The sequence below is a fragment of the Toxorhynchites rutilus genome, chromosome 3 (assembly GCF_029784135.1).
Source record: "Toxorhynchites rutilus septentrionalis strain SRP chromosome 3, ASM2978413v1, whole genome shotgun sequence".
Lineage (NCBI taxonomy): Eukaryota > Metazoa > Arthropoda > Insecta > Diptera > Culicidae > Toxorhynchites > Toxorhynchites rutilus.
Window position 1 is genome coordinate 87,763,223 of NC_073746.1, and position 72,089 is coordinate 87,835,311.

Genomic DNA, 72,089 nt, shown 5'->3' on the forward strand with positions numbered 1-72,089 from the left:
CCCAAAAGGCATTCTAGTGAATTCAAAATGCCCTTTGTCTGTAGAAAAAGCTGTTTTCTCGATATGTTTCGGGTCCATTGGAATTTGGTGGAATCCCGATTTTAAATCAAGAGTTGTGAAATATTCAGATTTTCCTAGGGAATCCAAAATTTCTTCAATTTGAGGCATAGGATATTTATCGTCTATAGTATGTTCGTTAAGCTTCCTATAATCGATTACGACTCGTACTTTTTTCTTTCCAGATGCGTCTGTTTTTTTTGGGACCACCCATATGGGTGAGGAGTACGGACTTTTGGAAGGTCGAATTATTCCATTATCTAACATTTCTTGTATTTGTTCATGAACATCTAGTTTGAAATGATGTGGGTACCGATAATTTTTTGTGTAAATTGGCATATCGTTAGTGGTTAAAATTTTATGTTTAGTGGCTGATGTGGATGTGAGTTTTTCCCCCTTTTTAGATACAACTGCTTGATGTTGGTGAAGAATTTGAATTAATTTGGTTTTTTCTAATGATGAAAGATGATTTGTTCTAATGATGTCATTAATTTCATTTTCAGAAATACATTCTGAGTGTTTTATTAGGAAGGGAGAAATGGTTTCAAAATTGTTAACTGTTAATCCAATTTTCGGGATATTTATGGGGTTTCTACATGTGGAAATTACATTGACGGTTGTTTTATTATTTTCTGCTCTATAGAGTCCAGGATTAATAAAGATATTTTTGTAAAGTTTTTGATAAGAGGGGACAAGCCAATCACCGTTATTTGTGGTCTCAATTGTTACAAAATGATTGTAAAGTTGTTTGGTGGGGTAAAATTTGGCATATGAAAATTGTTTGTCTAATAGTGTTAGTGTTTCGTCTTCGTAATTGATGCGTGCTTTGAGTTCTGCCAATGTTTCCGATCCTATTAAGCCGTCGAAAAAGTTGTGAAATTTCAAGACGTAAAACGTGAAGGGTTTGAAAGCGCCGTTAAACAAAGCAATTTTTCCTTTTTCGGTTACACTGTTGGTTCCACACACGTTTTTTATTTTCGTATTTGGTACGGTGCTAGTTTTTCCCAAGATTCCTGGTGCAATAATATTTTTGTTTGCTCCAGAATCTATCAAAATATTTAGGGTTTGATTATTTTTAGGATGTTTAATTTTGAGATAGGGTAAGTAATTTAAGTTGGATTTAGATTTGTGTATCCCAAGTGAAAATTTAGATCAAGATCATCTTCAGATTCAGTGTCTGATTTTGCAATATCATCCTCAGGATCATCTTTGACTGTCTCATGGTTATTTATTGTTTTCCTATTTATTGTCAGACGGCTCTGTGTAGTAGTAGCATCCATCGGTTCAATTTCATTTCGCTCTCTTTTTTGATCCAATTTGAAGGGTTTCTGATTTTTATTCAATTGAGGATTTTTACTGCTTGATTTGTTATCGAAATCTTTGTTCTTCTGATACTTTTTTGGAGAATAATCAAAAGTCATGTTTTGTGCTGTTATTTCTTTTGATTTGAATTTACATAGAAATGCATAGGCATCTTCTATATCTTTCGGCCTTGCGGCTTGAGCATAGCCAAAATATGGTTCGATTAGTCCGGCGATGAAAGCAGCCAAGGCGTCTTCTTCTATAAAATCGTTTATGACTTCCCAGTTGTTACGGTATTTTTCTGTTTGTTTCGCCAAGGTCTTAATATTTTGAATAATATTTTTTGATTTATTGTAGTATCTCGAAATACTCATATTTTCAGTCATTTTACATTGCCATAACTGGCATTTATACGTGGAAAGTTCTTGACGATCGCCGAGAGCATTTGTCAGAACTTCCGAAATTTGCTCAAAATTGTCTGGGTTACCGGCAAGACATATTATGTCTTTTGCTTTCCCTTGGATTTTATGTATTACTGCAGTGGTATACATTTTAAATTGCACTGGCGTAACGTGCTCTTTGAAAGCATTGAGTGTTTCCTGAGCAGTTGTTAGCCACGCATTCAATTGTTTCGAATTGCCGTCGAATGTTGGAATCATTTTGATTGGATCCGGAATTCTGCATAGCATCTCAAAACTGGTTGTTGGTTGGTGATATTCGTATATTACCGGTTGTGCAGTAGGTTGTTCTGCTGGCGTTGTTCCATTTAAATGCGATTCAATTTGCAGGAACATGGCGTCATGTTCCTTTTGTTTGGTGGAAAATGCGTCCATCATCTCCATCATTTTCTGGAGTTGCGCGCCGATTTGCTCCATATCTGAGCTTTCTTCAATTAATAAATTTTCCAATGAGGGGGGATTCTCAATTGGGATGTGTGCCAAGTCTCCTGAGTCAACGGATGAAATGGTTTCTTCTGAGTCCGAAGAGTCGCAATTGCTGTGATTAATGCTTTTCCACAAGCTGCGAGTTTTCTTCAGAGCACTTTTTGGTGTTTTTGGCATTAATGAAGCCTTGCACCGTTTACACAAATTTGTTAATTTTTAAGCACACACGTTCGCTTAGAACTCGTGTGGCTTCTGGAAGTGTGCTTCGCTTAGAATTCACAATTCCAGGTGGAGTAAAACTTCTCTTAGAACACTTTTACTCCACGCGGTAAGTAATAATTAAAATTGCGTCCGAGTCTCTCTCTTAGAACGGACTTCGATGCACAACAAAAAAAATCACTGACCGGGGCGAGTTTTATTTCACTTAGAATGTGGGGCGTAGAAAGAAGAGAGAAAAAAAACTTACCGTTTGCAATCGTGTGTGCGGGGTTCTTCGGTTCTTCCAGTGGTGGGGTGCGGTGTGCGGTGGAACCTCAACTCTTTCGTCACTTTGATAGCGGCGTCAGATGCTAGCACTTTCTACAGTTCGTATTAATGTTTCGCGGATTCACTCTAATCGGATTTACCAATCCTGATTATAACACTGTTTTTTCACACTCGTTACTATTCCACTCACTGAAACCGCACGGCTGCGCCAATCTTGTTGTGGCCTTCGACGTTCAGCTTTTAAAAAACGTTTATTATAATCAACATACAGTTTATTATCTAAATATCATTTATTAAGCAAACGTGGACGGTCACGGAAAGAATTTGAATGAGAACTGAACGGCGTCGTGGGTTCTGCTGCTGGTATATATCGATGAGTAATGCTGATGCAGCGGAACGATGGCTATTGGCTGGCCGCGATCGTACGATGTTTGGAATGTGCTGATCGTGGTCCTTTGGTGTGCATATCATAACGTGATTATATGTCGTTATTCATCGCGTTTAAGATTTATTGAACTCCAATCGCGACCCTGTTATTTCTTGATCATTCTCTATAAGAAATTAAGTATGATTTTTGTAAAAAAATATTTGCAGTATTTTTTCAAGTTTTTTATATATTTATATTTATGTTTGTGGCTACAAAAATTTTGCTGTTCCAAAGCCTGCTTGTTATTATATATTTAAAGTAGGACGACTATACTCGTCTTGGCAATGCGTCCTTGGCAGCGAATAGGTTAATTAATACACCATTTTATCGTTTTTTTTTTGTTTGGTACATTGAGTTGTGCAGGGTATAGATGTAAGTGAAAAATTGAAGGGGGTTATATCCAAGACACGACCGCTTAGGACGTAGCACTGTGCATTTGTTTTATTTAATTTGCTTGTTTATCATTTCGGAAATTTCAACGGAATTTCATAAATAACTCTTCAGTAGATAGCTTCAGTGAGCCTCAAAAGGGTTAATGGCTTGCGTGGCTTTGTACAAGGAGCGAGTTTTTCTTACCTTTGTGATAACAATACACGAGCTATGATTATATGTTGTTTCTTTATGTCAATGCATGTCAATTGCACTGAGTATTTATCGTGCTCCCGACGGTCTTTTTCGCATTTGACACATACATTCGCCACATGCGGTTAAATATTTGTTCCATCGTTATTCAACAATGCTTAAAAACTTTAATATATCTTTGGCAACCCATAAAAACAACAAAAACGGTGATGATGGCCCAGCTTTTCTCTACATAATGTGGCGAAAAATATTATGATTACACCTGCTTTGCTATGGCTAGGCTCGATGTGTTGATGGCAATGCCTGATGCGTAGCGAGTCGATTATTCGCTCGCGTCCACAGCTCGAAAGGAAACGAAGATGACACAAAACGAGCAAAATAAGCGTTATTCGCTATTTTGGGTATGGAAAGAAACTGAATTTTTTCTGAGAGGAGATGCAATATTTATACACTAGCGACAGCGTACTTACTGTGAAACGGTGGAGGGGATAACGAAAAGGGAATATTTGCGACATTAAAAATATTCTCTTTTCGTTATCTCCTTCGTTTTTTCTATTCTCGCGGCTGCATAAGTTGGCCGTTGTTGATAGCACGGTTGGGTAGGTACACAAATGGACAGAAAAAATGTGTGTGAAAATGGGAATGCTTCCAATTTTCATCAATTTAAATCATTTACGGACTTTGGGATTGTAATGTATAGCATATCAAACAAATCTTAGTGGACTTCCGATTCGGTAGGTGTGCAAATCGTCAAAATCCGTTCGCAGCAAAAACAGTTATTGACGTTAACTTTATTTCATAAAAACGTGACTTGATTTCTGATTTGGCACCCCCTCATGAAAGACATAGTCCTACGTCAAAAAATGGCTCCGACTGACTGTAACAGTCAGCTAAGAGTTATCTTTGGATTCGTCTATTCTGTTCAGGGCCACTTAACATTTTCTGGATACTAACTTTTGAGTCCACTTTCTGTGGAAGAGTTGTAGTTTCAGTCCGATTCCCGTTCTGACCGGCGAAAGTTTTTCGGATTGACTATCAAACTGTGGCAATGTAATGGTCTGAGATGTTTTACTGCGAACGGTTGCCAGTCCATCGAATCGAAGGGATTATGGACCGTTCAGTATGTAATCGAATTCCTAAAAATGCCATGTTGCCTCATGCAGAGTGGAATTCAGTGATAAAATGTTTCTTTTTCAAGAAGATTGTGACCTAAAGTACAACGCTGGAGTTTAATGATAAAAAATCACAGTAACCAACTTGTCAATCTCCGGACTTTAACCCGATCGAGGGTTTGCTGAAGATCATTGATCGCATAATAGATTGTGAAAATGTTCGAAAGGAACATCAATTGTTCGAACAAATCCTCATGGCTTGGGCAATGATTCTTCAATACATTATTGGCAATTTGAAGCGATCTATGCCTTTAAAACGCAAATCAGTAATCAAAAATAAACTACGGAATATTGAAAGCTTCGCACAATATGGATTTATTTTTGTCCAGGACGAAAATGATTGATTTATCAACAATATCAACACAGTTTACGAATGAACATGATTTGTTGTAAATGTAAATGTTACTGTATGTACTTGAATGTACCCCATACATAGGGTACATTGGCAACATTTTTTTGGGAATTACAGGCTAATTAATAGTATTAATATGAATTTGGAGATGTATTTAGTTTTTTCTCATTATGTGAAAACTGTACAAATAAGCCCCTCTTTCCCCTAGTGACAATTTTCCGGAACTGTTTCTATAAAAATATCTATTGTTCGGTGGTTCCTTAACTGAAACATTTAACAATCTACTCGAAATTAATTCATATTAAAAAAGCGATGAAAAAACGCAGCCTTTAACATGAAAACCTATAATAAAAAATATATTACGAAACATATTATTACAACACGGAAAATTTCCCCTCCAAACACAAAACCAGTTGCATATGAAAAAAAAAAAATTTCGAAGAGTTATGACTATTAATAATATCTTTCTAATGCAGAAAACGATAACGAATATACGACGAACTCGGTGCATGTCGCTCAAAGCACATTGAGTTTGTTTTGCTCGACAGCTTTTCTATTTTTAATAGTACCCTTCTTCTTATTCAGGATTCCCCTAAATACTCAATGAGCATCTCTCGGGTGGCCGCCATCTCGTGGGCTCTCGATTTGACTGAGTAGCAAAATCTGAAGCGTCGAGTTGAAGCTGTTAGGTGATGCAAACGGGAAAACAAAGAGAGTTCATTATTTATGCATTTTATATACACCAATTTGTATCTACTTCACTGATTTTAGGGAAGTTTGTCTCGTTGGCCCCTCGGGGGGATGGGTACACAATGTCCCCCCTTTCATCACCCTCGACGGCACGCGTTTCCATTTGCACAAACTACAAGTACCGTTCCTTCATGATGTTCTCGCAAACCAGATTTAACTAAACTCAGCTGGTTTGTTGATCTTCATCCGACCCTTCCTCATCCCGACAACTTCAATTTGTAGTCAGATTTAGTTGATGGAATTTAAAATGAGTTTCATCAGGTTTTTTTTGCTCCTGGCACATCGCCACCGTTTTCATATGGGACTCGCACCGACCGAAAAAAAAGTATGCGGGACATTCCCGAAACGTTTCGTTGAAGTTTCGTATTTATGGCATCCCGAACAAACAATCTCAAACATCCGACGGAAAATGGTAATTATTTTACCTACCAGAGTAGCACAAATAACTAATTTGAAATTTTGAACAACGCGTATGCGTTCCGGCTTTGATGTTTTTTTTTCGGCAGAAAAAAACACTCATAGTATCGAATTAACTTAGTTCTGTATTTGGTTGGCGAGAACAGCACAGCGCGGAACAATGACATAGTGTCTGGAGCACAATAGCTGATATAGCCCCAAATTTGATTAATTCCAGTTTAGATATTATGACTATAACCATATAATACGAGGGTCACTATTTATATTTCGGGAATAGGAACAAAAACAAATAGTTAAGCTGCGAATTTATTTTTATTGTTTTTCAAAGTACTCGCCACGATGATCGATACACTTTTGCATGCGCTTAAACCAATTTTCAAAGCATTTATTCCAATCGACAAGAGCCTTTTTTTGAGCGATTGTCCAATTATGTGGGACCCAACGTGAACATAATTTTCGCACAACTAAAGGCTGATTTAGACGATGCCAGTCAGCGCTCTAGTTGAAGTATCCAGTGAACAGAGAACAGACACTCTGTTCAAGTTACTTGTACCAGTATCGAACAAGTAATTGGCCTCTAACTTGAACAGAGTGTCTGTTCTCTATTCTCTGGATACTTCAACTAGCGCGCTGACTGGCATCGTCTAAATCAGCCTTAAGTGTTCATGTAAAATTGCAAATATGCTGGTGGAACTAATGCTTAGGGATGCCTCAATCTCACAATAGGTTACATGACGATCTTGCTTAATCATTTCGTGCACATCATCGATGTTTTCTGGCACTACAGTCGATTTTGGACGACCTTCACGAAACTCGTCGGACAGCGAACTACGACCACGATTGAATTCACTATACCAGCGATACACAGTGGTTTTTGATGGAGCTTCATCGCCAAAAGTCAAATTAAGTTGATTGACGCACTCTTGTTGTGATAATCCACGTCGAAAGTCGTAAAAAATCATCGCACGAAAATGTTCACGATTCAGTTCCATTTTTTTGACGAGACCAAACTTTCAACTAAATATAAAATATACAAATAGCGTCCGTATGACAAAATGTTCTGAGTACGTATATCGTCAAAAATGTCAAACTTTACGATGGAACCGTCAGATGGACTCACATGACATCAGTGTTGCCAATTCCCGAAATATAAATAGTGACCCTCGTATTAGTGAAAAATTCGGTAGTATAACACTAAATGTATTACAGTGGCAAATCTGGATTTTTATGTTTATGGACTCCGGCGCCAATCAGGCTGCAGTTTGAACGAAAACAATATTGCTTGGTGGTATTGCGATTAAACTACCTGGCGGAAGTTTTTTCCGGTTTCGCTATTACGTCTCGTGCTGCATCCAAGGCAGTCTGGAGCTGATAACTTCACTAAAATTTCCGATGAGTCGGGTGATCCTTTATTCTCGAAATTTTCGAAGCGATTTGTCTTCGGCCACTTATTATTTTTGCGATTATCACGAAAAATAAGCATAACTGTGTTTGTCTCATAATGCGTTTTCAATACTGGCTTATTTCTGATTTAGCGAGCTAGATCACGAAGTGTTTGGTTCGATTATTATTTGAACGTCTATAGATGAGGCAATCGGGTGCATCACTTCTATAGAAAAATATAACTACAGGTCGGACTCGATTATATATAGTCGACCATTTTTTTTCAACAATTATTTTCAAATCCTATACGTAATCGAATCTCAAGAAAACAATTTTTTCATTAATGTATGAATGTCAAACATTAATAGAAAAATAGCTGTAATGTGATTCGATTATGTATTGGATTCGAAAATTAACGTTGAAAGTGAAGTTGCGATTATATATAATCGAGTCCGACCTGTATTTGAATGAAATTATGCATTAGCACTATCATTGCCTCGAGATGTAGTTCTTGTGGCTTCATCAATGGAAACGCCACTCTCGATCCACTAAGATAGCGCGCGTCTACTTCGACAGCGAACGAAGACTGCCCTTTATATAAAAACGATTTCTCATTCGGATGTACATAGTCGTACGCTGGAATTGGAACAAGTAGTAGTTTGTAGTGTTTTATTTAAAATGAATTTGCCCGTACAGTTGATGTTAGGATTTATCCTAGCCACCGGATCGGTGTCGGCCCGCCGAAACCCATTGATTTATGGACGAAATTACAACGGTCGCTACCTTGTGCACAACCAGAAACGCCAACCGGACAGGCATCACTGGCACCTCCACGTGCCGTTCATTATTTTCGAGGTTTACGAACCGTCAGGGTTGGAAGTGTCTATGGTTCAACGCACACCGAACATCACGTTTTTTGGTGTTGAAATCTTCGTGAATAAGGAACCCAAGAATGGGTCAAAGTGTGATATCTGCCTGAACACCACGACTATCAGGTATGGAAAGTTCGTAGTGAAAGATGTGAACGCCAAAATAAAGAAAGGAGACATTCTGAGCTATCATGTGGTGACGGGGAACAATATCAGTAGGACACGGCATAACATGCAAAGGCTATGGGTAACTAGTGAGTATGAGTTCACAAAGCTTTGAATCGGTCATTTTTCGCAATTGATATTAAAATGTTATTCTTCCAGATTCAATCATCAAGAAGTGCGACTGTGACTTCGGACGAAAGGGACAACCAGCAACAAGTCCCCCGGTCAGTAAGGCTTCCTATCCGTTACAATCAACTACCGAAAAAGTCTATAAATATAATATCTTCTCTGATGAAGACATTTCGCTTGAGTGTGATTTTGTGGCTGTGAATAGTTTGCCGAAACAGAAACAGGACGAAAGAAACGGGAATAAAATGCTGTACACGTTCAATCAATTACATCGTGAAATTCAAGTTCTGGAAGGAATTATCAACCTGCTCAAGGATGGTTGTCCATCGCGGATGAACACTAATTTCGTGCTGCTCAAAAATGTGCTCCCAAAAGCTGCCAAGGAGGAAGAAATGATGGAACTCGTGAAATCTTCGTTCTCAATGAGCTCCGAGCTGGAAGAGTTGGAAGGAGGAATCCGTCATGTTATGCTGGCGAATGAGGTGACCGGGCCAGGTGTGGTGTTTGAGATGGTGGATTTTGTTGACAAACAAAAAGTGCTTTACTATGCTAAAATTAATAACTTTGAACAATTTGTGGACTACGATATTTTCATCAAAAAAACTAGAAGGCTGCAAGTATGATGTAATAATTAGTGATTATGAAGCTTCACAATGTTCTCAATAAGGACTTATTGTTAATACATGTATTCTATATTGATAATTTGAGTGAATTAAATTTATTCTATAATGTACATTTTTCATCGAATTTAATGGTCACATTACTCACAATGATATTGACGTCATCCAATGATTCAGATTCTTGTCTATCTCGTACAGCAAGTGTGCACATTGCGATATCCTAAGCATGGTTCATCATTAGTGTGAAAAATGAAATCAGTGTGAAATTTCTTCAGACTTGCACTTTGACCACGAGTATGCTACTCGGAATACATTGAAGGCTTGTTATTTTTGACAAAAAAAAAAATACAATTTAGGAACTACAAAGTACTAATAAAAATACAATGAGGCGGCAAAATTTACTTTGGGACATTAGTGTCAATCTAGGATAAGAATATTTGGTGAATCAACGCAAACATTGAAGAAGCCCAGCATAAAATTTACTGATGAACTTTCATGTTCCGCTTCCAATAGATTCCACTTTGAGGGACTCGCGGCAAAATGGAGTCAGCTGCTTTTTTTTTAAATTTCGAGTAAATCGCAAAAAACAACACACCATTTGCACCGCAACGTTGAAGAAGGCAACTGCTAAGTACCTCGTAGCTCCGTTAGGAGTGCTCCAAACAGATTTTCTTCTACGTCATTCGATCCGGGCTGTTTTTTGACGTAGGACTACATCTTAAATTAAGGGTGCCAAATTAGAAAACAGGTCACGTTTTTATGAATTAAAGTTAACGTTAATAACTATTTTTGCTGCGAACGGATTTTAACGATTTGCATACCAATCGAATCGGAAATTTTCTGGGATTTGTTTTATATGCTATACATTACAATCTCATAGTCTGTATATGGTTTAAATTGATGAAAATTGGAAGCATTCCCATTTCTTCATACATGCGATCGTGTCTCGGGAGCAACCCCTCGATTTTTTAAATTGTTTTTAAAACTTTTGAGACCAATTACAGGTTTAGTTTACATTTTAATATGTATATTTATTTGTTTGCGTATTTATTATATGTATTGATAATGGTGATCTTCTTTCAGAATATTTCGAGAATTGCGCGGTACAAAATATCTAATAAATTTCTAATATTTTTTAGTGATTTTCCAGCATTTTTTTAATTTTCCTAAAATCTATTATTGTATTGCATTCGTGTATTCGTAAAAAGAGCCCCAGATCTCATCGCCAGTGCTATGGAAAGTATTGTTGCAAATTAGAAAATTAGATATTTTTCTGAATCTCTATATGGTTCCTTATAGTGAATGGCTAAAAACGTGGTTTTTTTCAAGTCACAATTCTTTTATACGAAAATGGATAATTCTTTAAATAGAACAGATGATCATATGTTTAGTCTCATTAATCATCGATTTCATAAAAATAAAATAATGCAGACGGTTGAAATTAGGAAAACATTTTAAAATAATTGATTTATTGCAAGCTGCTGTTACTTCTCCTCAGTCTTTTGGCAACTGTGCGGAAGCTTTGTTAGGAGATGCTCATGCAGTCCTGCACCCAAAATTGATTTTTAGCTCATGTTTTGTCATCCATATTTATTATGCGATTAATGAGCATAAACATAGCAGAAAATGTCATGACTCTCATACACAGGTAAGCATTTATATAATACTAGCTGACCCGGCAAACTTCGTCCCGCCCAAAATTTGTTTTTTGTAATCAATACCTTCAAACATTCACTTTTTCTTACTATGAGCAAGTTCATGGGTCCAATCCCAGAACTTTCCATTGATTGATCTTCTATTCGTCTCCGTTGAATTTACTTTTTACTATAAAATTCCTAGTATTTCTAACAAAACTCATAATATCAGATATATCAGATTTTCAGACATAATTTTCGTTCAAGATTTTTCAACCACTTTTAAATAACATGATTCTCCGTTACATGGAATGAATGTTTTATACAGAAAATATGATAGAATAAAGACTGCCCTAAATCGGACAATTCCTTCCTCGAGTTCTGCTTTTATCAACACATCTTGCGATCCTTTTTTTTGGTATAGATAGAAGAAGATATAGGAGTGCGTTACATCACATTAAAATCCATTTCCAGTTTCGAACAAAGATCAATTTCGCTAGCGCAAACATCAAATGCACTAACAGCACTTGTCACTATGTAATTGTAGAACATACGGGAATTTAATTTTTTGAATTTTCCCTTTTTCCTTCAGAGTTTTCCTAAAATATTCAATTGTCATCCGAGCTCCCGGAGCTTCTGGCGCGTCACCAAAGAAGTGTGTAGCCTGGCGTTGTCCTGATGGAAGACAATGCGGCCTCTGTTTATCAAAGATGGGATCTTCTTCATGAGTGCTACCTTCAAGCGGTCCAGTTGTTGGCAGTACAGGTCCGAATTGAGCGTTTGGCCATAGGGAAGCAGCTCATAATAGATTATTCCTTGACAATCCCACAAAACACACAGCAGAACCTTCCTCGCCGTTAATGAGGGCTTGGCCACCGTCTGAGCTGCTTCAGCGGGCTTCGACCACGACCGTTTGCGCTTCACGTTGTCGTAAGTGACCCACTTTTCATCGCCAGTCACCATCCGCTTCAGAAACGGGTCGATTTTGTTTCGATTCAGCAGCGATTCACATGCGTCGATACGGTCAAAGATGTTTTTTGCGTCAAGGTGTGTGGCACCCATACATCGAGCTTCTTTCCAAGCTTCTTCAAATGGTTAATAACGGTTTGATGACTTATCCCCAGCTCTTGGCCGATGCTACGGCTGCTACTATGCCGGTCTTTCTCGGCTAATTCAGCGATTTTGTCGCAATTTTCGACGACAGGCCTTCCGGAGCGTGGCGCATCTTCGACGACCTCTACACCAGAAGGAAAACTTTGAAACCATCGTTGTGCGGTGGAAATGGAAACTGTATCGGGTCCAGAAACTGCACAAATTTTATTGGCAGCTTGAGATGCATTTTTGCCTTTGTCATAGTAGTACTGTAAAATATGTCGGATTTTCTCTTTATTTTGCTCCATATTTGCGACACTATAACTCAGGAACGACTTAACCAAACAAACACAGTTGAGGACTATATTATAGCGCGCAAAAATACCTTTCCAACAAGCTATAGTATGACTCGATACAATGAATACAACTAGAACTACGCGCTTACAACGACACCTCGCGGAAATACCGCAGGACTTTTTTGACAGCCTAATATTTTTATGGGACCCCCTCTCCATTCCAGATATATATATATATATATATATATATATATATATATATATATATATATATATATATATATATATATATATATATATATATAAAATGGATTTCTGTCTGTCTGTCTGATTCTTATAGACTACTGAACCAATCAACATGAAAATTGGTATGTCGGGGTTTTTGGGTCCGGGGAAGGTTTTCGTGATAGTTTGAGACCTCTCACCCTCTCTAAGAGGGAGCTGCCATACAAATGAAACACAAATTTCTACATTACTCGGGAATAAATCAAGTAAATGAAACTAAATTAGGCATGTTGAGGTTTTAGGGTGCAATAAATGTTTCTATGATGGTTAGACTCTCCACCCCCCCCCCCTTTTTAAGGGAGGGCTGCCATACAAATGAAACACAAATTTCTACATTACACGGGAATTAATCAAGTAAATGATACTAAATTTGGCATGTGGAGGTTTTAGGGTGCTGTCAATATTTCTGTGATGGTTACACTCTCCACCACCCTCTCTAAGGGTGGGCTGTCATACAAATAAAACACAAATGTCTGCATAACTCGAAAGCTAATCAAGCACAATTTGGGATTTGAGGGTTTTTGGGTATGAGTAATGTTTCTATAATGGTATGACACCCCTCCCTCCTCTGGAATGGAGAGGGGGTCTCATAAAAATATTAGGCTGTCAAAAAATTAGGAAACAACTTCAATTTGTAATGATATGTAATATTATCACGCTTCTGCGTAACAGCATCATTAGCTATGTAGATAATGTGGTCGTGTAAAACAGTCTTGCATTCCAGCCGGCCTTGGTTCGAACTCCGTTGACGTCGTTTGGACTTTTTTTTTTGGTGCAATCCCAAAAATGATGAAAAAAGAAAAAAAGAAAGAGATGTCTGCTTCCATACATACAAACATTTTAAAGCGTTGGGGGATAGATGACATTATTTGCTCATTTGACGCTACAAGGCATGAAAAGACATGGTTTCTGCCGAAAATGAAATGGTTTCTAGCAACGCCAGTTTGGGGGTGGTTTTTGGTCCGATTGTAGAAAATTATAAAGTATTATTTTTTTTACAAATTTTATGACATTCGCCCGTGTTTAGGTGTTATATGACATTCAGTATTTTAGACGTTCATTTAGGTCCGGATGCTTTTCATGGGTCACTAGCGCTTTCTGGTAAAGTTGTTCCAAACGGTACAAGTCATCACCCCATTCACCTACCAGCAAAGCATGATAGGGGTCAGAAAAAAGGTGAGCGAACTGTATGATTTTATGAAAGGTCAAAAGAATGTTCATTTGAGAATCGATTTGAGAACGCGAGTACCTACAAAGAGTTGCAGATGAGAGCAGAGGCATAAACTCTTTAGTAGAAGATTTCGTGACCCTGAAAAGGACAAATGGCTTTGTGTAGTAATTTGTTTTCTTCTATCAATACACGCACTGAACTGAGAATGCATTGCGAACATTCTTCTTATTCTTTTTTTGTATTATTGGTTGTAAATACCTTGGAAAAGACCAGAAAGAAGATTGAAATTTGTTCTCTCCTACCTTTAGAGATGATAGAATTACTATAACGAATATCGTGACAGTGTTTTCGCAGTTGAACCGGATGTGTAGGTCAGAGGAACGGCAATCCTGGTAATACGAAGAAAGCAGTGGATGGTGTACTATAAATAACCACAGGGAAAGAGGAAAAGAGAAATGGTGAATTTGAAGAAGAAACGAATCAAGAGCGACGCTATGAACGTCGAAGGGATGGAAGAATTGACGTACGCAGCAATTCTGCGTGGAGTGAGAGTCGATCCGGAGCTAAAGGAACTGGGCAAAAGACTAGTCAAAACTAGGCACTCCCAGAAAGGCGAGATGCTTCTCGAGTTTCGGAACAAATCCAGCTGCTACGAGTTTTGTGTTTAAAAAACCCGTAGAGAAGTCGCTAGGCGATAAGGCGAAGGTGACAGCCAGTGTTGCCACACGTACAGATTTATCTGGAAAGGTACAGATTTTCGTTAAAAAGTACAGATTGGTACAGATTTTTTCCGCGTGGGAAATTTCTTACTATTTTGAGATCAAACCATTTGATTAAACATCGTGACGGCAATTTGAAAATTTTAATAAATGATAGTATGCAATTTATATTCAGAAAAACTATGTATAAACATCAACAAACACACGAATGACTTGCAAATGTAAATGTAGTATTTGTAGTAAATAAATGAATATTGTTTTCATGCTAACACAATAGACTTTTCTCTACAACGAATATATTCTTTGTTACAGATTTTTGGAATAAAAAGTACAAATGGGAAAGATTTTCAACCCCTCTGGTATAGATTTAAATGTGGCAACACTGGTGACAGCCCTATCCTAGGAGTCAGTGGTCGAATGCAATACTGGTTCAGAAAAGGAAGATCTATAGTTGACGATACTTGGATAATAATCCAGGAAGCTCAGATTTCGCTAAAACAGAAACGGAGAGAAGATAGATATTGCGACACAAAGAATCCCTTCATTGGTGCTAACCAAGAGGCTATTGCCTATTGCACCATATGATGAAAACCTCTGACTCCCTATAGATATAGGATTCTGGAAGTAATCCTATTGTTATACAATGAAGACAAGGGACGGAAACTGAAAAATATTCCGGCGGGTGTTCCTTAGGGTGGCAGCGAAAATGGTCATGTCGAATTTCGAAAACCGACCATGTACATTTTGTTTATTGGTCCAAAAAAATGATCTGTGCAAAGATTCAGCTCGATCGGACATGATTTAGGGGTGCCTCAAAGCGCTCAAAGTTTTGATTTTTTGATCCTCGAAAATCTTCCAAGGGGGAGAATAAAGGAAATTTGGAAAATGGAATTTTTTTCTTCGATGCCAAATGACTTAAAAATGCATGAAACGTCGAGATCTGGTGTCATCTCGAAAAAAAAAATCGAAAATCGACCTTTTGGGACTGACCTGAGCTGGGAGCCGGAGAGGCAATGAAGGTATGGAAAAAAATAATCATCGAATTTTAAGAACCGACCATGTACATTTTGTTTATTGGTCGAAAAAAATTATCTGGGCAAAGTTTCAGCTCAATCGCACATGATTTAGGGGTGCCTCAAAGCACTCAAAGTTTTGATTCGTTTTACCCGCATTTCCCTCATCAATATATGAATATGAGTCCTCGAATTAGCCGCTTTTGGTCAGAACAAATTTATGGGAAAATGAGGACACTTTCACTTTTTGTCAATTTGATTTGTTGAGAGACTAAGGTATAGCATATGAAATAAATTTTCGAGTAATTAGTGTTGAATTGGAACTCTTAAACATAGAAGTAGGCCTACTTCAAAATACGCTAGAGAAGTTGTACGTTACTGTAATTTACTGTTGTTACGTGTTCTTCATCTAAATCGAAAAGTTCGCAAATCCCATAATTCAAAAATACCGAATGCTCGTCTAGATCATGCACTTAGACACCGCAGAACCTTTTCTTGTTAGCGATCCTCATGTTATGGAGCAACTAAAGATGAACGTCAGAGAAGTCATCTGCCGAAATGTGAAAATATGCGGAATGGTAATCGAAAATTTTCTCAAAAGGATTGTGTTCTCAATTAATGGCACAGATAAAATGAAACAGACATCTGGTCGGGGTTCTGCCAAAACGAACCAAGCGCCAAAAATATTAATTGGAGATATTTAAATTTGAAATTTGGGCTCCCACTAATTGAATGTGTCGGTTCACATCTATCAATTTACAGTTCACGTGTTACAAACAGGATGTCAAACATAATACTCCCTTTCATGCTGTAGGCACACATCGTCGTCAATTTCTGATTCAGAACCTTTAGAAATATGAGAAAAACAAAATTATGTTGCTGCTAGACACGCAAAACTTCGTTCTCTTTGTAGCCAGAGCAAACTAAGTACATGCTAGTTATTAACATAATATCATTAAACAACACATTAGTATTTTGTAACGGCTTTTGACTAATTTCATGAATGGTGTATATATTGACTCACTTTTGCTGTTTTCGACAAAATGATATCTTGATAAATGAAAATAAATTTTATGAGGAATGCATTACACTTGGTTCGTTGTAGTTGAACACATTTTTGAAAAATGCAGATCAGCGCCTCTGCACTTCATGGCAGCCTTTAGATCAGATCCCGAAGACATCTGATTCCAGGAGCTGTTCGAAACAAAAAAATCTGTTAAAAACTCGGATCTGCCTTCTTGGAGAAAATCACTATCGTCCGATGCCTTATTGTGGGTTTATGGTTCGCATTCGTTGAACGCAATTTTGTTTTTTTTACAGCCAGCTACACAGATTTTTTCTTTTGAAGCTGTTGTCAATTGTCCGAATGACATGGTCATTTTACAGTTGATAGATTATTATTTTCCGCATCCAATGGTGTAAGAAACTCAATTTTGAAAAATTGGCGCTTGGTTCGTTTTGGCAGAACCTCGACCATCTGTACGAACTACATTTCAAGATATTGATAGCAAACAGAGCCATAACATAGGTAATTATTGTTACTGTTATCAATTTGTTTCTAGCGAACGGATCAATTCCATATTGAAATTGATACACGATGTAATTTTTTATTTTGGAATACTTTGAAACGCATTTTACTGATAGTTCTCTCTCCAATTCAACATCTACACACATTACAGTGTTTCGAGTTGTTTACATTATATTCTGTGTAAACATTGATTATTATGTCATGAATCATGGGTTGTCGTAAATTTATTATAATGGCAAGTGATATATATCAAATAAAACCCAAACCGTGGATCCCCTTCTCCACGCGTACCACCGCGGCATTCTTTGAACATATCGAAACGATAATACGCACAATGGGCTGCTTCTTGGAATGTAAATATTTTGGAGTAACACATGCGTCATCCCTGCCGATGAGTTTGTAGCGGCTGAAGTTTTGCCGAAGAATCGAGATTTTCAAATGATTCACCATTTAGCGATCCCGTCTGACAACATACTTGTAGATCAACATCTGGAGGTGTTGTCGGGGAAGCAAACTAACTGAAGTGAATGGAACATGTTGCTTTTGTTTTGAGACACTCTTTATTGTGTCGTCAATGATTGAGGAAAACCCCCGTTTTTGATGGCTTTTCGACCTCTCAGTAGTCAAAACAAAAGTGATAATGAGCGAGAATTTATTTTATTATAAAACCGTTACCAGCGTCCGCTATGTGTAGTCTTGTCAAGTTATTTGGATCGAGCCATTCAGTTTACGATGAAGATCCCAATGTTGTTGTTGTTTGGCGTTGCGCTGATCGCGAGTTTAATCAATGCACATCGGTATCATGGAGGACATGGAGAGCATCATCACCGCGGGTGGCCTCCGCATCATCATCATGGAGGACATCATGGCAGACACCACAGAGGGGTCCCATTCGTCAACATTGAAGTTCACGAACCGAAAGGTTTGGAAGTGTCAATGATTCAACGTGATAAGAACGTAACGTTCTTTGGGGTTGAGATTTTCGTGAATAAAAATGCCGATTTAAACACTACATGTGATATTTGCCAAAATACTACCAGTGTTACATATGGGAAGTTTATTATCCTAGATGAGGAGGCTATCATCAAGAAGGGCGACGTTTTAAGTTTCTACATATTGACTGGTGACAGCTCCAACGTTACCCGACATCATTTGCAGAAACTGTGGGTTACAAGTGAGTATGGTGAAGTATTCTTAACTTAGGTAGACGAAAATACATTTTTTGTTGTTTTTTGAAGGTTCCATCATTAGCAAATGTACTTGCACCACACCTGAAATTGTTCCGGACATCGACTTACGCAATGGTGATCCCGCGGAAACGGACCCGCGTCCATATCCACCATCGGAGAGCCAAACGGAGCCTCCCTTCGAGTTTAGTGAGATAGAAAGCGCTCACGGGAATGATCTTTCTTCTGAGGAAAGACCGCTCGAGTGTGATCTTGATCCGGCGACTAATTTGTGTCGGTCAAGCAAGCGTGGAGAGATAAAAACCAAAAATGATTTGCAGCGAGAGGTTCAGATCCTGGAGGAAATCATCAATCAGATGAAGAATGGGTGCCCTTCGAGGCGGAGCAGCAATATGCTTCGGCTAACGGATGGTCCTTTGAGAGCTGGCAGTGTTGATGAGATCAAAAATTTTTTACAGTCGTCACTTTCGGTTAGTTCGGAACTGCGGGAACTTGTGAAAAGGATCCACCGAGTGATACCATCGCGTCGTGATCGATACATTATGTTCGAGATGATTTCCTATGCTGATAAACAGAAAGTGTTGTACCATGCCAAGTTGAATGGTTTGAAACAATTTGTTGATGTGGATAACTAGGGCTGATGTTTGTGAAGACTTAGCTGATGATGTTAATTGTGAATGTTTTAGATATAAGGTGAGAAATAAAAGCTTTACAGATGTTCATTTAAACTACATTTATTTCCCGGGAAATAGAATTAAATTTCACAAGTTCATTTCTCTCAACAAACGCAGCCTTGAATCAAATTACCGATCGATATGCAAAGTTTGTCGAACTTAATATAACCGATTCAAGCACGGATCGGCACGTTTGTGAGAAAACCCTGCTTTATTTATCACTTGCATGATACACAGCTTTTCACGAGTTACAAATTATCAACATCTTTGCGATCTATCAATAAAGGATGGAGTTTCAAGAGTTCGAAAGAATTGATTATTTCTTACATGTTCAGCTTTTCGATTTTTCTTTTACCTACTAACTGACCCGGCAAACATTGTTCTGCTATATACAATATTTCTAGTGAATATTTTGGGTGTTAAATAAAATATAACATAACATAAACATATTGTAAGTATGTTTGAATGTTTTAATGATCTATTAAGTTAATCGAATGTGATCGATAAAAAATATAGGGGGTTGTATCTGGGACACGATAGCATTTTCAACGTCGGACTGTTTTTGAAATAACTTTTTAGATATTTAGTTGTTTTTACAGAATCAAACATTTTTATTCAAAATTTTAACAAATAAAACTGCCTTCGGTCTGGTTAACTGACAGAAAACAATTTGCCTCTCTAAACGCTACCAGATGCGACCCTATAGAACTACATATTAGGTTTAAATATATTAGATATAATACATATTAGATATAATATATTAGAAGCAATAGATATATACAATATTACAGGATTTATCAGATTAATCGCTCACGCAACAAATTTTAATAATTTCTACAATAGTGAACCGATTTTTATTTAAAAAAAAACGAAAATAAAGTTTAATTTAGGGACATTTTCGATGTGACCCACTCCTTTTTTCGATAACGCTCTTTAAACGGTGAACAAAATTCTTCATGCACAACTCTAACATTACGACTTCGATGCTGTTGAAAACCCGAGTTATTTCTTCTTTAAGTTCCTCCAAATTTTGTGGCTTATTAACATAGCAACGGTTCTTCACATACCTACAGAGGAAGTAATCGTCGACGAGAAATGTTGAAGTTCTTACCATTAGAGGACAAAGTTTCGTTAAGGCTTCGGTTGTTCGAGTAATACGATTTCACTAAAAATACACGTTCTTGTAAATTGTACATCTTTACACTAAAAACCATCCGATCAGACTGAACGAGTAGCCGAAAATATTATCGTCCCGAATTGGGAAATGCAGTGTTACCATCGACAGAGCGACAATTTTTTTTATAAGGAACTATTCGATTTTTTGCGTGAGCGTTTATTTTGCAAGACCCTGTACATATTAGTCATGAAAATTTATTTTTCATTCATAATTTTCATCTTGAAAGTGTTTTAATTAGACCTTAAAATCCATTATAGTAATTGTCGCTTTAGAAAATCGTGATACGAAGTGCAATGTCCTCAACGTGAATTTACCTCCTCGCTCTAAAAACAAGTAACTCCACTCCGTCTGTGCTGCCGGTCCGTACTGAGAACCCCGCTATGTCTGTCAATATAAATATAGCATGTATTAGTCGGCTCGTGCCGGTACGTGTCTGACACGCTACGTGTCGGAATAGTTCAAAACCGTGTTTGCTGTCCGTGTACAACAAACTTTGTAGCAGCCCCTTATTCTATTCACCAATTATCAATTTTTGCTCTGAGCTACGCGGGCAGAAATATTTCCTATCGATTGATGTAAATATCTCTGCGAACAATCGACAGATGGCGGAGCTCAAATCGCAGCATTTCTTCTCTCCTCTCTCATTGCCCGCACAATAACCGCTGCATTTGAATCGCGTATCACGTATATGTAAGCGTCTCTCAGATCTTCTACAACAAATTACGGAGAGGATTAGCGTCGTAAGCGATCAGTGCTTCTCGGTTATTTGAGTCCGTCCTCACTTTCGATTGAACTGCGCAGCCACCTCGCATCCATTATTCTCTTTCCTACTCAGATATCGATATGAACAATGAAGGAATGAAGGGAATTAGTGCAGCACTTTCACGATTCTTTCGTGGATTTTAGGTGTTGGATAACGGGCAGCTCACCGGATGGTACAACGGGACGGGTTTTTTTCGGGCAGCGATTCGTGAATGGATTTCCCTGTCTACTTAGCTCTGGGCGATCCAACAGTGGTACTGCACGTGCATCGGCAGTAGAGTGTACAAATTACAAGGGAATCTTCTAGCAACAGCAGATGATCTCATTCATGCGGAAAACCGAACTATAGCTACCAGTAACCAACGAAATTTCAGGAAAAAACTACGGGTTTTCGAAAGCGAGCAACACTCAACTTTTTACTTCCGTTTTACGTAAGGACAGTTCCATTTGATATCTATCATAAGGTGACATGTTTTTTTACGCGGATTTTCCAATAACTGCGTTTTTTTTACGCGGATTTTCGAATTAACGCGGTTTTTTACGCGGATTTTCCAAATAACGCGTTTTTTTACGAGGTACGTATCCCCCGCGTCAAAAAACCTGGGTGTATCGTGCTGTGTGTAATGTGTGTGAACACACAGCACATTAGGAAAACATTAGGAAAAAGATAGATATACCTAATGTTGTTATAGTTGTTAACTCTTTTTTCATTCTTGCATTTTCACCAAAACTTTATCCATAATATAAAATCATCAAACACAATTTTTGTTCATGAACTTTTTCATATAGAAAACATATTTGATATGTAGAGCTATTTTTCATTTAGATTTTTTGTTTTAAAAGTGGGTTTATTCCACCCATTAACATTTTTGCGTCACAGAAATGGAACACGGAGCTCACATGTTGTTGAAAATGTGGACTAATCAAACTAAAAATGTGTGTTATCCTCGCTTCATCTATTCAACTGAATACATCCAACACTAGGTGGGGCAGAATCCGACCGGACTTCATTTTTTTTGTTTAAAAACACGCGCTGTAATCTCATGACAATACATTGCGTTATGGCCTGACTGACTGACTGACTGTGTCGGCTTTGCTCATGATAGCGTCTCGCAAGGTAATGTCTGTTCTTCCTCACACCGCTTTTGATGATTGTGTCGTAGGAATCGCAATCGCTCGTGTGTGTCAACGATGAATTCCAGATTGTTGTTTTTCCTGCTTTGATTCCAGTAACGCTTGCACATTGAATTGTACTCTCCTCTCCAGCTGGTGTTTTATCAGGATTCAAGACAATAGCGTGACTGTCATTTTGTGATTCGAGCAGCAATTCGTTTTGTTTGAAAAACAAACGACAGTTGCATTATTTTAATTTTTTTTATACAAAAATACTAAAATATGTATACCAATATATGTATGAAGCTAGAATAAATATAAAAAATATATTTTTGCGTAAGACCATCCTAATCGGTTTTTAATACATAGTTATTGGTACCTTAGCAGTATCATATATAGTTTACTATTCTTATACCTACCATTTTTTTTTGTGCATAACTTCTTCAAATTTTGTCGAGCCGTTCCGGAGGGGTACGACCACAAACACCACGACTCGAGATGTCAAATTTCAAAAACCGACCATGTACATTTTGTTTATTTCACCCCTAAATCATGTCCGATTGAGCTGAAATTTCGCACAGGTCATTTTTAGGACCAATAAACAAAATGTACATGGTCGGTTCTTTAAATTCGATAATTTTTTTTTCCATACCTTCATTACCTCTCAGGCTAAGTCCCAAAAGGTCGATTTTCGGCCAAAATTTTTTTTTTCGAGATGACACCAGACACCAGTTTTATGCATTTTTATGTCATTTGGCATCGAAAAAAAAAAAGTTTTTCCAAATTTCCTTTACTCCCCCCTTGGAAGATTTTCGAGGATCAAAGGATCAAAACTTTGAGCGCTTTGAGGCACCCCTAAATCATGTCCGATCGAGCTGAAACTTTGCACAGATCATTTTTTTGGGTCAATAAACAAAATGTACATGGTCGATTTTTGAAATTTGATGATGAAATTTTTCCCACACATCCATTTCCCCCCTAATAAACATATATAAGGCTACCGATACCTTCCTGTTAAACGTAGTCCTACGTTAAAAGTATAAAAGAATATATGGGACATGATGCACACTGATTGATTGACTTCATTTATATTTTTATTTTTTTAGAAGATTCATAAAAATAAATATTTTCTTGGAATCTAAAACGTGAAAACCACAGTCAAACTCGTACACATTTGATGTTTACCAGCCGATTGATGACCTCCACACTAGGTTATCATATTTTCCAACAATGTTCTCCCAACCGACTAGAAATCATGAAACAGAGACCATATCATTGCCACCGACTAGGTAGTATATTGTGTGTTGCTGAATGGGCTGGTAGTATCAAAATGGCATCGTTGAAAGCTCTGATTTTGTTTCTAATTGGTGTGACCGGTTCTCAGGCTGGAATCTGTCAAGATGTGTTCAAGAATCCCAATGTGACGGGTCCATTTTTCAAAGTGTCCGAGCCGCAGGGTATCGAAGTATATTTCCCAAAACGTGACGTCAAACAGGAGATGTTCGGTATAAAGATATACAAAAATCAAGATTTGAGAAGGAAGAATATAAGCTGTGATCTGTGCGTTAACACGACAAATGTAGAAGATGGTTGTTTTAAAATAAAGAGCACGACGCTTGCCGTCAAGACGGGAGACGTGTTGAAGTATGTGATGCTGGGCAAACTGTCGGAAAGTCCGACCATACTTGTGTCGAATGCCCAAAGCACAGAGTTCACAGGTATTGCACATTGTTGTAGTTGGTTAAACCTTGTTTTGTTCCAAGTTTGATTTGATTTCAATAGATTATGTAATTCCGGCCAACTGCAACTGCCGTGAATCTTCCGGTGGATACTGCTCCAAGGCTTCGAGCAAAATCACCGATTATCGACCCTTGTTCGTGTTCCATGAATCCACCGGGTTTGCCGTTTACCTACCGAAGGCTATGTCTACAGCAGTTGCCGGTATGCAGGCGCTTAAAAACGCTAACTTCCGTCGAGGAGACAAGCAAACATTTGATTTGGATATTGAATCGTTTGCGGAGCGAAAGGGTTGTTTCGTTTACGAAGCAACGGCACCCATGCTGAGGTTTGGTTTGGGAGATCACTTGAATTTCATTGTGACCGGCAAGAAAACCGGTGGTGAGAAGATCCGTACCGATCCAAGAAAAGTGTTTGTGCATGGTAAGTATTCTAGCTGATGGTGGATTCATCCTTTTATGAACGCTCAACATTGTAGGTTGGTCTCACTCTTGTGAATCGATAATCATTTCATCTTTGAACAATACTTTCAATACTTTCATTAAAGTTCACGAAGATTCGATCAGATCATGCTCACGAAGATCAGATCTGGATTCTAAAATTTAAGAAATAATCCAAATTATATAGCATTATTGAAGAAAATAATGTAGCATTTCTCGCAGAACGGCGAAATCGACTGTATTAGCGGCAACTGTAACAGTCGCAGTGGAACGAATTGGAGAAAAAGAAATGTCGTATTTCTGATCGAAATTTGACGCTTTATTTAACATACTTAATATTATCCAATTTAAGTCAAATATGCGCCGTTTTGTTCGCAAACTTGTTGCCATTTAGGAGGCAACTTCATTATTCCCCCCTTATAAACCCCCCCCCTCCTTATTTGCAAAAAACTCAGACTGCCAGTTTTCGCTCTTTTGAGGCCAACTTAGTATCACCAAGAGCGTTTTGCATGGACCGGAAGAGATGACAATCACTTGGAGCCAGGTCCGGACTATACGGTGGGTGCAATAGGACATCTCATCCGAGCTCCCGTAGCTTCTGGCGGGTCTTCAAAGATGTGTGAGGCCGAACGTTGTCCTGGTGGAAAACAACACCATTCCTATTGATCATTTCTGGCCGCTTCTGGTCAATCGCCTGCTTCAAACGGACAAGCTGCTCACAGTAGAGAACCGAGTTGAAAGTCTGGCCATAGTTGAGCAGCTCATAGTGGATGATTCCCTTCCAATCCCACCAAGCACACAGAAAACCCTTCCTGGCCGTCAATCCGGGATTGGCGATGGTTTGAGCCGGCTCATCGTGTTTCGACCACGACTTTTTTCGCTTTAGGTTGTCGTACGTGATCCATTTTTCATCACGAGTCACCATCTTCTTCAAAAATGGGTCGAGTTCGTTCCGTTTCAGCAGTGCATCGCAGGCGTTGATTCGGTCTAAAAGATTTTTTTTGCGTCAACTCGTGTGGCACCCATACATCCAGCTTTTTTTGTAATCCAATCTTCTGTAAATGGTTCCAAACGGTTTTATGGTATATACCCAGTTCCGAGTGCTCACATGCCGGTCTACTTGGATGATTTCAACGATTTTATCGGTCTCCACGACGATAGGTCAACCAGTACGGGGTATATCTTCGACAGCCACTACACCAGAACGAAATCGATCGAACCAACGCTGTGCTGTGCGAATCGTTACAGTATCGGGTCCATAAACTACACGAATTTTTTCGGCCGCCGTCGTTGCAGTTTTACCTCGCAGGTAGTAAAAACGTAAAATATTGCGAATTTCTTGCTTGGTGGACTCCATCTATGATGCCCTATAACTTGAGACTGAAAAGGATAATCACAACACTGTCAAAACGACACTTGTAGCACAGGTTGTCGTCTTTAAATTGCCGTATAATATGACCCGATGCGATAAGTACAATATATGTTTAAGTGTTGCCATATATTGACAATATACGACATTCCTTTTTCCCCAACCCAATATTTCAAAACAAAACCGGGCCAATGTTATGTACCAAGCAAACGTATGCCGTCCGATGCTCGCAAAAACTCGTTCTCGGAACCTTGCTAAAGGATCGTATTCTATGTTTCAAACTAACCGGGCAATAAGTCGAACACAGGTTTGAGTGCCAGAGACCACCGCTTCCGATGGTGGATCGGCGGTCGAATCGGACCGCGTCATCTTGGCGGGTTGGGCCGCCTCCATTCCTTATCCTCGTTAAATGGGGACTTTGTCCCCATTACATTGACCTCTTGGTAATCCGCTATTTTAGAGGTATGTAGAGGTAATAAAGATTTCTAATACCTGCAAGATTAATTTGAAGTATGGCCCATACAAGGCTTACCAAAATTGGGTCAAACTGAACAAATATTTGTCGAAATTTTTACAAGCCACTTCCAATCAGAGAAAAAATGTTAGTTCAAGAAAAGTACCACTTTAAAGGCATATCCGATTCCGAAGAGCCAATATTTCAAGATCTGCATCCAGCTCGTTAGCTTGTTACAAGTTCTGTTGCCTGGCTTGCATTTTCGTCTTCATAAAAAAAATTAAGTACCGTCAATGGGGTGAGAATGGGTCAAAACGGAGACAGTTACTATTAATTATATCTTGATAAATATTGCGAATATTTTTGAAAGCTGTGAAGCGTTTAGTAGGAGACATATTTTCACTTCTTTCAATGTATAATACTTAACTGTATTACAAATAATTATTGTTGAGTAATTCATCAAAGTGGTTTAAAATACATGTGTAAATACATCAAACTTTGATGAATTATTCAACAATAACAATAACAATATTTGTACCACAGTTAAGCATTATGCATTGGAAGTAGGTACAACATGTCTCCTACTAAACGGTTCACAGCTTTCAAAAATATACGCAATATTTTCTCCATTTTGACTCAATCTCACCCCCATCGACGGTATTTTAGCTTTGTTGAACTTGATTTTTTACACCCTGTGACTCACAACTAAATGAACCAAAACAAAAAAAAACAGCGAAAAGAGTTTTGACGTAGACTACGTCTTTCGTTTTCGTACTTGGGCGTAGGTTTAACATTTTGAAAACGAGGGTGTTACGTTTGGGGTACAATGTTTTGAGCGTCAATACCTCTTAGCTGGTTAAACGGTGGTATGATAATCACTTCATTCGAGACTCTGGAGTTTTGTTACGAGATAACCGTAAATCTCGACGTTTCATGCAATTTTGAGACGTTTGGCATAATTTTTTTCCGTATTCCGAAAAAAACGAGTCCCAGAGATTTTAGACAATTTTTTTTTAGATGACAGTAGATCTCGACGTTTCATGCAATTTTGGCCTTTTTTGCAATTTTTTTTCGAAAATCCCAATTCCCTTGGGTGATTTTTCGGTTTCCAAAAAAAAAAGACGCGTGGGTAATGTGGGGGACATAACCGGAGAGACGTAGGACTACACCATTATTCGAATATCATGCAGCACAGATCCCAGAATGATCAACTTTTCATGTACAAAATTACAGAAAAAAAATCAAAGGATAAAATAAAACCTCAGCACTCAGTAAACACTCACACGTTTAGATTCAAATACGAAATAATCAAAATTTGTCGTGTAAATGTCGTGCGGTGCAAATGTTGCAGGGGTTATTGTTCAGCCGGCAACACATACTTAATGACAAGCATATCGTAATAGGAATTTACCGTCTGGTATCGTGAATAACTGTGTTCTACTAGTCAAGTCCTTCATTTGATACCAATATTGATGGGGTTTAGAGAAAATATGTCATCCGCCATTTTGTGGTGGCGGCCGTTTTGGATTTGCATTTTTCATAAATAACTGTGTTCTACTAGTCAATCCCTTTCATTTGATACCCATATTGATGGGGCTTTGAGAAAATATGTAATCCGCCATTTTGTAGCGTCGCCATCTTGGATTTTCAAGATCATGAAATATGCAGTTTTATAATGACTGCAGAGATAAAGGTGTGCTCCAAATTTCAGATCAACCGTTCAGAGAGGGGTGAAATTTCAATTAATGTGGTACAGCGCCATAGACAAACATGTTACATACAAACATACAAATATGTCACAGCTAAATAAAACCGTTTAATAATTCCAGCATTCTATCAAATCGAGCGCGATTAGCCACTCATTCACCCGGCGCGACGCTTCCACCGCTTTTAACACACTTCGATAGGCTCTCCTGCTCCACATCCCATTGAAACTCCTGTCTCTCACTCTTGTGAGAGACAGCACCGCATACATCCCCGGCAAATGCAGCAATCTCTTATGCTGAAAATTTATACTTTATATGAGCTGAAAAATCGTAATGTGTAGCATATAAACAATTGCTGAGGATATTTTCTATCAATATGTGTATTTGGAACCAAAATCCATTCATTAATTGAAGAGGTATTAGCGTTCAAAAACTGAACACTTTTCCACATCGGAATATTGAAATGGGCCCCTATATTGAAAGGTTAGACGTAGTCCTACCTTGTGCGACACTAGTAAATTAAGTCCGATTGAGCTGATATTTTGTATAGACGGTATCGGCAAGATTATTATCATTGCTTATGGTGCCACACATCCTCTCCTATCCTAAAAATATAGAAGAAGAGCAAAGTAAAACGTAAAATAACGAAATGATCATTTGACTAACCTTTCATCGTTTTCACATAGAATATTTCTCAAAAATTGCTATACCTCTTATATTGCTATACCTATCGTTCGGTAATTCACTGTCAAAAAGAATGAGGTCATCCTGATCCGCTATCGATAAGATCCGTCATGAGCTGTTTTACCTTTCAAAAGCGCGTCTGATCTGGAACCACTGTCAACAAGATTCTGCGCAATCATCCCGATCCGTTATCGACAAAATTACTCGCACTTATTCCGAGCCGCTATTGATCGAATCCTGCGCAGTCATTCCGAGTCGCTATCGACAGAATCCTACGCGGTCATCCCGACCCGCTACCGACAAAATTTTACGCGATCATTTCTAGCCGCTATCGATAAAATCTTTCGCGGTCATCTCGATTCGTCATCGACAAAATTCTACGCGGTCATCCCGAGTCGCTATAAAAAAATCCATGCATGGTCGATTTGATCCGCTGTCGATTTAGAAAAATGCAGTCACCTGCGTCATCCAGTCACCATTCCGGCCCGCTGTCGAACGAGAACAAAAAATATATCCTATGAAGATCTGCTGATGGCAGCATGTTGTGGATAAGTTTAATATGTTTTAATAACATATTTCAACCACCTTTGGGATGTATAAGCTTATTTAAGGGGTTGAACTAACAAAATATCAAATTCTGTTCTCCATACGGTGGTCCCGAGCCGTACTTGTTCTGTGCGGTCGTCCCGGTCCGCGTATAATTTTGCTTCCATTTTTGAATAGCACGGTCGTCCCGATGCGCACTCTTACCATTACAATAGTACGAGCAGTACTTTTTCTGCGTGGTCGTTCCGATCCGCAATAATTTTACTTCCATTTTTACACAGCACGGTCGTCCCGATCTGCGCTCTTATTATTATCATTATCATTTTTTCATACGGTCTTCCCGATCCGCAAATATTTTTACTCCCATTTTGACATGTACTTTTTTCGTCAGTTTGTGACGTTGACACCAAACCACTGCTTGGGCAGTGTAGGTTTTTGGTTTTCGTAGATGTTTTATTTTTTTTGTCAAAATGGCAAGTAAGAGGAAATAAATAGATATTGTTACACGTACAATGATAACAAGTAAGGCTTGTCGAGGAAAGACATTGCGGGAAGGAACCCACTCTACAGTAAAGAAATCATAAACCAGAGGAAATTCGAATGAACCATGGGAATATGTTGGATAGAGACATTTGGTTCCCACAGAAAAACACGGCAGCAGTAGTCAGTTGATGGATGGTGAACCTGGAGCACCGATCCTGGTTTCCTCCACACCATCTGTCTTTTATCCGATTCAAAGAGATTGATATGCGGCTCATCCGTATGAAAGACCTTGTTCAACTTTTTTCCAGAACTTGTTAGGCTTATAGCAAACTGTAGTCGTTTTTTTCATATTCACCTTTGAGATGAATTTATTTTCACGGCTAACACGACCTCTCAGATTGTTCCTGTATGCTGCTCTCCGGACAGTGTCTGCACTGAAAGGTCTTTCAATGATGCCGGCTACTTCGGTTCGGTTCGGTGTTTGTTTTAGGGGTCTTTCACAATATTCATTGGTGGCTTCTGGAACTGGAACCATGGAGTTTATCGATTCGATGGACCAGATGGCTTAATTGCTCTTCCTGAAACGTAACCTGCAGTCTCCCGTCCAAAAATTGAGCCTCCCTCGTGATTACTACTTTCAATAGAATAATGACGCGGAGCAAACTGACCTCATCGTGCGGGAATGCCTGCTAGGGGTCTCAAACTATCATGAAAACCTTCCCCGGTCCCAAAACCTTCTACAAACCAATTTTCATGTCAATCGGTATAGTAGTTTCCGTGTTCATAAGAATCAGAAAGACAGACAGACAGAAATCCATTCTAATAGATATAGATACACAAACTCGCCTCTCGTTTGAGTAAATGCTGTTCCAGTATATGTAGATATCACTTCTTATAATATTTTTAGGCTCAGGTCTAGAATATCAAAAAATGTGCTAAAATAAATTTTGGGTGTAGATAGAGGTTCCAAATTGATATTAAAGTTCCTAGATTCCAGGATTCGAATTGTAATCCGGAATTAATAACAAAGGGTTTGTTGGAAACATAAAAAATAACTGCTATTTAATCCAATGTATGCTCCATCGGATGTCACAACAGGTGCATCTTTTGAGATAATACACGGAATCGACGCTGGTAGAAGTTTGGTTGCTTGGAAGTGATCCAGTTATCAAGCCAATTTTTGATTCCTTCATAGGATCAGAATCGCTCTGCAGAAAAGGTCGACGCCATGGATCTGAACAAATTGTAATCGGAGAGTAATGTCTGGAGAATATAGCGAGTGAAGTAGAATCTTCCAGTTCGCCCTTTTTAGACAATACTTGACTTGTAAAATTATCTTTTCGTGTCTATTCTCCCATTCCGTCGGTTTTCCATGTTCTTCATCATCCATATCAAAATCATTGTATCTGAATCGTTCAAACCATTTTTGATATTAGGTTGTCAAAAAAGTCCTGCGGTTTTTTTTTTGAATTCTCATTTGTTCATAAAATTAGTTTTTGTTTTAAGTCAAATATGCGCCGTTTTGTTCGATGACTTGTTCCCAACGAGATGCCAACTTCATAATACCCCTGTTATAGAAGCTCGCTTCCTTATTGACAAAAAACTCGGATAGCCAATTTTCACAGGCCTCTTTTGTGGCTAACTTCTGACTACCTAGCTCGTTCGCCATGGACAAAAACAGGTGGTAGTCACTTGGTGCAAGGTCCGGACTATACGGCGGATGCAAAAGAACCTCCCATCCGAGCTCCCGGACCTTCTGGCGCGTCACCAAAGAAGTGTGTGGCCTGGCGTTGTCCTGATGGAAGACAATGCGGCCTCTGTTTATCTAAGATGGTCTCTTCTTCATGAGTGCTACCTTCAAGCGGTCCAGTTGTTGGCAGTACAGGTGCGAATTGAGCGTTTGGCCATAGGGAAGCAGCTCATAATAGATTATTCCTTGACAATCCCTCCAAACACACAGCAGAACCTTCCTGGCCGTTAATGAGGGCTTGGCCACCGTCTGAGCCGCTTCAGCGGGCTTCGACCACGACCGTTTGTGCTTCACGTTGTCGTAAATGACCCACTTTTCATCGTCAGTAACCATCCGCTTCAGAAACGGGTCGATTTTGTTGCGATTCAGCAGCAATTCACATGCGTCGATACGGTCAAAGATGTTTTTTTTTGCGTCAACGTGTGTGGCACCCATACATCGAGCTTCTTTGTGAATCCAAGCTTCTTCAAATGGTTAATAACGGTTTGATGACTTATCCCCAGCTCTTGGCCGATGCTACGGCTGCTACTATGCCGTTCTTTCTCGGCTAATTCAGCGATTTTGTCGCAATTTTCGACGACAGGCCTTCCGGAGCGTGGCGCATCTTCGACGACCTCTACACCAGAACGAAAACGTTGAAACCATCGTTGTGCGGTGGAAATGGAAACTGTATCGGGTCCAGAAACTGTACAAATTTTATTGGCAGCTTGAGATGCATTTTTGCCTTTGTCATAGTAGTACTGTAAAATATGTCGGATTTTCTCTTTATTTTGCTCCATATTTGCGACACTATAACTCACGAACGACTTAACCAAACAAAACACTGTCAAGGACTATATTATAGCGCGCAAAAATACCTTTGCAACAAGCTATAGTATGACTCGATACAATGAATACAACTAGAACTACGCGCTTACAACGACACCTCGCGGAAATACCGCAGGACTTTTTTGACAGCCTAATAAATACATGCTTACTAATGCTATTCTTTGTAAGCTTATACAACCAACACAGACCATCATCTGCAGTTTTCTTAAAACAAAAAATAAATGTAAAAATGTCAACAAATGTCGATTTTCCGGTACAAAATGCGATAATGCGATAAAAATATTGTATTTTTACACTTCAATTAAATGAACTATACTAAGTTCTGAAGTTCATTCAGAATAATTCAAATACACCTGTTTCCAACTTCAGCATAATCTTTCAGGTACATGTAAATTGAAATTAATTATTGAGAATCTGTGGTAGAAATGCTCTAGCAGATGAACACATAAGTCCGAAACAATACTTTCATCGTTTCATCATCCGTTAAGAGCATTCGAGGTATAAGGCCGAAGACTATCGCTAAAATCAACATCTACATTTCAGATTATTTCATTCCCGTGGGCTGTACCTGCCCGTCAGAGCCGTTGAAAACGGTCAAAGCCAAACCGATCAACTTGATCTGAAACTAGCGCCTATTCACTGGGGTTTCCGGCGGGCGATAGGCTAACATTCACCCTCAACACAAACAACCGGAAAAGCGCCTTATTCACGGTGAGTTTCTCCTTGAGATTTTAATGGAAAATGGCTCGACACACAATTTGCCTCGGCGCCACAGTTGTGACGATAAGCTGATTAATACTTTTTCTGCCTTTCAGATGCGACGATACCAACAACCACAAATAGCCGACAGTTTCGCATTATCGGCTCACGCAGCAGAAGCCAGTTTTCCAGCGAATTGTCAACTCATTTATCAAATTTCAATCATCCATTTTCGCTGGCTCGTGAAGATGAGTTTGCGTACAGTCATTTTCGGAGAATAAATATTCCGAGGTGGGCGGACTTTCGTGATGAATCTGGAAAAGTTGTGTTTAATCGTTTGCCTGCTCGGAAAGGGAACGACGACGGGGAAAGCCTTTCATCAAACAAAACCAAGTTAATCTTTAATTAAATCTTATAATCGAAGAACAATGAAGCGCCTCGATGGCCGTGCGATGGAAAATAGCTGTCAATGGTTGGAGGGATATTGAATTACTGAATCAACAACGTTGGATAGGCGATATTTATTTGTTTATGTTTTTCCAATCATGCTTTCGAGAACGATCACTGAGATTATTTATGTCTTCCATTGAAATTTTCTCGAAGAAAAGGTCACTGTGTATCACAGATTTTCCAAACGGGAAAAGGATTCAATGGCTGATGAATCATATACATGATTAGTAGCAAGACATTTCACTTGATGAGCGCTGGGTAGAACGGGTGGAAAAGTGGGGTAAACCAGTTTTATCTCTTATGACGCAATTCAGCAACCCTCATTCAAGCTTTGTCCGGATGATGAAAAGCGTGAATTTTCTCGCTTTTTTCTACACGAAATCGATGAACCGAGAGAAGCCCATCTACATACATGATGCGTAGGCTGAGGGCACAGCCGAGTCGCTGCATCCATCCGGCGGGCGAAGGGAAGGCTGTTCAAATTTCCATTATCCTTTCAACCACGACATGTCAGGGATGATTGAATCGTGTCATCAAAATAAATTGGAAGCACTTTTCTGATAAACTCTCCCAGCCTGGCTCTGCCGTCTTGCGATGGTTGACTTTACGGCACGGATGAATGAGCGGCTCGGCGAATAATGCTGATCGACGAATTTCGGGTGCTCGTTTTTAGGTTTACGACTTTAACCAGTGCCACAGGCAGACTGTTTTATAGTTATTGGGTGTGCTTTGCCTGGGGGTCGTAAGGCCCCGTAGTTTTGTGTTCTATTCGGTGGAAACATATTTTATTATGACGTTTGTGGCGGCGTGTTCATCAAAAAGGAGGAAACGCTTAGGTGTCGCATTTGAATCAGCTTCTTCAGGAAACCGGCTGGTGTTATCAAAATAAAGGAAGTTATACGCTGCAAGTATTGTTGCTCTGCGAGTTGAAATTGAACTCCAATTCAGTTTGGGTAAATAAGCCGAAGGATGGAAAAGGGGCCTTCCAAGACAACCTAGTTAAATTCAATTGATGTTTTTAATTTACATTTAATGTGATGCTTTCTTCCGCAAGACGAAATTCTACTCAGCAAAAAAAAAAATAATTATAGAGGCTTGTGTAGAGATACCATCTGTACTGATTTAGCAGGACATGTCCTAATTTTGAGATGCTTTTGGGACGTCCTGATTTATGTTTCACTAGCTGACCCGGCAAACTTCGTCCCGCCCAAAATTTGTTTTTTGTTATCAATACTTTCAAACATTCACATTTTCTTACTATGAGCAAGTTCATGGGTCTAATCGCAGAACTGTTCATTGATTGATCTGCTAATCGACCCCGTTTAATTTTGTATGGCAGCTCCCCTTTAGAGAGGGGGGTGGAGTGTCTAACCACCATGGAAACATTTATTGCATCCTAAAACCTCAATGTGCCTAATTTGGTTCCATTTGCTTGATTGATTCTCGAGTAATGCAAAAATTTGAGTTTCATTTGTTTGGCAGCTCCCCCTCCACATGCAAAATTTGGTTCCATTTGCTTGATTAATTCTCGAGTAATGCAGAAATTTGTGTTTTATTTGTATGGCAGCGCCTACACGGTCTTGACTAGTAGAATACAGTTATTTATGAAAAATCCATTTCCAAGATGGCGGCCACTAAAAAATGTGCGGATTATATTTTTTTTTTCACAACCCCATCAATATGGGTATCAAATGAAAGAGCTTGACTAGTAGAATACAGTTATTTATGAAAAATGCAAATCCTAGATGGCGGTCACTACAAAATGACGGATTACATATTTTTTCCCCAATCCCATTAATATGGGTATCAACTGGAAGGGATTGACTAGTAGAACACAGTTATGTTATTTTTGAAAAATGCAAATCCAAAATGGCCGCCACCACAATTCCGAATATTTTTATGATGTACTGTATTCTATTAGTCAAATCATTTCATTAGATACCATTATTGAGGGGATTGCAACAAATACATAGTCGACCATTTTGTGGCGGTGACCTTTTCGAATTTATGTTGTTCATAATGTAGTGTATTCTCCAAGTCAAACCATTCAGCCATTTTTTAGCGGCTGCCAAATTGAATTTTTCAATTAGAATTAAAGGTATGTTCCAAATTTCAGATCATTCAGTGATCAGAAACGGGACAATCCTACAAACACTCAAACATACATACAAACAGGGCAAGCTGAATGAAACCATTAAAATTAATTGTTTATTTGGGAACTGCGGACATCTTGGACTTTGATTTTTCATGATCTACTGTGTTCTACCAGTCGAGCACTTTTATTTGATACCCATATTAATGGAGCTTTGAAAAAAAATGGCGCCATTTTGTGGTGGTGGCCATTTTGAGTTCACATTCTTCATAAATAACTGTGTTCTTCTAATCAAGCCCTTTCATTTGATATCCACATTGGTACGGGTTGTGAAAAAAATATATATGTCGTCATCTTGTGGTGGCGGCCATTTTGGATTTGCATTTTTCATAAATAAATGTATTCTACCAGTCAAGCCCTTTCATTTGATACCCATATCGACGGGGTTTTGGAAAAATCATTATTGATGGAATTTTGAGAAAATATGTACATAATCCGACTTTTTCTACCGGCCACCAACTTGGATTTTCAAGATCATGGAATACGCAGTTTTATAATGACCCCAGAGATAAAGATGTGTTCCAAATTTCAGATCAAACGGTCAACAGGAAGGGGTTAAATTACTATTAATATGGTACAGCGCTACAGACAAAGTAACAAAAGTACAAAGTTACAACGTCACAAACATACAAACGGGTTCAAGCAAGATAAAACCGTTTAATAAATAAGTGCAAATCATAATTGTATTACGTTTACCGGAGGAAAATTCGTTTTTTTAATGATTCGATTATCCGGAGTGAAAAAAAATTCAATACGACCTGTACTAGCATTTCTACTTATTTTCATTAAAAAATCTATTTTGTTGACGAATCATAATTAATTTAATTTTTTTTGTATTTTGTTTTTGAGTTAAAATTTTTTGACATAGGATTACGTTTTTCGGGAACATATTGGTGAATATCAAAAAATCTGCCGCATCGTAAAAATTATCCAATTTCAAGCCCTTATTTGCATCAATCGATTTAGGCACTCCTTAATAATTTAATACAATGGAGAAAAATACATATTTTTTTAAATGAACCATCGAGCAATTGAAAAATGTCAAGCAATATATAACGAATACTCCGCGTTCAGATTGGTCAATTAGCACAAGTAATCTATGCTCTCCTAGTTGCTAATTTAATACGAATACATGACTGTACAATGAGTTTAGTTTGTTTTACTGCTGCGGATGTTTCCCACGTTTCGAATGATCCAATTTGCACCTCCCTAGTTCTAATCTCATTCCCCTCGGCATCTTTTATCGTGCACCATTCACTATTCTTCTGCCATCATTGCTCAATTGTACCATTGGTGGAGTGAACAAACAATACTAATCAAACTAACGCTCCTTTTCAGGGTCACCCAATTATTATGAAAGGGTTTAATATTGGAATTTTTCAAACATATCCATAATAATAGCTCAACGTAATCCTACATCATATGCGATCGTTTCTCGGACACAACCATCCTGTAACTTTTTGTTGTTGACCAAAATGTTGCAAGCGTGTAGAGAGTTACAGTTGCATCTTTCACGACATTTTTCATCTATTTTCATTCAGATTTTTTGTTTCACTGGGTTATTTTGTGTTTTTATTCCAAGTTGATTTTTATATGTCTAGATGGATGTGTCATTTTACCGACGAATTGCATCAGAAATACCTTTGCTTCACAGGAAGACGTAATGATTATGGGACTAAGCGCTGTATATGTGATTTATAAGTGTTTTTGTTTATTTATGTCTCAAAAGAATGATAATGGTTTGATCATAATCGTAGCTGTGGTAGTTGTCCTGACCAGATGGTATCCCTAGGCTTGTGTCCAAGACACGACTTTTTAGCCTGAACAAAGACTATTGATTGTTGGCTGAATCGAACCTAAAATAAGAAAAAAAGATTGTTGTTGCTATTATATAGGTTTTGAACTTTCAAGTTCATTTACTTCCAGCCTTGAAAAAGGTCATTTAAAAATTGTCAAATAACCTACGATTAATTTGCTCAATAGAATCATAATTGAAATTAATTAACCCTACGATCGTTTGTTTGCTAATATTCCATTTACCTGGTTCTATTGGCTAAACTAATAGTTAAACCGATTCCAAATCGAAGATAAAAAACGGATCCATATATCGAAATTTGAGGCACGATAATACGTAAGTGACGTGCTAGTTTGAGTGAAAAAAACTAATCCTTAAGCTATGTGCTCGTTTCTGATGGATCTGGGAAAGCAAAACATATGTGTGGAAGAATGTAAAAGATTCAAATTTTCAGCAATTTGACAATGCCAGATATATTCGATTGTTGACTGGCCGTTGGCCGGAACTAGACTGTAATCAAATGATGTGTTGATGATGTGTTGAATCGTAGAGGCTTTAACTATTGAGTTCATTCGCATCTGATAGAAATCGCAAATGGCGTCTTTTATACTCTCGCTCGTTACAATAAGTTGCAAACGGTCGAAGCTCAAGTTGCAATATTTACCTTATCCGCTCCTTCTCTTGCACTGAAATTGGATTTCGAGTGAGCGATTCTTGAGTGGCTGATTCGCACAGCAGCCTTCGCCATGGTAGCGGTAGCGGAAAAAATGTGGATTTTTCTTTTTATTCACTTTTATAATGGAGACATCAAATCTTTCGATTCATTCGTCTCCGTATATGTAGCTCGCACAGAAATAAGGGCACAGAACACTGAACAAATGTATGGAAAAAGGGAGTGCATCTCATTTTCGTCAATTAAAATTATTTATGAATTGGAGAATTGCAATGCATAGAATATCAGACAAATCTTAGAGAAATTCAGGTTTGAAAGGTAAGTAAATAGTTTGAATCTGCTTTTATGAACGTTAAACCTATTCTATAAAAGAATTACACATTTTCTTATTTGGTTCCCTTTATGGTAGCCATGGTCCGACATTAACCCTCCTGTACTCGCGTGCAAAATCATAACACGTATACTCGCGCACGGTGTCACAGACCGAAAATTTAACTTCTCTGTAATGTTGCCATTGTGTATTTTTCAGGCTTTATTGGCATTCGTTTGAAGAAAAGGGTATGATTGAATGAAAAAACTCCAAAAAATATGTTTTCTTCGTCTTTATTATGTTTTAATAGTCATCTTATTCAGCCTCCTTTAAAGTAGAGTATTTTTTGATACTCCAACACAAATAACGAAATTCGAATTTTTCACTGTTATTAATTAAAAATAAGCAACTGAATATAATTTATGGAAGTATAAAGACCTATAAAATAACATAAAAACGTATTAATCGATTGTGGTTTCATTTGAGTTAGAATAGCATAAGTGCATGCTCGAAACAAACATATTTTTTACATTTCATGCGGTTGTTGCGTGTTTTTCGGGTCTTTTATCGAAGAGATGAATGTCGACCTTTTAGATAATTACCAGATGATAAAGGTTCTGGAATATAAAGTTTGCATATTTCTAATATCCTTTGTCTCTGTTTTCTTGGTAAACTAAGAATTAATGCCTTTTTCTAGATGGGACATAAAAAGATAATATAAAAGGATTTCTAGGAACTTCATTTTCTTTTTCTTGTTTTCTTGTCGATTTTGTCCATTATAAAAATTATAAGAAAGTGTCCCCGAAACTGTAACTGTTAAAAATTACCATAAGCTACCGATTAGTTAATAGTTTACTGTTAACAATTCTTCCACAAGTGAAATTCTTCCACAAGTGTGAATATGTATGACCATTATATTTAGCGAATAACTATACGAAAGTCAAACATTTATATTTTGCTTTTGAACGTATGAATCTAACGATGAATATATCGACGAATAGTTAATAAATGGATCCGTTCAATCCAGTTACAAAAGGGACTGAAATTAAATAAGAATAGTCTGGTAATGATCTTATGCATTATATTCAATAAATATTCCACGCCACTAACATTAATTTATACATTCAATACATTCAACAATATTCTAGAATATGAAAAAATGCACTTGTCCAAAAAAGTTACTCCGATACTCGCGTCGGTGTGTCAGACCAAAAGTGCAAAAAAAGTGGCACACGTCCCCTTTGTACCAACACATGCGATACGCTAAACGATGACGAACGACGAATAACGAAGCTAGAGAGAATCGCAAAGTCGTAGTGTTGATATTTGCTGAGAAATAAACGAATTATTGATTTCTCGGTCTGACAGACCAATGCGCGAGTATAGGAGTGTTAAAAAAGTCACAGGAGGGTTGTGTCCGAAGCACGACCGCATGGCTGACGTAGGATTCCGCGAGGCTATCTGTGGCATGCTGATTTTGGATATTTTTGAAGAATTACATCGTGGAACTCTGAAATAAAAAGTTGTATGTAGGGGTTTTTGGGGCCGGGAAAGGTTCTTATGATGGTTCGAGACCCCCTCCCCCTTCTTTCTAAGGGGTGGCTGCCATACAAATGAAACACAAATTTCTGCATAACTAGAGAACTATTCAAGCAAATGGAAACAAATCCGGCATGACTAATCTAGCAAATGGAACCCAATTTGGCATGTGAAGGTTTTATGGGACAATAAATGTTTCTATGGTTATTTGACACTCCTCCCCCCCTCTCTAGAGGGGAGTCTCCATTTGCTCCATTTGCATTTGGCAAGTGGATGTTATAGGGGGCAAGAAATGTTTCTGAGGTGATTCGATACACCTCCCTCCTCTCTAAGGGGGGGCTGCATAACTCGAGAACTAATCAAGCAAATGGAGCCTAATTTGGCATGTGATGGGTTTTGGTACATTTGATGTTTGCGCTAACGAAATTGATCTTTGTTCGAAATTGGAAATGAATTTTCAAGTGAAAAAACGCATTCCAATATCTTATAGCTATATAAATAAAACGGATCGTCAAATTTGTAAAAAATGTGTAAGCGGAAAGCTCGAGGAATGAATCGAGGAATTTGAAGGTAATTATGGGAAGTAAAACCTGTAGAATTTATTGGAAATATTCTACTATTCATCGCACATACTTTTTATCAAAACCTAATCACTACGGCCGACTTTTGGCAACCTAAGAAGGTAATCGAGAGAACTACTCCAGCATCAATCGACCCGGTGATATGTTCCTTTATTCACCGCGCGTATGCTTAATAAAATTGTAATCTCTTGTTAAACAAATAAAGAACTACAGTTACAGGACATGAAAAGAACTTAGTGAATAAATCGTCCCGCAACCCCATGGGTGTTTCGATAGAATAGCGTCAATAACGAACCATAATCAACTCCGGGGCATTTGTCTAGTTTAATTTTGGAAAAACTATGTATGCGATGATGCTTAATGAGCAGTCATCTTCGGGCCTCCAAAGTTCCAATGAATTCTGAGAGGGTTTCTGCCAGTATCATACACGAGTTGCGGCGAAATTTATCATTCACGGAATTGAAGTAACTCTTCGGACCAAATAATCTTAATCAAACTTGATAAACACACATGAGCATAAACTCGCGGGTATCGCAATATTTTTCAGTTTTGGTTGGCAGAAACACTTGTAGCAACGGTTTTAGGATATGGAAGCTTCACTTCGTTCTTTTGTGCATTTATTCTATGGTAGTATTACAAACGCGTTCAATAAGGCCAACATATATGTTCAAGATTCTTACATTCTTGGTATGGAAACATTGCGCATAAATGTTACATCAATTGTGAAACATAAATACTCAAGCAAATCATTTGATTTCGCATCATACAGGTGATTTCGGTTTATCATTCTCCCCTCTTAAACAACCGACATTTGTTTCGCAGGAAATATTTGCGGGTCGATGGTAACGGCAAAATCACATCCCACGACAGCAGATGTGTTTGGGCGTGGTGCAGTAAGAACACGTCGAATCAGATTCTATGAAGCGGAAATATACCATGAGCACCCTTTTGCATACGAAACTTGTTTTCAGCTGAACTTGCCGGCAGTGAGGCAGTCCCCTGTGTTGCGGAGTGAGAATTTGACACAGAGCGACAAAATACGATTCATCGGCAAGTACATGAGCGGTGTGGGTGGGTGGAAACAAATAGAAATACATTTGCCATAATGCATCTTCATATTTATGAAATATGAAATGAATCTTGTACGTCGTGTTAAATAACCGCAGCTAGGATGCACCAGCGGCAAAAAGAAGCAATTTAGAGCAGAAGTGAATGGGAAAGAAAGTTTCCATAATAAATTTATTCGGTGAAGATGTGTCGCAACAGTCTATGGCAACAAGAGAGCAATGGCAAAAGCATCGGAACAAAATGCAGCATAGACTTGCGAAAATGTTCTTCGTGATTGTCGGTATTTTCTGTCTCTACCCTGGGGTGTTGTGGTTCCGAGACCCGAGCGGGGAGAAATCATAAACACATGTTGGTTTGTCCATGGTTGAGTGGACAGTGATTTTCTTTACAAAACCCAGGATAGAACTGAAAAAAATGCGTTGATAGCGCATCCTGGCATTACTTAATCATAAGTGTCCAAGCTTCGCATATGCGTCGATTCCCTATCTCGGGAACATCAGTCAGGACTTCCCATCATGTCTTCCTCCTGTGTTGTATCTTGAACGTTGTGTGTCGCACAAGACCAAGAAACAGCTGGGGCGACAGTGCAAATGGTACCATTTTATATGAATATTGTTATTTCATGCTCGCCTCCAGCATGGGATGCATTTTTCGACTTTTCCAATAGCCTGGGATCAAAAGAAACTTTTCGGCAAATATAAATTGGCATCAGACCGAATCCTCCATGCTTTCGGGGATAGTGTTTCCATTTTGCGGAGCGTAGGGTTAATGTTGATTATGCTGCTGTGTAGAGAGAGAGAGAGGAAGTTGGGTTGGTTTCGTTCGTTTCTCGGTTTGAGTGCGTGATGCAAAGTTTCGGTGTTATCTTGTGATAATTTTGTTGTTTGTGATATGTTGGTTCATTTGTGAATGGAACAATGGTTTCCAATATTATTTTGTTAACCCGAATCATATAACAACTTATTATTTCAGTTCCCATGTTGTTAGAATTGCTGAATTGGACTAAACCAATAACGTATGTATCACTACTGTCGTTGATATGTAATGAACTAATGATTCGCATACTCCTTCTTATATCCAGGCTATCGCAAGCCAAGTGTCCGATGCTAAGTAATATGAATTGTTACAGTAATATGATAATTTACAGAATTTTGTTTTATATGCTGCAACGGGTATAAACAACACAAAACATCATTTTGAGCTAGAGTTGAACGTTAAACGATCGAAGCAGAATTATAAAAAATGTCACGTATTTTTGAAACTGTTCAACATTGATGAATCTTTTTGCTGTGAGCTGAATTTGATGAACTGTATACCATTCATATCAGAATTTCTCTCAGATTTGATTACGATTCCCCAGCTTGTGAATAGTTTGAATTGATAAAAATTGGAAGCAAAAATGAGATTTTTTTTGTGGGCTTTTCAAACAGAGCGATCAATAACGAGTATCTAATGCAGTTCAGCCGCGATCGAAAAATGGTCTCCGTAGCCAAAATGACTGTGCGCGTTCGCCTCCCAAGCGAGCGATTGAAGGTTCAATCCCAGGATCTCCCTTGATTTATTTTTGAAAACTAGATGCGAACGAACTATTTAGTTTAAAGACTCTTCAATAGAAAAAATCAATCAATCAATCGCGACCCAATCATTCGCTCCGGAATAAACGTCTCAGAGTACGCACAATCCATGCTCAGTGCAGTGCTCACATTTACACTAGAAGCTCTAAGCAGAAGGGAAACATTTGGGACCTAAGCATCGTGCTGAGGTCTACGATGTAATTTGCGATAGCAACTCTAATCCTTTGGATCAGTTTAAGGAAAATGCCTTGAAATGGTCTAATAAGGTAACACATTTTAGGTTCACATTTATCCGCTAGCTGATTTTAGACGCAATATGTTGTTGTAAGCAAATCCATGACTAAGTGTGGTAGAATGATCAGATCGTTATGGCCACTTACAAATAGACAGTCTTCTCCGTGTCTGAATAACAAACCTGCTGTCTACAGACAAACAATTTTCTCGGTGATTTAGTGTGGTATACAAATTTATAACAGCCCTTTTCTAAAAATTTGAGATTCATTATCTGGCTGGAACCAAAACACTAGCAGGCTGGTTCGCCATCGAATGAGTGAGTATTCTAATGTAGAGCCATGAATTAGGGATGTTTTTTTCGAGCTCTGAGCTCTAAATACTTTTTTCACCATCCTTTATTCTTCTATTTGTTTATAAACTTTTTAGAACACGAAAATAATTAAACTTACTCAAAACTGAGGAAAAGTTACAAACTGGAGAAGGGGTGGGTTGTTCTTGAATGGCCTCAACGTTCCCAGTGGAGGTTTCGCCATCTCAATGTTATATTACTCGTGGCTTTTTCCTAATCAGTAGTTCTTAATAGAGATTTCATATGCCAAATAAAACTTTCAAGATACTGTATAAGTTGTGTTGCGTGACTCAACTTGTTATAAGAATGATCAATATTTTATTAGAAAATATTATTGTTGAAATTTGTATTAATAATTTTTAATTACAATTGATATTTATTGAAAAAATGATGTCAAGTTTACTCACTTAACGAACCGTAAAATTTTTGAGTTACGTGGGTATTTTGTATGAATAAGATAAAGATAATATTTTTGAATAAATATGGCTATAGTGGTCGATGGTATCACATCATTCTGGAAAAGGGGTCTCTTGCCCAGAATAGTTTCAGAATCCCTGCTCTAGATATTGGACTAGAAGAAGCAGAACGAGAAAATGAATAATTTTCGCTTTCCGGGTTGGAAAAACACTTTCCGTTCTGGACAAATACAAGCGAGTATAAGGATACCCGCAGTTGGCATGTATCTGCAATGCCGATTTTTTTTTAACTCCTCGCTTTGAAGATCCGTGTTAGGGAAAAATATTCCGATCTGCACAAATGCGTACATACAGCCATTCCATGCCAAACCGATATAGTGGTTCTCAGATTTTCGTCAAAATTGGTAGTTTTGTTCTTCATCGCAACACATTAGACCCGTATTTTTTATTATTTTTATTAGGGTGACCATTTCCATTTTAGGGTTGTCCGAAAAATCAGCCATTCCCTCTTTGTTCCAAAAATGACTTTTTTCAAAAATTCATAACTTTTGAACTACTGGACCGATTTAGATGAACGACATATCAAATTAAAGCCAATCACCTGATCTTTTTTTTTAAATACAACACCTGCAGAAAATTCGAATTCTGCTCTCGTTATTATTGATTGTGTTCGGTTTTTTTTTGTCTTCATAGTCTCGGGGCCAAAGGCGCTATATTTTTTTTATATTTTTTTCTGTAAAGCTGAGATTTTTCACATAACATATGTCGAAACCAGTGAGGCATTTTTTTCGTTTTTGAGTTATGATTTTTCAAAGTTAACCGATGGATCGAAAAATCATTTTTTTCCTCTTGTTCCCAACACAAAAATTCATAAATTTTGATATGCTGAACCGATTCAGATGATCGACACATAAAATTGAAGCCAATTAGAGAGTATTTTTTGAATAATATTAGATTTGTGAAAAAAAAATTGATTTTGATTTCGTAATTATTTATTGTATTAGTTTTTTATAGTTTACATGGTTTCGGGACCAAGGATGCTATATTTTTTATATTATTTCTTAAAAACTGAGGTTTTTTACATAACATATTCAAAAATCAGAGATGTGTTATTTTTCGTTTTTAAGTTAGGATCTTTCAATGTTAACATATTTTCAGTCTTCGTTCAATATTTCTATGCGACTAGAGTGGATGTATGCGACTAGAATTCAATTAATTGGCAGATGTGTCTTTTTTTCAAAAATGCTAATTGGCTTTAGTTTGATATATCGATCGCCTGAATTGGTTCAGTAGTTCAAAAGTTAGGAGTTTTTGAAAAAAGCCATTTTTGGAAAAAAGAGGAAAAAGTTGATTTTTCGGACAACCCTAAAATAGAAATGGTCACCTACTGAAAAAATAAAAAAACGTGTCTAATGTTTTGCGATAAAGAACAAAACTAGCACTTTTTATGGAAATCTGAGAACCACTAGATCGGTTAGGCATGGAATGGCTGCATATACATACAAAAGCACCCGCAGCATCTATCGACCATTAAGCTTCAGTAAGGCTGTTTCATTTAGGAAGTGTATATACTAATTTAAATAAGGACATCTCCACATACATTTGCTTTTCGAGGCTCAAGTTTCGCTCAGCATTGATACTTAGTCGATTAATTTAAATAATTTTTAAATTTCTTTTCATTCTATAAAAACATCTGCAGTGTTGAACAAATGGATATAATATATATCAGTTTCGTATACCTACGTCAAAAACAACGTCGTGTTTTGGATACAACCTTCTATAACATTTTGTTTTCTCGATTTATTTATAAAATTTGTACATACCATAAATATATCTTCAACAAAAAAAATGCTTTTCGTTTTTCGTTTTTCGAAGTGGGCACTTTTTTGTTATTCTTCTTTTTTTTTAACACGAATTGTGGAAGCCAAGTAACTCTATTTACACCCATTTCAACGTAAAACTAAGTAAATATGAAGTATAATTAATAATTGGTCGGTGTTAAGTCAGACCGGACCATGTGACATTTTTAGGATTTCGAGAAAAATGAGCTAGAAGTTTAGTGCTATGAGGGGTTTGCGTTGATCATTCAAAACAATTTCGATACGTTATTCCTGTTATGCGGGTGATTTCCCAAGTCTGATAAATGTGGTATGTAGTTTACGAAATGTTTAACCTAATTCAATCAATAACTCGAAATTTTTAATGTTGCGACTTGGTCCACTCTGACTTAACACCGACCAATTATTAATACAAGTTACAACAACAATACTCTCTACTAAAATATTAGTAATTTTTTATAACATGTTGGTTGTCGTAACACACTTACACAGTATCTTGAAAGTTTCAAATAAGAACTTGTGTCACCGACATCGACTCCAAGGGGTCGATATAAAAAAAAATACAATGAAGAATTACAAAAATAAAATCCAAATTTTCACAGGATGTATTTTTTTTTCGAAAAAGATAAACCAATTGGCTTCATTTTGATGTGTCGATCATCTGAATCTGTCCAGTATTTATGCATTTTTGAAAAAAAAGTAATTTTTAGGAAAAGGGGAAATTTCGATTTTTAGGGCCTCCCTAAAATATAAATGGACACCAAAATGAAAAACAATGAAAATATACGGATCTTATATTCTGTGATAAGGAACAAAATTACCACTTTTCGCGAAAATCTGATAAACACTATATCTATATACAGCCATTCCATGCCAAACCGATATAGTGGTTCTCAGATTTTCGTCAAAATTGGTAGTTTTGTTCTTTATCGCAAAACATTAGATCCGTATTTTTTTATTTTTTCATTAGGGTGACCATTTCCATTTTAGGGTTGTCCAAAAAATCAACTTTTTTCTCTTTTTTCCAAAAATTACATTTTTTTAAAAACTATAACTTTCGAACTGCTAGACTGATTCGGATGATCGATATATCAAATTAAAGCCAATCGCCAGGCCTTTTTTTAAAAAATACAGAAAATTCGAATTCTGCTCTCGTTATTATTGATTGTATTCGTTTTTTATTGTTATCATAGTATCGGGACCAAGGGCGCTATATTTTTCATATTTTTCCTCGAAGGCTGAAGATTTTTCACATAACATATGTAAAAACCAGAGAGGCGTTTATTTTCGTTTTTGAGTTATGATTTTTCAAAGTCAACCGATGGTTCGAAAAATTAATTTTTTCCTCTTTTTTCCAACACAAAAATTCATAACTTTTGATCTACTGGACCGATTCAGATGATCGACACATGAAATTAAAGCCAATTAGATAGTCTTTTTTGAAAAATATTAGACTTAAAAAAAAAGGATTTTGATTTAGTAATTATTCATTGTAATAGTTTTTTATAGTTTACATGGTTTCGGGACCTAGGATGCTATATTTTTTTATATTTTATTCTTGAAAGCTGAGAGTTCTTTACATAACATATCCAAAAATCGGAGATGTGTTATTTTTCGTTTTTAAGTTATGATTTTTCAAAGTTAACATGTTTCCAGCCATCGTTCAATATTTTTATGCGACTAGACTGGATGTATGTGACTAGAATTCAATTCATTGGTGAATGAATTGGTAAATGTGCATTTTGTCAAAAAAGGCTAGCTAATTGGCTTTAATTTGATATATCGATCATCTGAATCGGCCCAGTAGTTTAAAAGTAAAAATTTTTTGAAAAAAGTCATTTTTAGAAAAAAAGTTATTTTTGGAAAAAAAGTGAGAAATAATTTCTTGGATTTTTGAATCGGTTAACTTTGAAAAATCATAACTCAAAAACGAATAAAAACGCCTCTCTGGTTTCGAGATATGTTATGTGAAAAATCCTTTTCACAAAAAATATAAAAAAATATAGTGCTCTTGGTCCCGAGACTATGAAAACAATAAAAACGAATACAATCAATAATAACGAGAACAGAATTCGAATTTTCTGCAGGTAAAGTATTTTTTCAAGAAAGGTGATTGACTTTAATTTCATATGTCGATTATCTGAATCGATCCAGCAGTTCGAAAGTTATGATTTTTTGAAAAAAGTCATTATTGGAAAAAAGAGAAAAAAAGTTGATTTTTCGGACAACCCTAAAATGGAAATGGTCCCCTAATGAAAAAATAAAAAATACGGGTCTAATGTTTTGCGATAAAGAACAAAACTACCACTTTTCACGAAAATTTGAGAACCACTATATCGGTTTTGCATGGAATGGCTGTATATAGATATAGTGTTTATCAGATTTTCGTGAAAAGTGGTAATTTTGTTCCTTATCACAGAGTATAAGATCCGTATATTTTCATTGTTTTTCATTTTGGTGTCCATTTATATTTTAGGGAGGCCCTAAAAATCCAAATTTCCCCTTTTCCTAAAAATTACTTTTTTTTTCAAAAATGCATAAATACTGGACCGATTCAGATGATCGACACATCAAAATGAAGCCAATTGGTTTGGTTTCGAAAAAAAATACATCCTGTGAAAATTTGGATTTTATTTTTGTAATTCCTCATTGGCATGGAATGGCTGTATAATGGCTTATCTATATTATTGAATCTACAATTCTCCAATTTTCCCTTTTATCAATGAGCACTTGGAACGATTTAGATATAATTTTCAAACCAATTGAACAATTGTTCAGTGTAGCAGTTACAAACATGCTCTTGAAGCGCAAGCTTGTTTCGTCAACCAGTTTCTAGTTTCCAGTTGGTATGGAAAAGAATGAATCGAATGCATTTTCTGCATAAACGAGTTCGTATTCCATACCGAATTCTTTATCGATAAACTTTGTACGTGATATGGGAAAATGCGAATCAGAAAACTTTCGCTTCGTTGGAATCAATGTGGTTTTTACTACTGTTGGGAAAGTTTTCTATTTCAATAAAACAATACAGTGCGATTGAACTTCGGTGCTTCATGTGGATGTCATATGTGTATTGGTTAAAATTGCGCGTCTTCCATATTATATGTTGAAGGTTTGAGGGTATACCTCGGATCAAATCACACCACCGATCTGCTACTATAGTAACAAGAATGGTGCTGATGCTGATGATGATGGAAACGATAATATGATTTCGTTTAATATATCAAGCAAATTTATGCACATTTCGTGAGCCGGGACCAGCGTTCATCAATAAGAAGGAAAGGCCACCCTGGCCGTTGGTGGTATTTGAATTTTGATGAACGAACGAGGGCAGACATGGGTTGGTATCGGGAGCCACGTACGTACGATATTTTTCATCGAGTTTTAATAAAATCAATAAAGTCATATTTTCTGAGACGCTGTGAAAGTCAACACTGTGGGAGCCTTGACAGGAAAAACTTTCTGGTATGTTATGTACATATTATTTTTCCCCTTGCCAAGGTTGGAAGTGTGCACAAGGCGAGCATCACAGATGTTGCGAATCTACAGATGACGGCTCGTAAAAGGACATCGCTAAGTTTGTGGGAGTTTCTTCGGACAGGGGGCAAATGCAGTTTGATTGAAGGAAGAGGGAGAAAATTGAAATCATAACTCAACGATGTGGCAAACTTTTCTTCAATATATCGGCGCTAGCATTGCCTCTTTCCATGTTTGTAGAACTGAGAGTGAAATGATAGCGATAAAATCAAGATGTTTTGTCTGAATGTTCCATTTTGATATTTTGTTCAAAGTGATGATTTGCGAAATTTTACAACTGTACCCAAGGATGGAAAACAAGGGAGCATGATGAGATTTACGATTAATCGCAAACTGCACAGATCGTAATCTGTGCAAACTGCGACTAACTATTAATCCTCTCCCATTGTTCCGGCACGAGCCAAGGCGGAACTCAAATCAGGAAAAAAAACACAAGTTAATTTTTCACACTTTATTCACAACAAAGTAATTACACTTGAAAACACTAAACTAAACACAAAACACAGCTCATCTGAAAAAAAAACAACAATAAGTATTAGCTATTTAAATGAATTGTTACTTACCTCAGTTTTGTCCAAGAGCTCCAAATGGTACACAATTACCTGAAAAGTAAATTGGAAATCAAAGGTATTATTTCAAACAATCAACTTACCTCAAAAGCGATGTCCAAACAATAACAATTCACCAGAGAACAAACTGACTTTTCTAGAAAGGTATCAGACAGGGATAGAAAAATTCTATTGCTATAATATAAGGTCTTTTGTTTATAGCGAACATTCTAGAACAACCCGAGCAAAGATACCATCCACAATAGAATTCACTAGAGCGAGTATCATATAAATAGGGCACGTAATGTACAGAGCTTCATTCGTTAATAAACCTTCGTAGAGTAAAGTCTCACTATCTTTTGCAAATTTAAATTCGGAATATAATTTCCTTATTATACGCTGTCCGGTTAACGTTTTCTCCGTCGGAAAGTGAAATTCGGCATAGCCAGAAGTACTGGCGTAAACATTTGGCGCTGTAGACAGGATACGTGGACATTGAGGACAACACGAAGATGGAGAAACTGCAACTGCGGCGTTCAGCTATCGAAGGACGTCTAGGCTACGTCACTTCTCGAGTCCAAGCAATGCAAATTGCAACGGCTTGTGTGGAAGATCTAGACGTAGAACTGGATAGCCTACGAGAGCTCTGGCAGGACTTCAGGACAGTTCACGACAAAATTCTCGAACATTGCGTGGACGAAGAATTAGAAGAACATCTGGAATACGAAAGGTCGATCGTGACAAGCTACAACCGGACGAGAGCAACACTTCTCCAGTTCAAGCGTCTGATCAACAACCGAAACGAAGCGTCTACGGCTACATCGAACACCAATACATCATCTCAAGAATCATCGATAACTCCCGTGGTTCCCGAATTGCAACTACCAAAGGGCATTCTACCCATCTTTTCGGGCGACTATGGCGAATGGACATCGTTCTTTGATCTCTTCAAGAGTTCTGTTGACCAAAACACGCGGCTCACAAAGGCACAGAAGTTGGTGTATCTGAAGACGTACACTTCCGGGCGAGCAGCCGCTCTCTTGAGACACATCAAAATTGAAGACCGCAACTACGAAGGAGCGTTGGAGGTTTTGAAAAGGCGTTTCGATCGGCAAGATCAAATTATAAGTCATCACATTCAACGATTCCTCGATATTCCTTCTTTCACCGTTGTTTCTGCAAGCAACCTGGCACGCTTGCACGATACAGCAGACGACGTCAGACGTGCTCTTCAAGCCATACAACGAGAGGATCGGGACTGCTGGTTGGTGCACTTGCTACAAGCGAAGCTGGACACTGACACCCGTCACCAGTGGCACACTCGAGCGACCATGATGGAAACTATTCCGATGCTGACGGCTTTCCTAGAATTCGTGGAACAACGAGTTTATACGCTGGAAACCTCTCGTGGCTCATCATCTCAACCTGCAAATCGGTCAGCATCACGAACCTCACCTCGCAGTACCAGCCTTGCTGCGACGAACAGGGTGGCGAAACCCATTTGTGCAGTTTGCGGCGAGGGTCAACATAGACTTTTCTGCTGCAGACGATTCAACAACTTATCCGTGGCCGATCGCATTGATTGGGTTAAACGTCTTGGTCGATGTGAGAACTGCCTTCGTGAAGGTCACGGGACTACCGGCTGCTCATACGGTACGTGTAAGCAGTGCAATCAGCGACATCATACACTCCTCCATGAGGACCGAAGACATACACCAGCACAAATTCCCGGTGAAGTGAGGAACCATCTATCGTACAACGACGCATTCTGTTCTGTATTCCTCGCAACCGCTATCGTGAATGTGCTGGATGCTTCAGGAAATCTCTGTCCAGCCAGGGCTCTACTGGATTCCGGTTCACAAGCGTGCTTCATAACCACCGACTTGTCCAAGAAGTTGGGCCTGGACAGACGTCACATCAATCTACCACTTAGGCGAATCTCTGGACTAGCGACCAGAATCCACGAAGCCGTATCGGTGACAATCCAGTCACGTAATTCCGACTTCCGGCAGCAGACGGAGTGTGCTATCCTCGACAAAATCTCCGAACCTATCCCACATCAAGCGGTGAACATCACTCAATGGGGTAGTCTAGCAGATCTCGCGCTTGCGGACGAGCTATTCCACATTCCCGGTAACATCGACCTACTCATTGGTGCCAGCATGTATTACCACCTGCTTGAACCGGAACGGATTTCACTGGGACCATCACAACCAATCCTGCAATTAACCAAACTAGGCTGGATCGTAGCAGGATTTCGTATACCAGAGGAAAGACTAAATCCTACCTCTTCAAACTTTTCTACACGAGTAGAAGCGCCAGAAGAATCTGTAAATCTTAATCAGCTAGTCGCCAAATTCTGGGAGCTGGAGGATTTCAAGCCGACCACACGCTTGACCGTCGAAGAGCAGTTGTGTGAAGATCACTTCCAAGCACATACTACGCGATACTCAAGTGGACGCTACGTGGTGAAGCTGCCATTTCGCAAGGATCCATCCAACATAGGCGACACTAGATATTCGGCGTTGCGACAATATCACGCATTGAAAAGGAGACTGAACAACAATCCAGAACATAAACAGCTGTATGAAAACTACGTCGGGGAACTCATTGCTGCTCGACACATCGAACCAATGCCAGCGGGGCCGAGTCACAAACCAACCATATTTTTGCCTCACCACGCAGTGTTGAAGGAAGAAAGCAGTACGACAAAGCTTCGAGTGGTATTCAACGGGTCACTCAAGTCATCGAACGGCTTCACCCTGAACGACTTGCTAATGACAGGTCCAGTGGTACAAGAAAGTTTGTACAACATCCTGCTGAACTTCCGTCTACATCGAATTGCACTTATTGTAGATATCGAGAAAATGTATCTCCAAGTTCGTGTAACAGAAGAGGACTCTCAGCTCATCCGGATGCTGTGGCAAGAACCAGGTCGCCCTATGACAGAGTGCGGGATGCGAACGGTAATTTTCGGCTTGTCTTGCGCACCGTTCTTGGCAACTAGAGCATTGAAACAACTTGCGGTGGACGACGGCGACTCGTTTCCACTGGCCAAGAAGGGAATCAGCGATTTTTACGTCGATTATCTTCTGTCTGGTGCATCCTCTGTCCGAGAAGCTATCGAGACGCGCAGACAGATGACACATTTGTTGAGACGAGGTGGTTTTACCATGCGAAAATGGGCGACAAATGATCCGGCAGTACTCAAAGACATCCCGGTTGCAGAACGAGCTTCGTTGTCTACGCATCACTTCGCCCCAGAAGCATCGCTGAAGACTTTTGGAGTGAGATGGCACGTCAGCGAAGATCTATTTTCTTTCTCCGTAAACTGCAACGCAAATCAAACACACTACATGAAACGTGAAGTGCTGTCGACTATCGCGAAAATATTCGACCCGCTAGGTCTGATTGGACCTATTGTAATCGTTGCCAAAACCTTCATGCAGGAGCTCTGGAAACTCGACATCGACTGGTCGGATCCATTACCAGAACTATACAATGTCCGTTGGCGTTCTTACCTGGCACATCTGCAAGAGACATGGCACATTAAAATCCCTCGTCGCTGCCTATTCATCGATTCTCTACGGCGGGTGTACCTTTATGGATACTGCGACGCATCGGAGACAGCATATGGTGCAGTGTTATACCTGAGAGCCGTGGACGAAGTGGGCAACGTCAGCTAGCGCCTGCTTTGCTCCAAATCAAAGGTGACACCTATCAATCGCCCAACAATACCGAGGTTAGAACTCTGCGCAGCTACGCTACTAGCACGACTCATCAAAACGGTAAAGTCAACGTTACGAATGACCATCCATCAGACGACAGCCTGGAGTGACTCCATGACAACTATAGCGTGGATAGCAGGAGACCCAGCCAGATGGAAGACATTTGTGGCCAACCGCGTAGCAGAGATCAACTCGACATTATCCGCAGTGAACTGGAGACACATTCCTACGGACGAAAATCCGGCCGATCTACTGAGCCGTGGGGTCACCCCTATGTCACTAGCGAGCACTCCTTTATGGTGGAGTGGTCCTACTTGGAGGCCCGAGGACTCAATCGAACTCCAGCCAGACAATCTGCCCTCAACAGTGCAGCGCCTCATCGACAAGGAAAGGAGACTGTCAGCAGTGACTTCAACGCACGTCATCGAGTTCAATTCATTGCTAGACGGAATGCTCAGCCGGTACTCTTCCTACATACGGCTGATACGAGTAACTGCCTGGATTCTTCGCTTCGGCACCAACTGCCAACGAAACCGAACAGACAGGAGAATCGGGCCACTGCAGCCAACTGAATTGCACACAGCGCGAGATATACTTGTTCGCCATGTCCAGCATCAATACTATCCAGGCGAAATTGCAGCATTAACAGCTGGAAAAGTACTTCCAAATAGCAGCAAACTATGGCCGCTAACTCCATTCCTAGATGGCAACCTTCTCAGGGTGGGCGGCAGGCTGGCACGGTCAAACATCAATTACGACTGTAAGCATCCAATACTTTTGCCAGCAAAAAGTACTTTGACCGAACTGATCCTGCGGCACGAACATCTCAGCAATCACCATCTTGGACCGGAAGCACTGTTAGCAAGCATTCGAAGGTGCTTTTGGTTTCCACAAGGACGAAGAGCAGCACGGAATGTTGTATGGAAATGCATTCCTTGTTTCAAGGCTAATCCTAATCGGGGAATGCTGGAACAAATAATGGGTCAGCTCCCACCACAACGTCTGGAAGCTGCCCCGCCATTCTACATATGCGGATTGGACTACGGTGGACCCATCACCCTGATTCAGAGACGTGGACCTGGCTCACCAACAACCAAAGGCTACATCTGCGTTTTTGTATGCTTTACGACGCGAGCAGTCCACTTAGAAGCTGTAAGCAGCTTATCTACAAGAGCTTTCTTGGCTGCGCTTCGGCGATTCATCGCTCGCAGAGGTCACTGTGGACACATCCACAGTGACAACGGAACAAACTTTGTGGGTGCTGCGAGAGAAATTCGAGAATGGTACAAAAGGAGAGCTTCGGACGAACACAACACTCAGGTCGCCAACTATCTATCGATGGGTGGTACGCAATGGCATTTCAACGCGCCAGCATCGCCACACATGGGTGGTCTTTGGGAGGCAGCGATAAAATCAGCGAAACGACACCTAAAAATCATTACCGGTAACGCAAAACTAACGTTCGAAGAATTCAGCACATTGTTAGCGGACATCGAAACCATTTTAAACTCACGTCCCATATCACCTCATCGAGCGATCCAAATGACCTGCAACCATTGACGCCCGCACACTTCATCATTGGACGACCACTCACAGCACCCAATCATAGCGAGTACATCCCAACAGCCGATAAAAGCTACGAAGTACGCTACAAATATTTGCATGAGCTACGGAAACACTTTTGGGATCGCTGGAGTCGCGAATACCTTCCCGAATTGCAGCGCAAAAATAAGTGGCATCAACCAAGTAACAATCTGCAAATAGGTGATTTGGTTCTCGTTCGACGGCAGAAACTACCCACACAGCAGTGGGCACTCGGAAGAGTTCTGCAGCTGAAACCCGCACCAGATGGAAAGCCGCGACTGGTTACGCTAAAGATGAGAGACAGCGAAATCGTTCAATCAGTCCACAATCTCAGTAAGCTACCACTTCAACAGGAAAATTGACCCAATTTTAGTGGGCGGAATGTTCCGGCACGAGCCAAGGCGGAACTCAAGTTTTGTCCAAGAGCTCCAAATGGTACACAATTACCTGAAAAGTAAATTGGAAATCAAAGGTATTATTTCAAACAATCAACTTACCTCAAAAGCGATGTCCAAACAATAACAATTCACCAGAGAACAAACTGACTTTTCTAGAAAGGTATCAGACAGGGATAGAAAAAGTCTATTGCTATAATATAAGGTCTATTGTTTATAGCGAACATTCTAGAACAACCCGAGCAAAGATACCATCCAAAATAGAATTCACTAGAGTGAGTATCATATAAATAGGGCACGTAATGTACAGAGCTTCATTCGTTAATAAACCTTCGTAGAGTAAAGTCTCACTATCTTTTGCAAATTTAAATTCGGAATATAATTTCCTTATTATACGCTGTCCGGTTAACGTTTTCTCCGTCGGAAAGTGAAATTCGGCATAGCCAGAAGTACTGGCGTAAACACCCATCATAACCAAATGATTTTCTCTTGGTAACTCTGAGTTGACCAAAGCATTGCTAGACTGAAACTAGTTCGAATAATTGAGTTACTCTCCTTCCTCGTTCTGTTTACAACTTCTAACAAGAATTTGCTCCATGGGAATGAGTATCTCTATGACGTACGCTTTACGATTCTCGTTCTCTCGTCCGGGAGTTCAATTTTCCTCTCCGAGCGCGTTTACTTCGATGAAACTATGTGAGGAAAAAATGCGCTACAGCAGATAGGACGACATTAATGTTTAATGTCCCACAGAGAGTAAACTTGTGGCTAGAAAAGACCTTAATTACCTTGAATTAATCAAAAACATAAATTAGCGCAAATATGTCAACATGTGTTTTTTGTGTAAGCACGTAAATAGTTACTCATTAAATTTTAGGACTGTGGAACTCTACATAATTTGTATGCAGATAGACTATCCACAATTTGTGGGGGGAATACTCATACAACTCAAATGGGTAATGATTATCATCACAAAGCTGAGAAACGTTTTGACGTATTGTTTTACTACTGATTCATTAAAAAAAATAAAGCTTTATTTTAAAATGTTTTCTTATCCTGAGACTGGCTCACCATACCGTAGGCTAGCCTCAAGGATATTTTTTATCCATTTTCGGCGAATAATCAATAGAGTGCCGTGTTATGAAACATCAGAACAATAGCAAAAACAACATCACGAACATAAGGTGTTGGTTCGGTTATTCCAGACGGCATTGGAATATATTACATCTGATCATCTTTAGGAAGGATAAATTTATCTTGGGAACATTAAATTGATGTTCATGACTTCCAGTCGGACGTTTATTCGCTCTGATAATAATTGTGTGGTCCTCACAAAGCATATATTCCAATGCCGTCAGTTCACTTAAAATCTTCGCATACCGTTTGATGATTAGGTAGGATGTTGTTAATCATTTTCTGCGATACCGATTGTTCCAACAGTATTTATTCGACAATATGGAAATTGAATACCTAAAATTAACCAGATTCAACCAAACAAATCTGCGGACAAAGCAGTATGTACACTCAAGAGATGCAACAAGTTTGAAGGGATATGAAAAAAACATTGGTCGTTCAATAAATCTACTGCCGCATATGTCGGAAGTCCACGATATATGAATAACATATGTCCATACTAATTCATTACATTTATTTGTAACGAAAAACGTAACCACACAGAATTGAATTAATCAAATATGTTATCCGTTTTGTCTACAAAATAAAAAAGGATCTTAAATTCCATTGAATTCGAAAAGTGTTTCGTGAAATCACTAATTGAATTATTATTAGAAAAAATATTTGAAGAGAAATGTGAATGTTTAGAATTATTGGAATCTAAAAAACGATTTTGGGCGGGATGAGATTCGCCCAAATCTGCTGGTAATAAAATTAATCAATTGCATCCATTTCCCGTCTGCTGTTTATCGGGCGGGAGACGACAGCATAATAAAATCGACACGAGACTGAGTCAGCCACTCACTGCGGTCAGTGCAATAGAGAATTAAAAATCCCTCGACGAGAGTCATAAGATTTCAGTTGATCGTCTCTTGTTACACTTTCCGATCAAGAACTCATCATCCGCTCTATGGGATGGGATTAATCGTTTGTGGCATGCTTTCACGACAAACCTTGAGTAGTAGAAGTAATGCTCCGATTCTTGCAGTGGGGATTTCTATTTCATATTGCTTTTTTGAGATCTTGGTAGCTCACCGTTCCAAGTATTCTCTCTGTGTACATATGAAGGATAAAAGAGCATCGCCTGCTGGGGGTGATTTAAAAACATCCGACTACTTATACTTATTCATTGATCGTTGAATGTGATTTTTTACCATCACTGACTGTTCCAATGACGAATCAAGCCACAAAATATGTTCATTCGCTTTGATCTTTGTGTCATTCTACGGAAGTTAGAGCTACAAAAAATATTTTCCTATTAATTATTGGTACACCGAAGCAAAATGATTCCCTGCTCACATCGTGCGCTCAACCTAATGTCCCAGGTTCCTGCAGCGGAATTAACCTAAACCCAGGCAAAATCCTCGTCAATGATTTTATTCCACTTATTTGCAAAATCTTCACACCGGACCGTGTCTTATTGCGCGCAGAGAAATCCTGCGAGCTTTGCATCTCATCCCCTGGAATGTGCCGTTCTATTTAACATTTGTCGATGTGCGCGTTCGCATGTCTGGCGGAACTGGAAGCGGGACGCGAATTTACTCCTCTGATAGGAAAATTTGCATAATCCCCTCCCGGTGCGCCTGGGTGCGAACGATTCACCACTGCTGCATAAGAGCGAGCGGAAGATAAACGTGGAGCATTTCCCAAAAGTGTAATTTATTCATATTCCTCCCACCTAAAACGGCGAATCAACCGGCTCCGGCTGTCTAAATTTGGATTTCCGATCCAAAACCCGCCCGTCAAAATCTGATGAGCGATTATTCCGTCACATTATATCCATCATTGTCCAAATTTACACCCTTTTGCGAGGGGTAGACTCTATGGGGGAGTCGGCGATAAGCTGCCGTTTAGAAACATGTGGTGACCCCTTTAAACGGTTCTACCTACGAGCAGGCGAACTGTAGATCCCCTCGGATTAGTATTTATGAAAAGAGTACCGAATAACGTTTCTACCGTATTTGTGAACAGATCTAAATTACACTGACATGATGCTCAGTTTTTATGTAAAAACTGTGTTTCGCATTTTTTTATTATGACTTTATATAGTATCGAAAATTCCCGAACACAATATCTGTGTATTGAAGACGTCATAAATCTGTGTTTAAAAAAAACGATAAGCTTTTGTTGAAATAAATAAATTATGTTCCCATACAAGTATATGGAAACCAAATCTGGAATATTAAAAAAATATGCATTTATCACACACACACATTTATCAGTCTCATCTTTGGACCACTGAACAATTTTGAATGAAACAAATGGTGAACGTGGAATAAAAGGTACAAAGGCTCTGAATCAACAGGACATATTAACAAATCAACACAAACTAATGGTTTTTTTTAATACACAGATTTATGATGTCTTCAATAGTCATATATTTTTTGATTACTCAGATATTGAAAACGTCATAATAAGTCTATATATAATATATAAAAACGGATTTCTGTCTGTCTGTCTGATTCTTATGGACTCGGAAACTACTGAGCCGATCAACATGAAAATTGGTATGTAGGGGTTTTTGGGACCGGGGAAGGTTTTCGTGATGGTTTGAGACCCCTCCCCCCCCTTAAGGGGGGGCTGCCATACAAATGAAACACAAATTTCTGCATTACTCGAGAATTAATCAAGCAAATGAAACCAAATTTGGCATATTGAGATTTTAGGATGCAATAAATGTTTCTATGATGGTTAGACTCTCCACCCCTCCTCTAAGGGGGGGGGGCTGCCATGCAAATGAAACACAAATTTCTGCATTACTCGAGAATTAATCGAGCAAATGAAACGAAATGTGGCATGTGGAGGTTTTATGGTGCAACAAATGATTCTACGGTTGTTAGATACTCCTCCCTTCTATCTATACCAATAAAAAAGTATCGCCGAATGTGTTGATAAGAGCAGAACTCGAGGGAGGAATTGTCCGATTTAGGGCTGTCTCCATTCTATCATATTTTCTGTATAAAACATTTATTCCATGTAACAGAGAAACATGTTATATGCAAGTGGTTGAAATATCTTGAAAGAGGATTGTGTCTGAAAATAATCTGATATTATAATGATGAGTTTTGTTAGAAATATTAGGAATTTTATAGTAAAAGGTAAATTCAACGGGGTCGATCAGAAGATCAATCAATGAACAGTTCTGCGATTGGACCCATGAACTCATAGTAAGAATGCTCATAGTAAGAAAACCTGAATGCTTGAAGGTATTGATAACAAAAAAACAAATTTTGGGCGGGACGAAGCTTGCCGGGTCAGCTAGTCTGTGTATAAAAAAAATCGATTCTGAGTATCTGAGTATCTGAAATCTGAGTATTGAAGACGACGATACTCAGATATTGAAAACGTCATAAATATGTGTATAAAAAATCGATTAGCTTGTGTTGATTTGTTAATATGTCCTGTTGATTTAGAGCCTTTGTACCTTTGTTCCACGTTCTTCTTCCGAAATTTTTGTAAGGTTAAACTAAAATTGCCAAATGTAAAAATTGATCTTCGTAAATTTTTTTTTATTGCAGAACTGTTAAAAAAAATAAATGCATATAGATTTAAGAAGTTTCGTTATAAATCGTTGATTAAGTGAATGAACTTTGGCTCAAATATTGGGTTGCCGAAAAGTAATTGTGTGTAAAAATTGTTGCCAAAATTTGTTTGATAAGTTTCGTTCTGAAATTTTTTTTAGTGGGCCAATCTAAATCATTATAGGATTGGGTCGTCATGTAACTGATCGAGAAAAAGACGGGTGGGTAATGTCGGGGACATAACCGGAGTGACGTAGGACTATACAAAGGGGACAGCTTTTGTTAAATATATATTTCAAATATATTGTTTTATTTTCTTCTCCTACGTGAATACCTACCTATCTACCTGAAAAATGGATTAGTTTACTGTTTACTCTTTATGAATATGTTGATGGTTCTGAAAAGAACCTTTGATGTTGTGTTTTTGTTATCACTCGATATTCCCATCTTGTTCGGCTAAACCTTTCTGTTTAGCGATTGCATTTGCCACTCGCCACAGCTTTCACAGTTGGAAAATTTCTTCCCATCCAGCTTGTGACATATTTTACAGTAAATTACATTCAATGGCACGTCGCATTACCACCACTCAGTATCGGATTGGAGGTAATTTTAACCTGTAATTGAACATTTGCGATGACAGTGGTACAGTGTCGACTTTCAATGCGGGGTCATAGTTTGGACCCCGAACTCTATGTTTACAAAAATGTCCAACTAAATATGTCGCACTGCAGGTCCGTCCAATTAGCTAAATGTCGAGATAAGTGTAAATTACTGTACTTTCAATCGAGAAGCAATTTAAGAATTGGTGAAAATCAATAAGCTCAGAACAACTGTTCTGGATTTGCCACCAAAGCAGTTTGTATAAAGAACAAACTTTTTTCTTCTGCTACCTGATGCCGTTTTGCGATTGCGTTTGCCACTCGCCACTCGCTGCAACTGCCTGTTGTTGACTTGATGTCCACCGAACCGAATGTGTTCTGTTCCGAATGCGGGTTTTCTTATCGTCGTGAGCAGCTTTGCCAGCTAACTCGATCACTTCGGCGGCCGAAACTATATAACGCCGGCTAGGTGGACTGGTGCACTGGTACTAACGCGCTCGGCCTAGCTACCCTTGCGGGGAACTCCAGATCAACACGGTTCGAGCGGGATTTTGCCTTTCCCTTCACTTTTCCTCCTTTACCATGTCCAGACATGGCTGCTTGGGTTGGTTTGTTGATGTGTTGTGATGCGAACCGATGTGGTGTACGGTTTGAATGAGAATTATCGTTACGGCAGCGGAGCGGGGATTTTTAAGCTGACTGGCTGGCTCGAGAATTACGCATGTGTGAGACTGCGACCAATGTTTCGTTCATATTTTTTCTTTTTCCTTTCCAATCGTGCTTCATTCTATTTCGCTGCTGCTCTGGTTGCCCGTTTTGGTCGGTACGATTTGAGTAGCACAAACTGGACCAATCAAAAATGGGCACATAGTGCATTTCGACAATGCTTGATATTTCACAATTATTCAATTATTTATCTCAAAAAAAATGAAATGTTATTCGTTATGATAGATGCGTAGATATATTTCCTATCAATTGATGCAAGAACCTTTGCGATCTATTGAGAAATGCTCGAGTTATAAGCGTTCCAAATCTTGCATTTTTTCCTACTTGTTCAGTGCCTAGATTTCCATTTCACCCCCTATATCTTCCGGTTAGACGTAGTCCTACGTCAATAACAGGGAAATTGAAAAAAACCGGAATCAACAATCAGCGATCATATAAAACATATTGGACTCGTTAAAAAACTTGATATTTGGGTACCACATTTAATAAAGCGTATCAATGTTTGCGGTGTGCATTAAATGTCATTTGTCATGCAAAATAACATGCCTTGGATGTATTCGAGATTGGCAAGCTCTAGATACGAGTGACGATAGTGGTTCGACACTCCTCTCCTCTCTCTAAGGGGAGGCTGCCATACAAATGAAACACAAATTTCTGCATAACTCAAGAACTAGTCAAACAACTGGAACCATATTTGGTATATGGAGGTTTTAGGGGGCAATAAATGTTTCTATGGTGGTTCGACATTCCTATCCCCTCCATAAGGCAGCATTACACGATAATCAATCGAGAAAACGGAACCAAATTTGGCATGTGGAAGTTTCAGAGGGCACTAAATGGTGGTTCAACACTCCTCCCCTCTCTACAAAGTAGGAGAAGGGGATTGCATAACTCGTGAACTATTCAAGCAAATTGAATAATGACGTGTTTTGGTAGAAGTACTATGAGTTCTATAGTAAAAAGTAATTTGAAAGGGTCGATTCGAAGATCAATCAATGAACAGCGATTGGACCCATGACCGTGCGCTTAGTAAGAAAACGTGAATATTTGAAGGTATTGATAACAAAATAAAAATTTTGGGCCGGACGAAGTTTGCCGGGTCAGCTAGTTTGCCTATTAAAATGATACTTTCGATTTCAAAAAAACTCGCCACGAACTTTCCAGACAACTCAATATTAGCTATTCTGATTTGTTCTTGAATTTTATTTTTTTTGATTGATTTTTGAAAATTATAGTTGGCAACCCTGACAGCACCTGAAGAGCCAAACACTTGTGTGATTTTTGATGGTTGATTCATGGTTCATTGTGCATCTTTTGGTTGTCAATGCATCTTTTATTATGAACACACTATCGACCAGTCGAAGCGGAACTCACGTTGCAATATTTTTCATGTACTGCATTTTGAGCGAGTGATTTACGGGCGACTAATTGAACACAAGACTTCGCAATCTGCGATAAGGGATGTACAGTGCCGATGTCTGGTGCCAACATTCGATTAGCGGGATAAATTTATCTCTATCAGATTAGTATGACCAAAGGCAGTTTTAAACGTGAAACGTACATAACTCTTGGTGGCATAAAAATTTAAAAAAAACAAAAAATTTAAAAAAATTATTATTTTTTTTATTTCATCAATCCAATGTAAGTAGGAATGTAAAATGTGAAAAAAGCAAATTACTACTCGAACGGATAGCAATTTTGCATTTTGTAATCCGTTCGACTCAAGATTTAATACTTAGAAGACATTGTCCTCACCCCAACTTAAGTATTTTTCTATAAATTATCTTGCATTTCCGTCAAAACTTTATTTATAATATAAAATCATTATCAGACACAATTTTCGTTCAAGATGTATCCCCACCTGCAGAGAATGTATCACTCTGTAACATAGAACACATATTTCATACGGGAGAGCTGATTTTCGTTTATAATTTTTGTGGTTTACGGTGCAAGGTTGACACATTTGCACAACTCGCTTATATTTTACGTCACATGATGCTTCCGTATGACGAAGGGAATATGCCACTCCGTTGGACCTTCATGCAGAACAAAGATCCTGAATACACAGCATTGAAAACTCGAAGATTGTTGGCAAACGAAACTATATTGGGTTGGGGAATAAATTCACAGCGTTTTTATATTTCTTTTATTTTACAACAATTTGTTTGCTGTTTGGACAATTTGACTGGGAAGAATGAAATGATATAGTCGAGTCGGTAGAGGGAGATAGCGACTAAACGCCCGACTGACTGTTTAGTCGTTTTGGCGGAGAAATTGAAGAAGCCAAAATTCATTACTAACAGAATACGGATATGGAGGCGATCTGGCGTAGTGGTAACATCCATGCCTCTCACGCTAAAGGTCAAGAGTTCAATTCTCACTCCCGACATTCTCCCAAAAATGGAAGTAAAAAGTGACGAACCAGCCAAAATGAGTTGAAAATCACTATAATACAGATAAAAAAAAAGGATACGGATATAGTCAGTCAGATAGTCAGCTAACTATCCTCAGTTGACTATGACTATGTAGAGCCCTGCCCAGGAGGCAAAAGTCAACATTTTCGAAACCGGCTTTTCTTTTCTTTCCATCTAAGTCAAAAAGTTGCCGAAGCAACCTAGGATATTTACGACGTGTATGGGGAAGATCTACAGCACGGAAATGGTTTGTAAAGTCGGAAAATGGCGATTTTGGCGTCGATGACACGCCCCGCAGCGGAAGGCCTTCTGAATTCAATGAAGAACTCTTAAATCACTTTTGAAGGAGAAAAATTGGAAAAATAAAGAAAATGGAAACAAACACGACAGAAAGCACTCGCAGTTTGCATATATTTGCAAAGCAGATTCCCTCAGGCACATTGATTTTGAAGTCCGTGTTGGGGAAACACATTTTCGCATATTGATTTTTCAGTCTGTGTTGGGGAAAAGCTAAATCGGGCCAATCAAAACTTTGCAGTTAGGGCGTTTAAATAACACTATCAGTGTATTTATTATTTTCGCCATCACTGTAAGATACATCTAAAACAACAATGTTGTTCCTCATCATTTCATAGGAATTACATTCCGTTATTTTGTGAATAGGAGTTCAAATTTAGCTTTTCAAAACTTTTGCTTCTCTATGCATTCATATACAAGCGTTGGAAGCTGAATATTTTTCGTTCGTCGTATCGTCTGTACAGAATGCGCGCAGCAGAAACAGAAACCATCTGAAAAACGAACACATGGTTCCATTAACTTAGTAGTATAATGCATACTCCGGTGCGATGATTTAGAACCGCATCCCACGGGCAAACCAGGTCAGCCGCAAATCTCATCCACGTGGAACTGACGATGCATATCCGTGTGGTCTCCCATGAGGTTAACGCGATTGCAGTGAAGCCACATTTGGATGTGTCATCGTGTTTCATTATAGCTTGCAGGCCGCAGAGAAACTCACCATTGCCGCCGGTAGCCTGGTCCTGGTTGATCGTGGTTCTACACGCACCTCTCCCCAGAATACGTCGGATACATTCCCAGTGTACCAGCGTCATTGAATGTGATATAAGTCACGGATGGATACGATTGCACACTTCACGCAGTGCTCTTATTTGGGAGTCCCGTGTGTGAGTTCTGTATCCTACCTTATTTTCGCAACCATCCACACAAAGGCGTACATTTTCATTCACATCCGCACATTTAGTAATGATATTTAGTTCCCTTATTCAGTACACAGCGAAGCACTGTTGCTCGAACCATTCATGATGCTCTGGGTTTGATATGAGATGGTGGCAAGTACACACTTTCCGCACCCCAAGGTCATATACGGAATAATCTGGAACGAGAACGATACAAAACCAGACATTCATTATTTCTATCCTTTCATTTGTGAATGTCGCCGGTCCCTCCTGGTGAAGTGCAACGTCAGAACCATTCGCCCATCTTCAGCATTAGAAGTTGTATCCCGTGCGGAGTTACACATTGTGCCACGCGATGAAATAGTTTTGCACCCGCTTGAAGAAGCGGAGCGATGTGTTGAAGATTGTTATCCCTATAGCAATCGAAAAAGGTCCTTGTTAAACATTTTGCTAATGGAGACAATTCTTCAAATTGAAGAATACTTGTAGCGATTGATTCATAGATAATATGATGTGGAAATGAGCAATTCGTTTGTCATTTTCACAATTTATGCTCCTTTCCCACTATGCTACACTGTTGATCTCAGTGGCGTGTCTTTCGTCTGAGTGGCATCCGTTGGTGCTGCTGAAGTGTTAAAATTTCTTCTTCAATATTAATTCGTTAGTTTATATGCACATATAAATTACCGTTCACTTCTCACTAACGATACGTTCCACACGTGCTGGATTCGGGATACAGTCTGTTTTCGGCTTCGTTAAATTTCAGCCATTGTTCCCCGGCACCATTATTACGGGAGTAACCATTGTTTGCCGGCTCTACCCGGTGGTTAAGGACTCGACGGCGTTCCACGTTCGTTCCTCTGCAGCTTCCAAAGTGCCAATTTTGTACACATGAAACATTTCAGGCATTTCTGTGTCGAGTTGGTACGCTCAATGGAGAAAACTACTGTCCAAGTTTTCCTTACAAATGTGCTTAACCCATTATACAGTTACTTGCACTGGGTGCTGAAATGCAATTCAAGCCCCACCGCTACGGATGCAGATATGATTGTGCACCATTGTAATGGCTGTAAGGTATTGTGTATGTATAATAATCTGTAGATTGTAATTGGTATGTAGTCGGGGTGATTGTCGTGTTGTCATACACTTCAGCTTGGCACTTGATTCTACACGGTTCTGATTGTAGGGTGATATTTTTGTTGTTCTTATTTAATTTAAATTTTTACTTCATTTTGCTGATTCGATGCTAATCATGTTTATTGCCTTTTTTGCTCTCTTTACTTTGAAATAATTGGAAGAATTAAAAGCATTAACGTTTTGATGGTTTATATTCTTATAGCATCATCAGAAGCATCCATCAAGGTATCACACATTAGCACTAACGCGACAAGTCACACACACTCCAAATTGCCATGTCATACAGACACAATCATTTGCTTTGATTCTACCTGCAGCCTTACCTGAATGGCTTCCTCCCGCCGTCACACTGCCTTCAAAAGGAAGCGTCAGCTATAAAGATTTGCTTCAGAGCAATCCGAATAATACGAAGCGTAAACATCCAGCTTCCATTTAGGTGATTCACAGCCCACTTGGGTGTCATGGTATTCTGCACTTGGCCCAACACCGCCAGCATGATAAATAGCCCATCCATCTTGTACATCCAGCTTCTGTTGGTTGGATGAACCATGTTTCTCTCTCTCTCTCTATCTATCTCTCTCGCAACCAGAAGTCGTTCCATGGCCACCGACTTCAGCCGAACGGCTTGGGTTAGGAAACCATAAAACTTTTCCGCACAGAAATTCCGCTATCTTTCGCTATTTCCAAGTGCCATGATAGAGCCCGATATGAGCTTCTCTCTAAAAGCGCAGAGATCTTTTATCATCGTGGCCCCGGCGAGCGTACCCATTTATCCCGCCATAAAAATTATGACGCCAAAGGAAAAGTCTCTGAACGGATCCGTACATTCAAGTACACATACACAACCCTCTCCCCCTGAACTCAGCAGCTCCCGGAGATGATGAATGAGGAATGGAAACACACCACAGTTTGTTTACAGCTCTCTTCGGCTTACGGTACAACCCAAACCAAACCAACTCTCGGTTCCATGATCTACGGTGACCGGATCCTCGCCCCCCTCTAACGCCAATCTGAATCTTGGTGAAATCTTGAAACGATGTCATTGGATACGTAACGCTTTGAGCGTTGAGAGCCCGCAGAAGTACACATACAAAAGAGCAGAGCAGCTTTACCACCGTGTGAATGCGCGATGTGTTGGTCCGTGACTGTGACTGTCTATATGTCCGTTTGTCGTGGCAGTAAGTGTGCCTTCATTATGACCCAGGATTGGTAATTCACTCCAGAATGCTTCTCGTCTGACATCAAAGCGAGTACGGGAGTGTGAAAAATTGTGTGCCTCTTCGACAGAGGGTTCTTGGGGGGGGGGGGGGCGGGGGGTGGTGACTAAGTAGGGACTATCGGATTGCTTCATTACTTAGTAGGGTTGATCAGCTAAGATCCGTGTCCAAAATCAACCAAAAAACTTTCTCAACGATAAATGCATTCAATTTTAAAAAAAAACTAATATCTAAATTCTAAAATTTACTAATGTATCGGAGCAGGGCGTTAGACTATAATTGTTTGTAGTAATTACATTTGAATTGAGTTTTTTTCATTGTTCAGAAATCTGTAATTTTTACACTTTTGATACATCAAATGGAGGCCCTGGAAAAATAGTTTCTTTTATCAATTTGTATCCTTTAAACGACAGCTTGACAGAGGACCCTTATTGGTCAGAAGAATTGTTTTTCTCTTTTTTTGACGTTGGACTACGTTTTTTCTCGCAATTCTATTTATTTCCTGCAACCGAACTGAACGGTGGTTCATAAGCCAGTGTACGCTCGGAATTCCATTTAGTTCCGAAGTGACAGAGAAATGGTTTCGTTCGCTCACTCGTCTGAACACTATGCATACTCTTCTGTCCTAATCCCATTTATTTTCTGCCACTTCACTTTTAAGTGAACGGAGGTTTATCTCTCTCAATCCCATTTCTTCTCTGCAACCGGATTGAACGGAGGCTTATCTCTCCTAATCTATTACTATTCTGCCACCGAACTGAATGGTGATTTATCTCTTCCAATCCCATTTCTTCTCTGCAATCCCTTTTTTCTCTGCAACCGGATTGAACGGAGGCTCATCTCTCCTAATCCTATTTCTTTTCTGCAACCGGACTGAACGGAGACCAATCTCTCCCAATCCCAATTCTTTTCTGCCATCGAACTGAACGGTGATTTATCTCTCCTAACTCCATTTCTTCTCTGCACCCGGACTGAATGGTGGTTTATAAGCCGGTGCTCGCTAACACTATGCATACTTATCACTCTCAATCCCATTCATTTTCTGCCGCCGGACTGAACGGAGGTTTATCTCTTCTAATCCTATTTCTTTTCTACAACCGGACTGAATTGAGGCTTATCTCTCCTAATCCCATTTATTTTCTGCCACAGGATTGAACAGAGACCGTTAAGTTGGTGCTCGCTAACACTATGTATACTCATCTCTCCCGATCCCATTTCTTTTCTGCAACCGGATTGAACGGAGGCTCATCTCTCCTAATCTATTTATCCTGACTGAATGGTGGTTTATCTTTCCCAATCCCATTTCTTCTCTGCAACCGGACAGAATGGAGGCGCATCTCTCTTAACCCCATTTTATTTCTGCCATCGCACTGAACGGTGGCTTATAAGGTAGTGCTGAGACGCTCGCCTGAACACCATGCTCGACTCTCGCAATCCCATTTATTTTCTGCCACCGGACTGAAGGGTGGTTTATCTCTCCCAATCCCATTTCTTCTCTGCAACCGGACTAAACGGAGACTCATCTCTCATGATCCCGTTTATTTTCTGCCACAGGACTGAACAGAGGCTTATAAGCCGGTGCTCACTAACACTATGTATACTCATCTCTCCGGATCCCATCTATTTTCTGCCACCGGACGGAGGTTCATCTCTCCCAATCCCATTTCTTCTCTGCAACTGAACTGAACGGAGGCTCATCTCTCCTAATCTATTTTTTTTCTGCCACCGGGCTGAATGATGGTTTATCTCTCCCAATCCCATTCCTTTCCTGCAACCGGACTGAACAGAGACTTATCTCTCCCAATCCCAATTATTTTCTGCCATCGAACTGAACTGACAGAACGGAGGTTTGTCTCTCCTAATCCTATTTCTTCTCAGCAACCGGACTTAACGGAGACTTATCTCTTCCAATACCATTTATTTTCTGCCTCCGGACTGAACGGAGGTTTATCTCTCCTAATCATATTCCTTTTCTGCATCCGGACTGAACATAGGCTAATCTCTCCTAATTTATTTCTATTCTGCCACTGGACTGAATGGTGGATTTATCTCTCCCAATCCCATTTCTTCTCTGCAACCGGACTGAATGGTGGTTTATAAGCCGGTGCACTCTAACACTATGCATACTTATCTCTCCCAATCCCATTTTCTTTCTGCTGCCGGACTGAACGGAGGTTTATCTCTTCTAACCCTATTTCTTTTCTACCACCGGACTGAGTGGTGGTTTGTACTCTGCAACCGGACTGAATGGAGGCTTATCTTCCCCAAACCCCATTTCTTTTCTGTCATCGCACTGAACGGTGGCTTATAAGGTGGTGCTGAAACGCTCGCCTGAACACCATGCTCGACTCTCGCAATCAAATTTCTTTTCTGCCACCGGACCGAATAGTGGTTTATCTCTCCCAATCTCATGTCTTCTCTGCAACCGGACTGAATGGAGGCTCATCTCTCCTAATCCCGTTTATTTTCTGCCACAGGACTGAACAGAGGCTTATAAGCCAGTGCTCACTAACAATATGTGTACTCATCTCTCCGGATCCCATCTATTTTCTACCACCGGACGGAGGTTCATCTCTCCCAATCCCAATTCTTTTCTGCCATCGCACTGAACGGTGGCTTACAAGCTGGTGCCCGCTCGGAAATCCATTTAGTTGTAATTACGAAGTGACAGAGAAATGGTTTCGCTCGCTCACTTGCCTGAACACTATGTATACTCTTCTCTTCTAATCCCATTTATTTTCTGCCACCGGACTGAGCGGAGGTTTATCTCTCCCAATATCCCATTTCATCTCTGCAACCGGACTGAACGGAGGGTCATCTCTCCTAATCCCGTTTATTTTCTGCCACTGGACTGAACAGAGGCTTATACGCCGGTGCTCACTAACACTATGTGTACTCATCTCTCCGAATCCCATATATTTTCTGCCACCGGACAGAGGTTCATCTCTGCCAATCCCATTTCTTCTCTGCAACTGGACTGAACGGAGGCTCATCTCTCCTAATCTATTTCTTTTCTGCCACCGGACTGAATGGTGGTTTATTTCTCCTAATCCTATTTCTTTTCTGCAGCCGGACTGAACGGAAACTTATCTCTCCCAATCCCAATTCTTTTCTGCCATCGACTGAACGGAGGTTTATCTCTTCTAATCCTATTTCTTTTCTACAACCGGACTGAACGGTGGCTTATAAGGTGGTGCTGAAACGCTCGCCTGAACACCATAGAGGCTTATAAGCTGGTACTCGCTAACACTATGCATACTAATCTCTCCGAATTGCTTCTATTTTCTGCCACCGGATGGAGGTTCGTCTCTTCCAATCACATTTCTTCTCTGCAACTGAACTGAACGGAGGCTCATCTATTTCTGTTCTGCCACCGGACTGAATGGTAGTTTATCTCTCTCAATCCCATTTATTTTCTTCCACCGGACTGAACGGAGGTTTATCTCTCCCAATCCCATTTCTTCTTTGCAACCGGACTGAACGGAGGTTTATCTCTCCCAATCCCATTTCATCTCTGCAACCGGACTGAACGGAGGGTCATCTCTCCTAATCCCGTTTATTTTCTGCCACTGGACTGAACAGAGGCTTATACGCCGGTGCTCACTAACACTATGTGTACTCATCTCTCCGAATCCCATCTATTTTCTGCCACCGGACGGAGGTTCATCTCTGCCAATCCCATTTCTTCTCTGCAACCGGACTGAACGGAGGCTCATCTCTCCTAATCTATTTCTTTTCTGCCACCGAACTGAATATATTTATTTATCCTAATCCTATTTCTTTTCTGCAACCGGACTGAACGGAAACTTATCTCTCCCAATCCCAATTCTTTTCTGCCGTCGAACTGAACGGAGATTTATCTCTTCTAACCCCATTCCTTCTCTGCAACCGGACTGAACGGAGGTTTATTTCTTCTAATCCTATTTCTTTTCTACAACCGGACTGAACGGTGGCTTAAAAGGTGGTGCTGAAACGCTCGCCTGAACACCATGTTCGACTCTCGCAATCCTGCCACCGGACTGAACGGTGGCTCATCTCTCCTAATTTATTTCTTCCTAATCCTAATCTATTTCTTTTCTGCCACCGGACTGAACGAGGCTCATCTCTTCCAATCACATTTCTTCTCTGCAACTGGATTGAACGGAGGCTCATCTCTCCTAATCTATTTATTTTCTGCCACCGGACTGAATGGTGGTTTATCTCTCCCAGTCCCATTTCTTCTCTGCAACCGGACTGGACGAAGGTTTATCTCTTCTTATACTATTTCTTTTCTACAATCGGACTGAACGATGACTTATAAGGTGGTGCTGAAACGCTTGCCTGACCACCATGCTCGACTCTCCCAATCCCATTTATTCTCTGCAACCGGACTGAACGGAGGCTCATCTCTCCT

The 72,089-nt window shown here is 39.1% G+C and overlaps 5 protein-coding genes across 5 annotated transcripts; all 5 read left to right on the plus strand.

Moving 5' to 3' along the window:
• The first annotated feature begins 8,155 nt into the window (after positions 1-8,155).
• Positions 8,156-9,708, plus strand: LOC129777602 (uncharacterized). Its single transcript, XM_055783973.1, has 2 exons — positions 8,156-8,935; positions 9,006-9,708. Exons 1-2 carry the CDS (start codon positions 8,491-8,493, stop codon positions 9,596-9,598), a joined length of 1,038 nt encoding a protein of 345 aa, XP_055639948.1. The 5' UTR covers positions 8,156-8,490; the 3' UTR covers positions 9,599-9,708.
• Positions 9,709-18,009: 8,301 nt separating this feature from the next.
• Positions 18,010-19,248, plus strand: LOC129776305 (uncharacterized). Its single transcript, XM_055781873.1, has 2 exons — positions 18,010-18,507; positions 18,572-19,248. Exons 1-2 carry the CDS (start codon positions 18,066-18,068, stop codon positions 19,153-19,155), a joined length of 1,026 nt encoding a protein of 341 aa, XP_055637848.1. The 5' UTR covers positions 18,010-18,065; the 3' UTR covers positions 19,156-19,248.
• Positions 19,249-23,528: 4,280 nt separating this feature from the next.
• LOC129778455 (uncharacterized) lies at positions 23,529-33,264 on the plus strand. The gene is made up of 4 exons (XM_055785351.1): positions 23,529-23,964; positions 24,029-24,406; positions 32,787-32,954; positions 33,059-33,264. Exons 1-3 carry the CDS (start codon positions 23,577-23,579, stop codon positions 32,864-32,866), a joined length of 846 nt encoding a protein of 281 aa, XP_055641326.1. The 5' UTR covers positions 23,529-23,576; the 3' UTR covers positions 32,867-32,954; positions 33,059-33,264.
• Positions 33,265-50,518: 17,254 nt separating this feature from the next.
• LOC129773298 (uncharacterized) lies at positions 50,519-53,692 on the plus strand. Its single transcript, XM_055776897.1, has one exon. The coding sequence runs from the start codon at positions 50,519-50,521 to the stop codon at positions 53,690-53,692; it is 3,174 nt and encodes a 1,057-aa protein (XP_055632872.1).
• A 120-nt stretch (positions 53,693-53,812) lies between these two features.
• Positions 53,813-55,680, plus strand: LOC129773299 (uncharacterized). Its single transcript, XM_055776898.1, has 2 exons — positions 53,813-55,215; positions 55,269-55,680. Exons 1-2 carry the CDS (start codon positions 53,813-53,815, stop codon positions 55,678-55,680), a joined length of 1,815 nt encoding a protein of 604 aa, XP_055632873.1.
• Positions 55,681-72,089: the final 16,409 nt, after the last annotated feature.

Bases quoted from the DNA above. Each gene is read 5' to 3' on its own strand.
- LOC129777602 (XM_055783973.1), top strand. From the start codon at position 8,491: ATGAATTTGCCCGTACAGTTGATGTTAGGATTTATCCTAGCCACCGGA. The intron at 8,936-9,005 runs GTGAGTATGAGT...TTATTCTTCCAG, and splicing joins GCAAAGGCTATGGGTAACTA to ATTCAATCATCAAGAAGTGC.
- LOC129776305 (XM_055781873.1), top strand. From the start codon at position 18,066: ATGAAGATCCCAATGTTGTTGTTGTTTGGCGTTGCGCTGATCGCGAGT. The intron at 18,508-18,571 runs GTGAGTATGGTG...TGTTTTTTGAAG, and splicing joins GCAGAAACTGTGGGTTACAA to GTTCCATCATTAGCAAATGT.
- LOC129778455 (XM_055785351.1), top strand. From the start codon at position 23,577: ATGGCATCGTTGAAAGCTCTGATTTTGTTTCTAATTGGTGTGACCGGT. The intron at 23,965-24,028 runs GTATTGCACATT...TGATTTCAATAG, and splicing joins CCAAAGCACAGAGTTCACAG to ATTATGTAATTCCGGCCAAC. The intron at 24,407-32,786 runs GTAAGTATTCTA...TCTACATTTCAG, and splicing joins AAGAAAAGTGTTTGTGCATG to ATTATTTCATTCCCGTGGGC.
- LOC129773298 (XM_055776897.1), top strand. From the start codon at position 50,519: ATGGAGAAACTGCAACTGCGGCGTTCAGCTATCGAAGGACGTCTAGGC.
- LOC129773299 (XM_055776898.1), top strand. From the start codon at position 53,813: ATGACCATCCATCAGACGACAGCCTGGAGTGACTCCATGACAACTATA. The intron at 55,216-55,268 runs GTTAGCGGACAT...CACCTCATCGAG, and splicing joins TTCGAAGAATTCAGCACATT to CGATCCAAATGACCTGCAAC.